This window comes from Excalfactoria chinensis, chromosome 1 (assembly GCF_039878825.1).
Source record: "Excalfactoria chinensis isolate bCotChi1 chromosome 1, bCotChi1.hap2, whole genome shotgun sequence".
NCBI classification, from domain to species: domain Eukaryota; kingdom Metazoa; phylum Chordata; class Aves; order Galliformes; family Phasianidae; genus Excalfactoria; species Excalfactoria chinensis.
This window is the reverse complement of record NC_092825.1, coordinates 39,405,932-39,478,020: the sequence shown is the minus strand read 5'-3', so window position 1 is coordinate 39,478,020 and position 72,089 is coordinate 39,405,932. Positions and strand designations below refer to the sequence as shown.

The window sequence follows — 72,089 nt, the reverse complement described above, 5'->3', positions numbered from 1 at the left end:
GGCTTCAGTTCTGTTTCCAATGAAGCCAGTGGGAATTTAGTTGCTGGAATTCAGTGGGAGTAGGGCAGGACTACATGATAGTCTGTTTTCCTAGCATAATTCACAAAGTGGACTTCCTAAATTATTTTCACACATAACATTTGGCATCCAACATTTTCCTTCCTTTCCCCTCTCTTTCCTTCTCTCCCTTCCCTTTCCCTCCCTTCATTTCCATTCACTACTTTTCTCTTATGGCTAAAGCCATCTTTATTTTCACTATAATATTTGCTCAGCAAATGTTAAAATGGGATGGGATTCTGCTGAGGAAACACACTGGAGAAAAAAAGAGGGTTTGCCTGCAGTCATCTTATTCAATGATTGTCCGGTGCTTCCAAGGGCAGGATATCCACGCCTGCCTCTATTCCTGTCCTTCCACTTTTCCTTATACCTCTCCTCACTATGGCATAAACAATCTCGACATCCTTTTTTGAAGTGATGAAATTCTATTTTGTTCATATTCCTGAGAATACTTGAAACGATATTTTCATAAGTTGCTATTTTATTGTTTAGAGGATCTGCTACTGCTGCTGAAGTTGTAATGTAGTAATCAGTTGAGTTTAAATGATCTTCTATTTAAATGTTCTTTTAAATGCCTTCATTGATTTTTGACTTCATAGTTTACAAAACACTGTTGACAAATAAATACATCTTTAGCTTTCCAAACAGAACAGAAAACCTGACTCTTAATTTGTAGCTGAGAACTGGTAATCAAGTGACAAATATCCTCTGACAGATGCACATGCACACACCAGAGCAGATTAAAAATTAGTCTCCAGAAGGGATTTTTTTTGTGCTTAAGTCTGCGCAGGCTGTACAAGGAGACCTGACAGAAATAGTTTATATTAGCTAAGTATGAGGAATAAATCTTATAATATAATTGGATTTCATTTTCACTGAGAATCACTTGTTAAAAGAGGCAGTTTAAAATATCCTAGATTTGTCCTTGGATTACAAAAACTAAAAGGTCTGTCTGTTTTTGTTTCTCAAAAGTTCTGTTTTGCTACTTATGGTAATTCTTCATGTTGTCTTATATGGCAGCTGGTGAAGTAGAAGTCTATCTTCCATGCACAGTACGGAAGGTCTTTTTTTTCCAGGATACAAACCAAATAGCTTTTCCTAGGCCAAGCAAGTGTGTGCTTCTTGTTGGGTTGTCCTCTTGATCCATATCACTGGATGTCACATTAGGAAGAATATAAAAGTCAATTAATTTTACTTTAGATTACATCTTAAGTTCATTTTCCTTTAAATACAAATAGTCACATCTCCAAAGATCAAACAGTAAGATACTATTTGAAAGATGTTAACTTTGTGTCTTCCAAATGGGTTCTGCAGACCGTGATTTTTATCTTACTCATTCTCAAACGTTTACATTACTAAAATCTCAAGAGATCATGTATGTTCAGTCTTCCTGTATGACTGTAATAGATAAATGCTTCTAAAGGGCATGAAAGAACAAATGAAGAGTTTAAATTGTGGTCTCCCAGAGGAATGTTGAACATCATGTGGATATCCACATTGCAAATGAACAAGTATTAAGATGACCTTAGGAGAACACTTCAAAATATCTGCCAAAAATGACTTTTTTATTTTTATTTTCATTTTTATTTTTATTTTTATTTTTATTTTTATTTTTATTTTTATTTTTATTTTTATTTTTATTTTTATTTTTATTTTTATTTTTATTTTTATTTTTATTTTTATTTTTATTTTTATTTTTGTTTTTATTTTTATTTTTATTTTTGTTTTTGTTTTTATTTTTATTTTTATTTTTATTTTTTTTGTAGATATACTTTCTGAGAATGATTAACACAGTGTGTTGCAGGGGAAATGGAAGAAAAAATATGAGAGACCTGTATGACAGACATATCCAGCAGAAGATACAGAGAAAATACATTTTATGTTCATCTTATGACCCAAAATGATGGAAAGAGGTAGAGTTGCTGTTGTCCTGAAAAAAGGAGAGTTACTAAGTTATAATATGTTTTGTGGCACAATTTACAGCACATCATGTAATATATGTTCAATTTCAGCATGTTATTTAAAGATTCAGAAAATTTTGTGTGTAATTTTTAAAATAAATTACCAATGCTTAAAAATAGGAAGGTTCTAAATGACACTGTGTATTTACTGAATCAAAATTGTAGTCAGAAGAGATTAAACTGCCATGGGAAGATGTCTCTGGAATGAAAACTCAGTAATTTCTACTGCAAATGCGGACTGAAAAATATTTTAAAATTGCACCAAATGGTCTCTGTGAGAATGAGTATTAGCCAATAACTGAATTCTGTCATTGTGAAGATCCAACGTTTGCTTATCTGTTCTACTGAAAAAAAAAAAAAAATCAAAAACAGGTACATGATCTTTTTCTCAGTCCTTAGAATGTGAAGAAACATCAGTGCCAGAATAGCCAAATTTTATACAAGTGGAACATCAAATAAGGTATTTGTCATCTGACCTTCAACAAAATGACAGTGATGACCTCACTAATTGTCTCAAGCTGAAACTAGCTAGCTGAAAAAACCATACTTCTGTCACAGCTAAGCTCAGAGTGTGATAGGTGTTCATTCTGCTACTCAGGAGATTCTCAGTATGTGCTAAAATTGTATTCATTTAGCTCAGCAGTGACTAAACAACTTTTAATCAAATTAGGAGTGTCTTCTCATTTATTTTTATTGTACAGGTGATAACTGAAAATCCGGGAAATAGTCCTATTCAGAATTCCCTACTCAGGAATTCGGAACTGAGGAACATACTCTTATTTTTCACTTTGAGTGCATGACCCATCAATCTTCAGTGCAGTGTGGTGCACCAAGTTTGGAACTGCCCTAGAATGTTTGTACTGAAAATGCCACATGATCACAGTGATTGGAACAATCATCTGCCAGGTGGGAGATGTAATTTTCTGCACTTTTAAGTTGAATAAGGCCTACAAGCTTGGTCTCTCACTCTTTGAGTAAATGTTTTAAATTCTTGACTGTTGGGCTTTACGATGGGTGTAGTTATCATTTGCCTTTCACCATGCTTCACTCCTCAGTACAGGTCTAGACTTATGAAATTCCAAATGGTTAAGAGTTCCTATCACTAACAATGGTCTAACAGTGGTTTCTTCAGGGTAAAAAAGAAGTTTAGCAAGGTTTCTGCATCCAACATACTTCACAAGGTTTATATTTCCTCATCTAGGGCATAGAAATTATAAGTTGTTGAGGCTATGAGTTCAGCATGAGGTTAGGCTTCAAAATAAGTGCTTAACTGAAGAAACCTAGCAGAGAGAGCTCTCGAGGTATATTCTTACATTTATCACTCTGTGCCTGCATAAAGCATGAGAACACAGTGATTTATTAAGGACCCACTTCCTCCCACTTACCAACCATGCCCACTGAAAAAAAGAAAAAAGAAAAAAGAAAAAAAAAAAAAAAAGGAATTATAACATTTTCTTTTCTGTCAAAGGTAGTGTCATAAACACAGCTTGAGATTATACAAACCACTTGTATCAAGTTTCTGAGCAGAGGAAGAAAGAGAGAGAATAATGGAATGAGTATTTGTTGACTGACTGTGGAGAAATCTTCTTTCCTTGGAAGATCTTAGTAAACTGAAAAAAAAATCAAAATTACTTGCACGTTGGCAATGAGAGTTACCTCCTGAATCTACTTGTTTGAACACTTGGATGGATTTAATTTAGCTTATTTAAGAAAAAATATGATGAGAGCGCTTTATCTGAAAGATTTTTTAACGCTACTCCAAAAAATTAAAAATGAAAAAAAGACAAACTTCTTGACTCACTGATCTCAAAGAATCAAAGACTGAAATGAAATGACTACCATAATGCAGAGGAAGTTTTAAAGTTGTATATTTTCTACATTATAACTACAAGCATATCTGCAACTTGTCAAGAGCTGTAGACAAGATACTGAAAATTATACTCAATTACTAATGCATGACTGAAGGAGCGTTTAATTATTCTGGCAGGAAGGTTTTCCTGAACAAGTAGCTTCATGTTCCAATAATGTATTGTAATTAATCCCAATTTTCTCTTCTACACAGTAGTCCACAGATATGCATGAATGAACTGTAGAAGTCACTTACTAGACATTTGCTACATAAAGTGAATTACAAGTGAGTATTACATGGTACTTAGGTCAGTTCAAAAAATGGAAAAAGTTAAAAACTCAGAATAAATGCAGCCGCAGTTATATACATTGCCAATGTATAATACAGTACCAGTACAAAACAAAACAAACAAACAAACAAAAAAAAACAACTGTTCTTTCTGTAAAGGCAGTAATTAAACAGTTAAGTTCAAAATTATGGAGAAGAATTCAGGCAGGTTAAATAAAATTTTAACATTGCTGAACTTCATGTTATAGCTTGCCTCTAGCATGCCATACTGTGTGTTTCTCTTCCCCTCTAATATGCAGACTGAATTTTTCAGAGTATTACTTTGTGCCATTTTTTTTCCACTGAAGTGTAGAATGATTGGTTTCCATACATGAGAGAGCAAGAATAGTAATTTCCTATGACTCGGGTTTATATTTAGATATCAAAATATGAAAGAGTAAGAGCTGAAAGGAAGGGAAGTTAAAAAGGGAAAGGGAAAAGGAAGAAAAGAGGAAAGAAAAGAAGAGGAGAGGAGAGGAGAGGAGAGGAGAGGAGAGGAGAGGAGAGGAGAGGAGAGGAGAGGAGAGGAGAGGAGAGGAGAGGAGAGGAGAGGAGAGGAGAGGAGAGGAGAGGAGAGGAGAGGAGAGGAGAGGAGAGGAGAGGAGAGGAGAGGAGAGGAGAGGAGAGGAGAGGAGAGGAGAGGAGAGGAGAGGAGAGGAGACTTAAACTCGGTAGTTATTTATCTTGAAGCAAAACAGGTACCTCTGCTGTAGAACTTAGCTAGCTCCACCTGAATATATAATTGACTGGTAGATGCCATTTCCTTTCAGATACGTTTCAGGATATAAGGAATAACACTGAAAAAGACTACAGACCAGGAATAGATAATTAAAACAAAAAGCCAAAATGCAAAAACAACATCTATCAGCATGTTTTTTGCAAACTTAAAGTTAATGCAATGTCTTTAGATTTTCTGTGGTGTTCTCTGTAATGTCAAGTTTAGTGACTAGACTAACGTGTGTCAAAAGTTAATTACAAATCTTGTCCACCTGCAAGAAAAGTTTAACAGTGTTTCTAAGATCTCCTGAAAGAAAAATATGGATGAAGTCCCATGAATTTTTGTTCAATTTCATGTAAACCTAATTAGATTTTTCTGGATTCTTCAATGCAAACCAAAGTGCATATGAATTAATTCCAACTTACTTGCAGAGAGAAAAGACATGTGATCCTTAAAAATGAGGAGAAAAATCAGAACCGTCTGTGTTTTAAAATAGTATGTACTTAGTGACATATATACATAAATGAACAAAATTTCCAAAACAGATTAAGATCTATTAGAAGAGCTAAGTAAGAGGCAATTCTTCTGTTTCTTGCCAAGGCATTCAACTACATAGCTTGAAAATGACTTTCATTTTGGTACAAGTTATAAGAAAATCAGAACTGTAGATATTTCAAAATATTTTATTTATCTTCAAATTGCTTTTTGCCTACAAGTTGCCAGAGGGGCTGCAACAGGGCTCACTGAAGGGTTATATACAATTCAGCATGAGTCATGGAGACCTAACAAAAGAATAAACATTTCATGAATGAGTGATGACATTGTTTATTCTGTACTAATTCAAAATACTCATACACACTTTTATGTAAGATGATGTTTCAATTGCATCTACATATGAATACTGACAATAGTTAGCATGTATGTAAGAGCGTAAGGTAATTAAAATCTTATGAATAGAACTGTTTGGAATTAAGATTTCATGAGTCCTAGTCAGACTAAGACACTCTTAAATTAGAAACAAATGCTGTCTTGATACATAAGCACCTTAGCCTCTGAAGAACTGAAGCAAATGTTTGATATACATCCCACAAGCAAACCAATTGCATGAACTTATAGACTAGTAAAAGGAGTAAAAGGAGTAAAAGATAAGCCTTTTTTAATTTTATTTTTTATTTTTTATTTATTTTTTATTTTTAAACAGATGAAGTTAAAAGTTTGATAGTTCAGTGGATCATGCTTGGACTTCAGCTGTGATTGTTAGGAATGTTTATAATGCAAACACAAACTAATGGTATTTTGAAAACCTAAAATCTAATAAAAAAGTATTGAATAATATGCAAAGTTTTTGCTGGTTTACCCAGCAATTTACATACTTGTGCATGCATCATTGCTCTTGGACAAAAATAAAATGTTTAGAACATTTCCTTAGAAAAATGTCACCATGTCACTATAAAAAATTCAAATTATAATATAAAAAATAAATTTGCACATTCCTGACATTTTTCTTCAGATAGAAACAATTTTTGATTCAATAAAAGTATTTCTTTGGTTTTTTATAAAGGATTGCTTTAGGACAACTTAGTTTCAGTAGTTATTATAAGTCAAACTATGTATTCCAAACTGAAATTTTATATCTACTAGTCGCTGTTTCTGTCTAAAAGCTTTTTATGCAGGGAGGAAGTTAAGAAGGGAAAAGCCCGATTTCAACTCAGATTGGCCATTGCAATAAAAGAAAGTAAGAAATCCTTTTACAAATATATCAGTGGTAAGAGAAGAACAAAGGAAAATTTCCATTCTTTACTTGATGCAGCAGGGAATGTGATCACTGAGGATAAGGAGAAGGCTGAGGTCCTCAATGCCTTCTTTACATCTACCTTTAATAGGCAGATCAGTTATCCTCAGGGCAGTTTATGCCCTGATCTGGAAGTCTGGGATGCCACACAGAATACACCCACAGTGATTCAGGTGGAGACAGTTGGAGAGCTCCTCCTCCATCTGGACTGTCACAAGTCCATGGGACTAGATGGGCTCCATCCTACGGTGCTAAGGGAGCTGGTGGGGATGATTGCCAAGCTGCTCTCTGCCATCTATCAGCACTCCTGGCTATCTGGAGAGGTCCCAGAGGATTGGAGATTGGATGTGATTCCCATCTACAAAAAGGGCCCTAAGGAGCATCTGGGGAACTACAGGCCTATCAGCCTGACCTTGGTACAGGGAAAGTTATGGAGCAAATCATGTGTGAGATCACGCAGCATGTATGTGGCATCCAGGGGATCAGGCCCAGCCATCACAGGTTCGTGAAGGGCAGGTCATGCTTGACTCTATCTCCTTCTATGACTGGATGACCAAACTGGTAGATGAGGGAAAGGCAGTTGATTTAGCCTACCTAGACTTCAGCAAAGCCTTTGACACAGTCTCTCACAGTATTCTCCTGAGGAAACTGTCTACCTGTAGCCTGGACAGGTATACCCTTCATTGGGTAAGGAACTGGATAGAGGGCCATGCCCAGCAGGTAGTGGTTAATGGAGTTATGTCCAGCTGGTGACCTGTTGTTACAAGTGGTATCCTCCAGGGGTCAGTACTGGGGCCCATCTTATTTAATATCTTCATTGATGACCTAGATGAGGGGACCCTCAGTAAGTTTGCAGATGACACCAAGTTGGGAGGTGGTGTTGATTGGCCTGAGGTTAGGAAGGCCCTCCAGAGGGATCTAGATAAGCTGGATCACTGAGCTGAGGTGAATGGTATAAGTTTTAAATAGAGTACATTCCAGGTCCTGCACATTAGCCACAGTAACCCCATGCAGCGCTATAGACTTGGGGCTGAGTGGCTGTATGACTGTGAAGAGGAAATGGACCTGGGGGTGTTGGTTGATGCTCAGCTGAACATGAGCCGACAGTATGCCCAGGTGGCCAAGAAGGCCAAAGGCATTAGAAATAGTGTGACCAGCATGAGCAGAGAGGTAATCATCCCCCTGTACTCAACACTGGTGAGGTCGCACCTTGAGTATTGTGTTCAGTTTTGGGCTCCTCACTACAAGAAATACATGGAGGCCACGGAACATATCCAGAGAAGGGTAACAAAACTGATGAGGGGTCTGGAGCACAAGTCTATGAGGAGCAGCAGAGGGAGCTGAGATTGTTTAGTCTGGAGAAGGGAGGCTCAGGGGAGACTTCATTGCACTCTACAACTTCCTGAATGGAGGTTGTGATGAGGAGGGGTTTGGCCTCTTCTCCCAGGCAACAAACAGGCCCTGAGGAAATGGCCTGCTGTACCAGAGGAGGCTTAGATTAGACATAAGGAAAAACTTTTTCTCCCAGAGAGTGGTCAGGCACTGGAATGGCCTTCCCAGGGATGTGGTGGAGTTGCCATCCTTGGCAGTGTTCAAGAGGCATCTGGATGAGGAGCTATGAGATGTGGTTTAGTAGTTTGTGGTAGCAATGGTAATGGGAGGGCAGTTGGACTAGATGATCTTGTAAGTCCTGTCCAACCTTGTGATTCTATGATTCTATGATTCTATGATTCTATGATTCTATGATTCTATACACTGGACAACTGGTATAACCCTATAGACAATTTCCTTTTCAGTTAGTTCAGGTTAAGAGCAAAGGTACATGCACTTGGTATCATATGTAGACTCTCAAAAGACATATTGTCTTCTAAATGCTTAATGACTGATTAAAAAAATAAATACATAGATAAATAAATAAATAAAAGAACTAGGAAAGAAAGATAACTGCCAGAACTAGTGGTCTTACAGATTCTAGAAATAGTGCTCTTATCAGATTGATTTAAGGTACACCTCTACAAAAAAACAAACAAACAAACAAAAAACAAAAAACAACAAAACAAAACAAAACAAAACAAAAAAAAACAAACAAAAAACCCCTTTGGGGCCAAGTTTATTACAAAATAAGAAAGAATATTCTTTAAAAGAATAAATCCAGCTATCTACAACTTAGTGATCTCTATAGTTATTCTGGGAATAAATGTGGAAAAATAAGGCACGTGCAGAGAGGAAGTATATAAATTATGCATTCCTAAGCTTCTCTTTGTCAAAAGGATGGTTATTTCACATAGTGCTTGTCAGGGAATGCTTATTTTTCCCATGACTTCTCAAGATACTAAGCTATTAAAAGAAAATAATACAGATGGATTTAAATGTTCAAGGGGGATTCGATTTTCACAGGATAATTGCTCTGTCCTTATTATTAATCAGAATCCTTTGAATTCAACCAATGTAAACACTAAGACTAAAAAGACTGGTCCCTTTTAGAAAGCAGGGCTGACAAAGGAATCATTAAAAAAAAACAAACCCAAGACCAACAAAACACTACCTGAATCTGGAGGGTATTTCATTATCAAGAATGAGGCTAAGGATTCTCCAAAGATTCAGTTGTATTTCAGTATATTTGCAGAGAGTGCTGCATGCAGTACCTGTGCAGTTCATGGAACAGAAACCTGTCTCTGCCATTCACAGGTTACAGGCTTGAGTAAAGAGAAAGAATACATTAAAATGATGTCTCTAGTCAATAACTAATTCATTTAATGAATGGATGAAAATCCTAATTTAGCATGAAGAAATGATAGCATGTGGTGAAACAGATCTGAGTTAGAAGAGATTGTGTACTTAAAGAAACAGAATGATCAAGGCAACATGAAAACTACGTTTCTTTCAGAATGAGAATATCAATGGGGATGTGCTATAACTAAAACATCAAGGTCTTCAGGTCACAAATATTCACTTCTTACAATTTTAGTTTGTAAAAATGAAGTTCAGTGATAACCCTATGCCTGCAGTACTTAGTGGGAATAATGTATTGTTTCAGTGGCTGCAGTTTAATTCAGTCTTGGAGAAAGAAAATCCCCAAATCTGAAATGCAGACACTCCTACAATAATAATTTAAATAAACTTATAAATTTAAATAAGTAGAGTAACCACACAAAGACTGTAACTATAAAGGAAAATATTCTGCAAGAAAGGTACTTCTATACCACACAAGACAGAGCACAATGCATTCCATGACAGTAGAGACCATCTAAGAACTCGGAATTAGTTTCATTGTAGTAGCCTGATGTTAGGATTAAACCTGGACTTTCAATGAGACATCATCCAGATGCTAGCCACACTATTCTCTTCCTCTGAAAAAGTATTTTGGGTATTCCTGAACTGTGGTTGCCAATGGTGTTAGAGGATATGTAACAGAATCTTTCGAAAAGACAAAATAATCTATTCCAGTATCCTTCCTTCAACAGCACCCAAAAGCTGATATCTAGTGAGGAGTGAAAGGAGCCAGCAAATGTATACTTCCCCAGAGCAGTGCTGTGTTCCCAACCCCACTCCCAGCGTTTGGTCTTTTTTCTTGTAGAAAAGGTTTTTTGTTTAGCCTCTTTGTAGTCCATGTCTCCCTGTCAGTTCCCAGCCAGATGCTGGGATTTCTTGGATGCTTTTGAAACAATGAACCAAAGCAATTCCCAGCCTACCATATCAAACCACTGCCAATTTCAGTTTCCCCTAGGAAGTTAGACTCTCTTCTGTAGCAACTCAAAAGATATTGCCTGAACAGCTTAGTGAAATCTGCCCCATTGATATCTGGACCCCATAGTTTAGGATTAATTGTCAACATACTGTGGGTTACATGTCCCACTGTGGAACCTCTTTGTTTCATAAAGAGAAACAAATATGGTACTATATCAGAGGGCAGTATTGACATGTAGATGCATGATGATTAAAAAAAGAAAAAAAAAAAAACAACAACAACAACAAAATAACAATGATATATAATAGCACTGATTTGCTACATCATTTTTAATGAAATATTTCGGATGTGATAATGTCTTCTGAATGTGGTAGTTCAGCAACTTCAATTCTGTGTGGCAGACATAAGAATTAATATTTTATCAGCTATACACCAGCAAGAGTTTGAGATATTGCTCCTGGTTGCAGCTAAGAACTTTCCTTCACAATAAGGTATCACTGATATTGGCTGTGGAATACACTGTGGTGAAGGGAACATCATTTATTGTATGCAGTGATGTTATATCATTTAAAAGGATTGTGATTGCTAGCAGGAGTAAAGACACCATTAAAGTATTGCAAAATAAAATAAAATAAAATAAAATAAAATAATATATATATATATATCCATTAAAGTATTATAAAAAAATAATATCAGAAAATTCCTATGTTCAAGTTTTAGGTGATAGCTCCTTGTCCTATCGCTGTGCACTATTGAGAAGAGCCTGGCCTCCTCCATTCATCTCCCATCTCCCTTTATATTTTTAGCAACACTAGTCAGATCTTCACTCAGCCTTCTTTTCTCCAGGCTGAACAGACCTTGATTACTCAGCTTTTCCTCACACAGGAATACTCCAGGCCCTTTATCACCTCTGTGGCCCTCCACTGGACCCCTAGGAGACCCTTGCTTTTCTTGAACTGGGAAGCCCTCTGTAATGTCCTCAGAAAACATATTTTAGAACAACACTTCTCTGTACTTTAGAAAATTCTGCTTTAATTTATGGTAATAAAGATTCATTGGTGAATATCTTAAAACTGATATTTGAACTTATGAATGGTGACAATTTTTTTTCTCAAAAGACAAACCACTGTTTCTCCCTTGACTTAATAATTGGTAATAATAAAATACTTTATAAGGACAAGAATCTGCATGAGACTGTCAGTAAAATAACTCATCTTCTCTCTTAACTCGACTGCGCATTTAAAAGAAAGTGCTTTTTCTTCATTTTTGTGCAAAATGTCCTATTACTTTCTATTATTTGATGTCACCTACTGACAATATTAATTTCATATGGCTAAGGGAAAAGTGTTATGTCTGTGCAGTCAAAATAAACATCTGCTGTTATTTTATAAAAAGTCCAACAGTCTGTGCCATTGTGTTATTTTATGCAACAGTATTCTACTTTACCACTATGCTTTCATCACCATGATTCTCAGAATTTTCATTCTGATACACATGACCTTTGCAACTTCTCAAGAGAAAGCTGTGAATGAAAAAGTACTTTAATAAAAGGATAGCTGGATTACTCAGCAAATGTGTGGATGGTGTCATTTACCCTTTAGAGCAATGGCTATGAACTAAGAAGCAGAAGTGAAGACTGACCTTCCTTAGATAATTTTTTAATTATGAATCCAGAAGATGCAGTGCTTTTAACTCAGGAGCTCAACAGGTGAAAACTGAGCTAGGTAGTAGGAGACAGAAAAAACAAACTGAGCTGTTTTAAGGGTGGGTAAATAAATTATACAAGTGGAATTAACGTAACTATTCCTTTTTTTCTTATAAGCATCTTTAGCAAAACAGGTATCACTTTGCACTTTTGCTTTCTCAGATGTGAAAACTGAGAATGTGAGCTATTGTCAGTATTTTAGAATGCAATCAGTAGAGTTATCTGGTTAGGTATAGTTTTCCTGAAGATGAAAATGAGGAAAACTATCTAAGATGAAGTACTTCCCCAGATTGTCTGTGTAAATATTATTTACAAATTACTGACAAAAGCAGCGGGAAAGTATTAAAAAAAATAGGAAATATTGAACTGAAAAGTGAAGCTCAATTCCTTCATACTGGAAAACTGATTTGCAGTAGTAGACAAAAAGATGATTTTTCTGGGGTCTTTTAAAAATTAGGTATTAGAGAGATTACTTATATTTAAAAAGCAGCCATTATCTGCTTTAAACATTAGAGAGATTAAATTCTATTCTTATCAACATGGATTTTCCTTTAATGTTTTCATTTTTAAAGATGCCAAAAAGAAAAGGAATCTATTGTGCATCTTTCATGACAGACTTTATAAATCTGCTTCCCAACAAGGCTTTCCAGATCCCCAGATAAGAAAGTCTTTTGTAGCTGCAGTTGAGATTATTCAGATTCAGGATCTAATGAAGGAATCAACCACCCTCACGAGTGAATATTCCACACTTCAAACCTCTCAAGTGTCAGGCTAAAGAGTCACACAAATATTCTCCCATCTAATGTGCAATCATTCTCCTGCTCTACATACAAATGGTTTTGGCACTCCTGTGATCTGCTAACCTAATGTATCTGAACAATACCATCCTTAATGAAAGCAAGGGTGTTTGGAGTTATGTTGGTGGCTTCCCTGCTATGCAGGGTCTCCACACCAACTGAAACAGTACATAATAGAGTGCATGACTGACTAAAGAGGACATTCACCTATTGGAAGTCTGCATTATAAAGAACTGATTGCTTAAATCCTGATATTTGCTTGGGATTTTCTTGTCAAAATAATATGATTAGTGATATTGCAAACTCTTGTAATTTGAAATGGAAATTACCTTATAAAAAGGGCAGTGCTAAGCAGGATTTATTTTTTTATTTTTTAAAATGTTGATAGATATAGGCAGTGGATTATTTTTCTCTCAATCTAATGTATCTGTAAAAATTAATTAGAAGGAAAATATCATCAAACAGAGTCTAAAAACATTGGGGAAAAAAAAACAAAAACAAAAAAATACCCAAACAGGAAAAGCACAACACCTCAAGTACTGAAATACAAACTGAGGAGAATAAATAAATGTCTCATTGTGTGGCGCTGAAGAAAAATATCCTTTATTCTAAGCTTATTTTAATGTTCAGATCAGAGCAGATTTTGACAGTCACAGAAAAAAGGTGAATGAGATGGAATGAGTAAATGATGATGACTTTAACTGTTAAACAGAGTTAGCAGTGGAATAATTACTGAACACCATGGGGGAAAAATATTAAATAGTGATAACTGAATGTTCATTCAAATTCAACTATAAAATAGTTTTAGCAATTCAAAAAATAATCTTTATTTTAAAAAGTCCTCTTTAAGCTGTCAGCACGATTATGAATTCTCTGTCTAGTTGATCAGATAAAACATCACATTATTGACAATATTTTTTTCTGCAGTTATTTGAGCATACAGAATAAATCTTAGTTACAGAGAGGAAAAATAGATTTGGAATGTGTCAGACAGTTCTCTGAAAATAATACTGACTTACACATTTCTGCACCCCTTCATGAAAAGAAGAAATAGAAAGCTTAGCTTTCTATTTTTTGTCATGATCAGTATCTACTCATGTTTCTTTGTTTTAGCAACATGATGCTTCTGGAACATTAATGTTCCTGAAATTATATGGAGAAGCCATCTGCAGTACAGAATTTAGATACAAAAACTATAAAATGAGTTTGTACTTCCTATCTCATACAGAAAAATATTCCCTTATATACATTTTCAGCAGAGATATATAGTATCAATTATGCTTTGGACAATGAATTTTTTGGCTACCATTCTCATACACAGATTGAAATGATCTATGTTTGTTGGTAACCTATGCTTTCATTCTAGGAGAGATGAAATCAGTATTTCTCAATGTGGTCCTGACTCAAAAACATAAAACAATGTAGAAGTGCTTAACAATATATTTCATGATTATGTGCACTTAAAAGATTTTTACAGGCATTTATATAGCAGAAAAGAGGTTTTTTTTGTTGTTTAATATATCAGAAAGTGCCCTGGATTACTTTGCCTCCTCTTTGGTTGTCAGAGCCATAACTGCTTCTACATTTCACTCTCTGATTACTCCAGTTGTTCCTGTTAGGTCTCCCACACAGACGTGTATAATGAGCAATAGACTAGACTTTATAATACTACATTAAAAATCAGACATACAACCAAACCAACCAAACAAACCAACCAAACAAAAACCTAGGAATTACAGTACTCACATCAGAGATGCATAAATGAATTGCATACAATTTTATTTGTTTGTTTGTTTGTTTGTTTTGTGGAATTATTCTTCTTAAATTTAATCAGATATACATTAACCCCTACCAAAACCTATTGCTTGTATTAATTTTAACTATTGAAGCTGGTCGGGTTTTCTGGGCCTCAGTCACTTTGCACACCTTGTTAGCTTGAAGAACTCTTAAACTGAGCATGAGTCAAATGAGTACAGTTAAGACTCCTTTAACATTATTCATAGATGGAATAAGTCTTTGTTAACTTGATATTTCACATGTATGTGAAACTCATAAAAGGATACTAAATTCAAAGATTTTAGCCACCATAATCCTTTTATTCTGTGATCTGCTGATTACTTGTATTATGAGAAAAAAAAAAAAAAAAAGAAAAATCCAGTGTTCTGGGCTCAGAAGATCAAGGCAAAACTTAATTAAAGTTGAATGGAGACGTGTAAAGAAAATATGTGAAGGAAATCGAGGAAAAAAAAAAAAAAGATATGTTGTTTCTTAATTATTCTTTGAGCAGTGTTTCCTTTAAAGCTAAGCAAATCTGCTCTGTCTGTGTGAGTACTGGTGTGTTATAAATGGGTTAGAGGTAGCACACGCTAGGCAGTATATCACTGTTTGATTTCAGATTATCATTGTCTGTACCGTAGTATAGAAATCACTCAGAATAAGAAAAGGAGTGTACAAGTGTATGTATGTAAATCTGTGTTTAAACAGAGGAAGGGGCCACAACCGGAGACTCACTGCTTGAGGCAGGTGAATCATAGCAATTGCTCCATTCATTCATGGTATGATTACCTGCAGATATCATGCAGTGGACAACTGTGGGCATGCTGATGTTCATGCAGACAAGTGTGCTGCCATGAGTCATGCTGCAATATGCAAAATCATACAAGGTCACAAGGAAGAAAAGTATGCTTCTTGTCTGATCCAAGGATGTACGCTTTGTATAAGTAAAAGGTAAGTATTCAGGTTAAAAATTCTCTAGTTAAGATTTACTTTATCTGCACTTCTACATGTTGTAACCTTCTCCCTCTGACAAAGAAATAACAACTCTTAAAATTCTACTAGTCACCAGAAATACCAACAGCAAAAAGTATATTCATCATTTGCTTCCTACTGGTCTGCAGTGCTTGAAGTATTTTGAAGAATCTCTGAAGAATCTCTAAAGAATTCAATTATTGATCCCAAATTTCTGTTACTAATGGAAAGCTTTTTCATACACTATCTTTCCGTGCTTGTAGTAACTGTACAGTTACTTAGCATCATTAATGTCCTGATATGACTCTCATATGAGAAAATTAAAAAGCAGAATTTATATACACTGTTAAACCACAGTGTCAAAACTTCCAGATGCCCTGGCATTTTTTTTCTAGTTCTCAGAACTCTCCTTCTCTTTAAGCCCCTTGAAAACTCTAAATTCAGTTCTAGAGACATTTTTGGCATTTTTTTCTTAGCACGTATTTAAGTTAGCAGAAAACATGTTATTAACCGTTTTGAAATGAACTTTTCTTAGGTTTCACAGATTGGGTTAGAGAAGAGGTTGTATATTATGTCTATCAAAAACCATGTTGTGTAATAAGCAGAGAAAAAGAATGAGAAAGAGTGAAATAGAAGGAGCAAGCATCCATGTGGCTTTCTGTCAGTACTAATGGAGCTGTGTCAGAAACCAGTTCACTCTTGCTAGTAAAATGCACAGCATCAGCCAAGAGTAAACAAACTTTCTGTTATGGCAAGAGGAAGCAAATGGCTGAACTGAATCAGATGGGAGGGGAAAAAATTAAAGACAAAAACCTCTTTCAGCCAGGCTAAGACATGCAGTGTAGCATGTGATGTTACCCTGAACTTTGAACATAATGAAGTACTCCTAAGGAGTTGTTACAGCAGAAAAAAAAAACAACAAAAAAAAACAAACAAAAAAAAACAAACACAACTCAACAAACACAAAAACCCAAACTCAGTAAGATATTTTGAAGCATTTTGAGATACTTCACAAAAGGTTAAAACTGTTGAACTTGATGTGAAGTATTTTAATAAACTGTACTTTCAATGAAATATATGTTTCAGCTGAAAGTTCAGATAAAAAGTAACTGCTTCACGTGGTAAGCAGACTTAGATGAGGATGTGTCCACCCTGGAAGCATTCAGAAGCAAGGTGGATGTAGCTCTGAGCAGCCTGGTCTAGTGGTTGGCTAACCTGCACATAGCAGGGGGGTTGAAAGTAGATGACCATTATGGTTCTTTTCAACCCAGGCCATTCTGTGATTCTATGATTCTATGACTTACTACCTAGGCCCTAGGAAGGGGACATTATACTCTTTGGCACTACTGAATGAATGTACACTTCCAGAGCACAGGCTCAGGATTTTGAATGTGATATCTGAAAATAAATTTCTGGGCCTTCTTTCTGATTTTCTAATTTCTGAAGGATGATATATCCAACCTGATGGCACACATCCACTCCTCCAAAAAGAAGACAGCTGGGCTCTGGTTCACTGGAGAATAAATGTGAAATAGAAAGGGACAAAACCTTCTTTGCCGTGTCCATTCTTCTGGGATTGCCTTGCTCTGTATTGCAGAGTTGTAGCCCCTTGTGGTCCATTTTTCAGCATAGATGATAGTAGTTTTTCTGTTTCATAATTCAACCCTCATCTTGCAGATGAAAAGAAAAAGAAATCGTGTATTATTAAAAAAAAAAAAAAAAAAAAAGCCAGTAACAACAAAAACAAAAAGCAAACAAAAAATAAAAAACAGGTATAGCAGATTCTGTGGTCAAAAATTTGTGCCCTTTTAAAATAATGAATACTCAGTCATTTAAATTTGTGGTTGAGTAATACTTTCATTTTATTGCCATCACGTCTTATTTCAAATGTCACAAAAAGTATGCCTTCCTTTATGGGATAGTCTCTATAATTCCCTAAATTGATATGCCATCTACGAATTCTTTGTTTTTCAAATAACAAAGCAAGGTTATCTGCAGTATTAAAAACGCATATATTTTCTCACATAGAAATGGTTAAAAGATAAGTAGTTTGTGTTCATATAATGAAGAATTTGAGAGTACTTCTACCGAAGTGAAAGGAAAGCAATTTTAAAGTATCTCCATAATTTAGAGGCACTGCTCCATTTGAAATTGATAAAAATCATACTTTGAAGTAACTTCTTTACTTTTGGAAATCATAACCAGAAGCAAAAAGCTATTGTCAGGAGAATAGCATTATATCCTAAGGGAAAAGATCCTAATCTATATACCAAAGCATGCCAGCGTAATGTATAACTTTGCAGCTTGTTTCAGACAATTTTATTTCAGATTTCATTTTGCATAGATCTTCATCTCCTACAACTTTCTTCTAATACACAAGAAAAGAAATAAATGAATATTAAAATAATAAATAGTGATGATCATACTTAGCCTAACAAAATGCACAAAGTGAATAATTTCTGCAATCTTGGATGTTATTACAATATTTTAAATTTGAGTTTTGCATAGCCAGAGAGCATTTATGGCTCACAACTGTGAAGCTGGCAAGATATCATTCTTTCTGGTTACATACAACAGACATAACGTGTTCTAATATATGCCCTAGAAACTAGCATTGGCTGCTTAATTAAGCCAGATAAATAAAAGCAAGCAAATCTATGAGTTAAGTAGAATTTTCTTATATTGTTTTACCATCATACTACTGTGACCTATTTTTAAGTCATGCAAATCTTACACAGAGACTGGTAGCACACAGTATTTCAACCACTCGATATGAACAAAATTAACACTTTATTCTGATACCTTCTTTAGAAGACATTGTAGTTATGAACACTTTCCAGAGGAAAATGCTGAGATCCAAATTGGACACCATCCTCTCAAATGACCATTAGTTCTGACCATTCTCCTGGTCATGAAATATCACCAAGTGACTCCTGATGTGGATCCTTATTGTACTTAGCTGCATGTTGTTAAAAAAGCCAGCCTTATTCCTCACAGCTATGGCATTAAAGATTTGTGAGAATTGGTGGATCTGACAAAGGGATACGCATCTGTCTACCCAACTCTTTCTCTCTCAGTGGTGTACAACTTATTTATAGGTGGGTATATGCATGTATGTATACATATATGTATATATATATATTCACACATACATAAATGTATGCAGAGGTGTACATGTATATGTATTAATTTTTACCTACATAGAATGCATTCTAGCTTCCACTAAAAATAAATAATTTTCTAAGTGTTAGCAGAAAGAAATAAATACTAGCACCTTAATTTAATTGTATTTAATTATAATTTTCAAATAATTATAATTTTCAAATATATTATATTATTATCTAGAATGATAAAGCTTTATCTTGCATAGACTCTCAGAATTTTTCCAGACCTCATATTATGAATTTCTTTCTGTTATGTTTCTTTTTATTTCTTTCCCTTTACTTTCTAATCTGTGTTAAAAAACTAGAGCTAATTCTTTTCATGTTAGGCACTCCACACATAAATGAGTCTGCTTCTCTGTACCTATCATTTGTGCCATTCCAGTCAGTATTCTAGTTGTTGTGCATGTACATGTCTGCCAAAATGGCACAAAACTCAAGCTGTTACCATAACTCAGCAGAAAACCTACCTGCTGGCATTTTAATTAGCTTACCTTTATAGCAAGAAATTGTATTCTCTCTTCACCTTATTCCAGCTTTTGACAAAATTTGTAAAAATCCTGCAGAAATACATAATCCTCTGTAAAACAGTTAGGAAAATATTCAGACTAATTTAGTAGAACTTCAGTTCTATTTGATAAACAGGGCTGTAATCATCTGACCTCAATCTGAATAAATATTTCCCTTAATTAAAGACTAATATTTGATTATGTGTATTTTGTTTGCATTTACAGGTAAAAGAATGGTAATATTATTTGCATATTTTGTCATTGGGATCCCTTAAGAAATCACTGATAAATTTTCATTTCTTTATAACAAAATCCATCTTTTTCAACAATGCTATCAGCACTACAAAGTAGACAAGTCTTGCTTTGCAAGGGCTTATGGTCCCTATTTGTCATGTCCAGGTAAGATTAGTGCATTTTAAAGATAAGAGACCAGGACAATCAGCTTTGTAACTGGTGCTTTCATGTGAATCCTGCATTAATTATCCCTTTGTAAGTATACACAATAAATTAATTACTTTGTACATGTTATTTTTGTGAACAAAACATATACTTGTAAATAAGCATTCTTTCTGTTAATTTGTATACCTCATCTGAATAAATATATCATGCTTTCCAAACTCTCCCAGTCTGTAACAGATGCTCAGTCCTGCAGCTAGAAATGTGGTTGTGTTTGCGTTTGAGTCTGGAGGTACTTGTTGCTCAAAGCAAGTCTGATGCATAAAGCTATAGGACTTCTAAGTACCACAACCGTCTGCCCTGAGGCACACATTCCTGCAATGCACATTCCTACCTACTTCTACTCTGGGGAGCTAGATCCTGCCAGTTTATACCTGCAGTAATTTAGAGCTTTTGTTCACATGTGCTTACAGACTCATTGCCAAGGGTGGGGAGATTCTAATTGTTATTTACCATGGAAACATTGTCATTGACTTCATTAAGCACATGATCAATCTCTACTTTCATAGTCTAAAACCCTGTAAGATGGGTGAGGTCTTAAGGAAAGGATATTTACAGAGAACTAAAATCACAATCTACTCATTACTTATTAATTTCATTTCTACAGTCCACACTGCTCTGTTTTATAGCATTCAGGATAGATCAACAGCCCTAGGAAAACAAACAATACTTCAGACTCAAAACTTGCATATCACCACTTATAAATTGCATTGACTTTGGAGTCAAAAGCCCTGTGTAGATGAATATCTCTTACTTTGAAACTTTGTTCTTAAAGTGTGCTGTTAGAATGACTCTTCAAAGTCCATTTCACAGAAAAGCTTCACTAAAGTTCTATGAATGCTTTGATACATCATTTGTATAGCAGTAAAAGGAAACCAAGTTAGAGTGCTCAATAAATAAAATGCTCTGCAATAATATTAATGAGGGTGTTGCACATCTTGTGTTACATAAAGTACATAAAGTCAGTATTAACTGTGTTTTCAAGAAAATACTAATTGCTGATTTCTCAAATTTATAAATAAATATAAATAAATTTATAAACATACTCAACAATAATAATATGAGCAAGTTTTATGACTGCATTGAATCACTGAAATCATTATATGATATCTATAAATACAATAAATATAAAGCAAAATAATATGTGGAATCCAGAATAGTTAACACAGGCAATCTTTCTATAGTCCGTTATTTTTAAATCTTCAATTTTACATAGTCTAGCACCAACAGATGCCATTCTTATCATTTTTAAATATATGATTTTCATAAATTCTTTTAATATGGATTTAGTAAATGCATACAGTTCATTTTTGAGTAAATGTACTGATGCTGACATTGTCTCAAAACTGTTAATTCCTATAACATAAATCTGTATTTTATTTATGGGAGTTTCAGCACAGTGTGATTAAATTTGAATTACAGACAAACTGAAAGACAAGTTCAAAACATTTGTTCAAAAGGCAGGTAGAAAACTGATTAAAAACAATTATAATATAGCCTGTAAATACATATATTTATCTCTTATATGTATATACTTAAATATAGGAGGGAAGCTCATAGCTGTAGTAAAATCTAAGGAAGAGGACAGACAGACAGGAAGCAGATGAAAAGACAGAATGATATGTAAGAAACATTAGAATGTCTACAAGACAAAATGATCAGTAGACAGGAATAGACCAGATGGGAGACAACCACATCAAGAATCAGGTCTTAGTGGTTAGAAATTTGAAATGAAGACTTATAAGTAGGCTTGACCATCAAGTAGATTCAGACACAATAAAGATTTAAGATATCAAATGTAGACTGAAAAGGATTCAAACGGGAAAATATCACTATTTCTTCCTAATGTCTGGCCAAACATCTTCCTGAAAAACATGGATAAATAGCAGATCTGGGAAATAATTCTCGAAGTGGAAACTCGATGAATTCGAGTTCTTCCAGCCCAGCAGTTCTTAGAGCAGAAATGTGACTAAAGTTCTAGCAGATTCCAGTTATCCTTGCTTTTAGTATTTAAATTGCTATTTGGAGTTACAAACTCTGTAGGTGCAGATTTTTGGAAATCCAAATTTAAAGGAGATGCCAACTGATGGGAGGTATTTACAGGAAAAATACTCTTATCAACACATGGAGTCAACTCTAAGGCTGCAAGTAAGCCCAGGTATCCAAAAACAAAGCTGATTCCACAGAGAATTTGTGTGGAATAGTCTCAGCTAATTATTCTGCTTGCAGTTAGTAAAGAAGAGAAAATTTAATAAATGGAGTGCCAAGGGATATAGAAAATAAATAATAGTATTCTGGGAGAAAGAATATATGAACAGTGATGACAGTTGAAGAGTTGCCAGAGCAGAAGTCAAAAACTTCAGTCAGTTAGAGGAAGATTACCTAATCCAGCTAGGAAACTGGCCAAATATCAGATAAGATAATATCTTTAAATTAATTCAAAGATCTTTGAAAGTAAAATGAGAGATTTAGAACTGCTGGTGTAAAATATGGAGCAGAGACAAAGTTAAAGATGATATAGAATATTCTGGAAGATGCCACTGAAATCCTTAATTGAATGAAAAGAGAGCATAAGTAAAATATATTTTTGGTTAAAGCCACATCTAGAGAAGAATTCAGAAATTTTTAAGGGGCAGTGGAGAGTTTTTTTTTGTTTTATAATGATGTCTATTGACTCTAAAAATGGTATACTGACAAGAACAAATTAATGTTACTGACAAAATAATTATTACAGAAGCCTATTTCATAGAGACTGAAACTGCAGCTACTTTGGGGAGGAAATATTACTAGCAATAACAATATTTGCTAAGCAGGGCATTTCTTTAATTACAATAATTAAAGTAGCAAAAATAATTGATGGCATACTACCTTTTTCTGGGGAATAGTGAAGTCATAAAGGAAAAAAAATCAGGTTGAGTGATCATTACCTGGATCATGATAGTAGATAGAATGGTTAAGTAATTCTGTGACTAATATTCCTGATTTTAGGGGAGCCAATAGTAAATTAGGGAAAATTCTAGGGAAACTTGTGGACTTTCAAAAAGTACTGAATCTGTTTAAATAAAATGTAGAAATTCCATACGCTCAAGCTTGCATGAGCCTTTAAAAAATGGATGGTGAAATCCTTGATTCAAAAGGGAGGAAGGGATAGCATTGCTCTCCATATATACATTATTTTACATTAAATGCAGAGACAGAAAACTGTTCAAGAAATTTTGGCACAAGACCAAATGACAATGAATAGGCCATTCAAAGAAGGCCTCCAGTCATCACAAGAGAGAAGTTCTGGATCAATTTTCAGCAAGATGTGATGGTGAAATCTGAGTAGATTTAAGACTGAACATGATAAATTTAGGGATGAGTAATTTTCATCCTTGGACACAAATAAATACATATGAAATGGCATGAATAAGGCATGAAGAAAATCTAACATGGATTTCCTATTCACTCCTCTGTTGTTACCCTGAAAGTAGAGAATGACAGATTCTGTGGGTAGTAATGACTGGTAGGATTGCAGAGACGAGTGAAGCCTTGTGTTTGGCCTTGCCAATCCTAAGATTAAGAAATACATTGGCATTTCTCAATCCAGAAGCTTGTAACCTGAGGTCATACTGTTAAAATTCATTTTCAAACTGATATATCTTGAAGTCTCAGTCAGACAACCAACACACAGCCCCAGACACTTTGTAGATTGTTTTAAATCATACTTTTCTTCAAGCAGCGTTCAAATTAATATGGGTTTAGCCCATGCTGTCCTAGATTTTCGAATAGATTGAGTATCAGGTACTTTCATTGTGTTGAACAAAAAATAACATTCAGAACACAGTCTACAGTATAAAATTCAAAATATGGAATATAGCATGGTTCTACAAGCAAAACAAACAAATACCTTTATTTATAGGGTTACTGTGTAATAAAGCAAAACAAACAAACAAACAAACAGAAAACATTCTGCTATTTTATCACTTCATTCAAGACTTATAATCATGAACAGAACATCATTACACTCTCCTATGTATTTTATGTGATGCTTATGTATCTGTGGCCTAAAAATAATAATAATGCTTTCTATTAACTTCATTTTAAGTGTCTGAGGATATGTTAAGGTGAAAACATTAGACTATTATGTAGACATGTAATTTCCTGAATGCAGTGTTGCAACACAAACCTACACAGACTGCTGGTGCAGAGAAAACAACTCAACAAAATGCGGACATCTTTTTCAATCTATTTACTGTCTTCAGCCAGGCTTCACAGTGCCACCCATGACTGTTACATATTTTTCAGCCGTCTGGAGCAGAGGACTTATTCTTTTCTCCACACCCTTGGTGGTCGATCTGGAACACTGCACAAGTGTTCAAAATTTCAGAATTTCTTGGAAATGACTTGTAATGGAGTATATTAAGGTATTTATTCCTTATTGACATAAAAATCATTTTTTCATAAGTTCAATTTGTAAAGAATCTTTTAGGAATTTCTGAAAATAAACTCTTCTCTTTTGTCAGAATATTATGTTCAGCTATTTGCATGTTATTCTGAATTACAGTAATTGAAATAATAGTTCTTACCTGCTTATCTTCAAAGTATTGGTTTTACAAATACACACTCAACAGTCTTCTGGAAAATGTGTCACCTTGAATACCACATCTCATGTGAGAAAATCTCTTTGAACTCACAAAATTTTGATCAGTTTCATACTTTTTCTTCTGGTCTCAGTGAGTTTTGAGAATCAGAAGGTGTTTTCCATAGTATAATTTTATTGGTATAATTTTATGATTTTATAGGAAACATACACATGTGGATAAAGAGAGAGTATAGTTTCCGAGATTCAGAGTATGTCACAGAAATGAAACTAACACATGGAGTCATTCCTTAGTAAGCAGAATTAATGAATTCAATATTATTTTCAAAACCAAAATGCATGTCTATGGGAATGCATACAATTTACTTGATGCTTTGTGCTTAGCTGAATGATACTTTGAATGCTATTTCTGTCTTCTGTTAATGAAATGGAGTACTTATTTTATTCTGCATAAGAAATGGTAGTCATCCTTTAGTTCCATTAATTATACCTATATATTCAAGTTAAGCAAACAATAATAATAATAATAATAATAATAATAATGGATACACATTTGCAAAACTAGTCAAACCCTTAGCTCATTGTGTTCCTGGAAATGAACACTTCAATCTCCATATATACACACAAGCCTCGCAATGCATTTATCCTCTCCCCAGACTAAGGAGTGAAGTTCCTTCTTAAATGTTACCCAAACATGAATGCAGGTGGGCAGTAAGCAGATCCATACTCACTCTGTCCAAAGAGATATATCATGTCTCAAGGTACAAGGAAAAGTTTTCCTTCAGAATTCAACAGTATTCCTTCTCATAGATGACCAAGAGCAGTTAGCATGATTCTGCAGTAAGAAGTCATGAGGACTTGTCAGTTGTTCTGCATTGTTCAGTAAGCGTTCTTCGACATGTTCATTATGACAAAATGAGTGAAAATCAGCAACTTGTGCAAAACGCTTGCACTGTGACATTTCTTGTAATCCTTCTGATACTGTTGGAAACAAAGTATTACTTCCACAAATGGATCACCAGCGTTAGTAGCTGAACAGGATTACATTAAAACAAACAGACAAAAAGTTGAAAATGGCCATAAGGGATCTCAAATCACTGGACCATGAGGCTTTTTGAAAGACCTTTTCTGTGGAAAAAAAAGAAAAAAAAAAAAAAGAAAAAGAAAACAAAAGAAAACAAAAGAGAGAGAGAAAAAAAGAAAAAAAAAAGAAAAAAAATTAAAAAGAAAAAAGAAAAAAAAAAGAGAGAGAGAAAAAAAAGGAATAGCTTCTTGAGCATTGTAGCTAAGTCTTGTACATAGAAGGGCAGCTCCAAAAGTAATGCCTCCAATATTATTCTGCTGGCCCACAGTGTCAGAGGTAGATAATGGTGGAACTGCAATTGAGTTTGAACATTCCCTGCAACATTACACTGAATGTTGTTACTGTGTGACAGTTGGCAGCAGAAGAGCAGTCTGACAAAATGGTGTCTGACATGAATGTGTGACTGAAACAAAGGTGTGTTACTGAATTCTGTGTGGAAAAAATGGCACCCACAGACATTAGTGGAAGCTTACTGAATGTTTATGGAGATGAAACAATGGAATGAAACAATGTGAACACAGTGAGCCAAGGAGTGATGCATTTCAGCAGTGATGATAGTAACTGTCAGTCATCTCTGCTAGTGCAGATTTCTATAAGCACAGCATGCAAGCTCTTCAACTCTGGTAAAAATGCAGAGCTAATGGTGGTGACACTGTTGGACAACAGTGTTCTGTGGCTGAGAATTTTATCTAGCAAACAGTGTTATTGTGCTCTTCATATTTGTTACAGTTTCCATGTAAATAAATAGGAGGTATTACTCTTAGAAAGACCCACATATAAGTTAAAAAGAAGTTCATATTTTATTTTTGTTTGGGATCTGTTTCATTGTTTTGCTACCATGCCTAATGTTTAGCACATCCTATTTTATTTTTTAACTTACTGTGCATTTGCCAGGTGATTTATTAACTACTTAACCTACCTTTCAGCCCACTCAACCCCATTTTTAAGTTTGCTGTCTTGAAATTTCATTTGTGTACTATGACATAAATTCTTATAGCTATAATATCTATTGTTATATCTTCAAGAAAAGATGTGGCTAAGTGGTTGCTAGCTTTTTACATTGCTACCAACAACTTAGATATGATGATATATTTTACATTATCAGAGGTATAGAGAATGGCCCAATTATCGGAATTACATCTTCATTTTCCACATTTTCACAAGTACCATAATCAACTTTATTAGATAAAACTGTTAAAATACGATTTGATATGAGTCTTCTCAGTTTGCGTGGTGTATTTTTTTACCTGGAATGAATCTTGTGTGTATTTGTGATTTGCACATCTTTCCAGTGTTCCATTTAATTATTTAACATGATGGTATTGTTTGATGTTGGGAAGTATCTGTGACATTTTATTTCTCCAGTAAGGGACAGAAGGGCATATTTAATCTGAACAGATTTGTATGAGAGCTCACAACTTCCAGGACTTCATTTCTATTGCTGTTCCCCACTAAAATGAGGTAGGCAGCTGGACTAGGTCGCTTGGACACTGAAGTCACCATCATGTCCAGCTGCTCATGTTGTGTAAGATTATGAGTGACACAGACTTCAGATCAAATTTAAATTTTAGGGTGTTCCTCTGTCATGTTCTCTAATTTTAAGAAAGATAAGCTAGGCAATAAATCCAATAATTTTCTCTTTGCATCAGTTCCCATTAATGTATTCAGAAATGCAGTCACCATCTGTTGGAGCTGTTTTAATAGGCTGATTGGTTGCAGTACACCAGCCAGTTGTGAGTTACTGACAAGGTATTAATAAACAATGTTGTCTAGAACTGACCTTGGCTTTGACAAAAGGGATTTAAAAACAGTACCAACAAAGCTAAGCATATTTTCTTGTTTGATTCCTATCAGAGTTTGAAAGTAGCATAGAATCAATATTCAGGTGGAACACAGTCCTCAGAACAACCAAGTAGATAACTACAAAACATTAGGATTGCTATTGACAGCATACCTGACTTTCTGTGCGTAATATCTGCATTCTTATTGTACATCAGATCATAGTTTAAAATCTGTAAATATAAAGCACTGGTGTCAAGCAGTGTCCCAGAGACTTAGGTCATCATGGTACAGCTGGAGCAGATTGGCATAGTGGATAATTACTTATGTAGATCAGGTCACAATGTGCAGTATCCTGAGTGGAATAGCTGAAGTGAAATTTCAATAGTAACACAGAGCTAGAAAGAACATCAAGAATATTGACAGCTTCAAAAGGTGTGAGATGCTGTGTTGTCTGATTTCATACTTAGTCCCCGAGTGAAAAAAAGTGTCATTTACATGCACTGATATTATTAACTATATCTATATACAAAAGACTCTTTTAACAAGGAGTGTGTCACGGGTGACATCTTTAACTGAAGCATCATGAAACAGATTTTACAGAGAAGTCTGAACAGTTTCAAACCACTAAATCATTCTGTCCTGGAAGTTCATGCCTTGGACCATGAGTGAAATTTAGGGATGATTTAACCAGTTAACTCATCTTTATTCTTATTTTGGTACGTGCAAGTCTACATCATCTTACCTAGAAGAATGTTATTTTTTTTACTTTCACCTCTTACAGAAGGACATTCCATCACAGTAATGAATACAAATACATCAGAGCAGAAGAGATTTTTAAAGACCTTGGTATGTTATTAATTAAGATTGCAGTTATTCAATAGTTAGAAGATGCATAAAAATATGATTTTTAAACATTTTTTTTTGTTTTTGTTTTTATTTTCTTTATAGACTTGCTTACATCTAACAAAATGCAGCTTTACTGTAGGACATTTCTCATTTATTTCTTGGTTCCCATTCAGACTGTTCCTGTCTTCAGATCTCCTGAGTCACCAGCACAGATAGAGCAGATGCATCAAGTCTGAACAGCAAATGAGGCATTCTCTCTATATGTGTAGTCACTTGGCTTACAGAATGATAGATTAGGCTACAATGTATCTCAACATTGTAAGGGTTAATCTCAATATTTTCATCCATCAATGGCTTCTAGTGCTTAAAAACATGGCAAAAAAAAAAAAAAAAAAAAAAAAAGGAAGCTACTTTTGTATAATATTTTTCTCACTTATACACACTCACTTCTACAGTTTTGAAGATGGAAATATTTCCTCTTTCAAGATTAAATCAGAGCAAGATTTGAAGATTGTTTTAAGTCTCAGCAAACTTAATAATAAGATGACAAATGTGATGGTAAGATCTGCAGCAAGAATATCGTACTTAGAAGAGGTGCAGTAAAAGTGCCCCAGCCCACCTATTCAGAATGTAAATTGTTGGACTGCAGAAAGTCTGAAGAGGAAAATACTGCTGAATATTTACCCTTGTGATACTTTGTATTTGCTTATTAAAATGTTATTAGCAGAATTGCAGTTGCTGAAAGAAAAGTAACTGATGACTGATGATCTGTTTGATGGACATTAGAAACTGAACGATGCCTTTCTCACAGTAAAATTAGTCATCAGATAATTGACAATATGATTACAGATCTGAGCTCATCATTATCTGTACACATAATTCAAAAGGATCCAGGAATGACCTTTTTCTGCAGCAATAAGCTGATCATATGATAACATTATCGGTTAATCTAAAAAAAAAAAAAAAAAAAAAAAAAAAAAAGCCTAATTCTTATCATGTGGTAGTAGAACATGTAAATTCTTCTGCTTATTGATGCTTAGTATAAAGAAGTTTGGTTTACATTTAGAACATCTTTAAGGAAAGTTCATTATTACTGAGTTCCAAATAGTATCTGATCATAGAATGGTTTGAGTTGGAAGGGACCCTTAAAGGTCATCTGGTCCAACTCCTCTGCAGTGAACATGGAAACATGGATGGATACCTACAGCTAGATCAGGTTGCTCAGAGCTCCATCCAGCATGACCTTGAACTCTACATCATCCACCAACTCTAAGGGCAACCTATTCCAGTGCCTTGTCACTCTCAAAGGAAGAAGACAAAAACAAAAATAGCTTCTTATATTTAATCAAACATATTGTAAATATATGTAGAATACAGAATATGTTGTTTACAGAACTGTTTCTGTACACAACTCAAACACTGCTTCTGGAAATTCTTATTAAAATGCACTAACAATGAGGAATATGCCACACAATGACAAACTACTTCTGATAATGAGGTAGAAATATGAACAGAAGTTTGCATCACACCTTTCTCAACTAAACATTCAGGTCAGCTAGAGAGACTGCAACACTGAAGAAATATCTCTCCTTGATTCGGGCAGGGTAAGGAAGTTCCATTCAGTTCCAGCACGTGTTAAATAGTTGCAATTAGTGTTGCACTAATTCACAGTGAATGCTAAGAAAGTTCATTCTCCATTCAATTGCACCCTTCTTCAGCAGAGCAAACCTGCCTTCCTAAGCCAGCTGTGTGCCTCTAAGCAGCTTCCTTTCCAGCCCTCATCATCTGCCTTCCTCCGAACTAGAAACGATGAACATTTGCAAACAAGCAAAACAGAACAAGGCCAGTGGACAGACTTAGTGGTAGGAAGCTTACAGAGTGATTAAAGATAAATATCCCAAGTCCACACCCCCATAAGGTTTATGGCAGCAATGAAAGCTAGCGCTACAAGACTTCTGCACCACCACCAGCAGCGCTTGTTGGTGCTATCTGCAGTGTGCGTCCCGGCCTCCAGCCCGAAGATGGACCCACCGCAGCCGTTCTGCCGCCGTCCTTTCCCTGACCGCCTGCCCTTTTCTCAGGTCTGCATCCCTCTCTACTGCGCAACCACCTGGGGGTCTCCTCCCGGCCCGTTCCCCTGTACCCTTACCCGAAAGCCCCTCGCAGCCCACGCATGAAGCACATGGGTCCGGGTCTGCGAGTAGGCCCCGGCGGCGCCGGCAAGCGGGCGGGTAGGTGGGGGCGCCTCCTTTCTCCTCCGCCCCTTCCCGCCGCCGCTTCTGCCTTCCTCCCCGCCCGCCTACCAGCTCAGGAGATGCTGCTGCAGGCGCTGGAGGGGGGGGGGGGGGGCTTCTCCCTGCGTCAGGAGGTGCGGCTCCCCCAACCCACCACCGCCCTCCCCCTTTCCACTCCCCCCGCCGCTTTTATGTCTGTCTTTAAACGCCGCCGCCGCAGCAGCCAGGGTTGAGCACATGTGCGCGCCGTCACCGTCTGCCTGCTGCTGAGCCCCGTGCCCGCTTAGCCCCGCTCACCGCTTCGTGCGGGCACCCGGCTCCTTCCCGCTGTCGGCGGGTGGAGGAGGTAAGGCGGAGGCCCCCCTGGCGCGGCGGAGAGCGGCGGGCGTGTCGGTCGTGCTCGTCCCGGGTCTGTGCCGCCGGGCGCGGAGTGGGGAGCGGAGCGGGGTGCCCTGCGCTCGACGCCCGCTTTCCTGCGGCCCCGCGAGCAGGGAGCCGGCCCCTCGGGAGACAATAGCGAGCGCCCACTGGAAGCCGCTTGAACTCATTGTGTCTGAACTCAGCGGTGGGCTGCACGGATGTTCATTCGGTGCGCTTTTCCTTTCTCTCTTTCTTTCTTTCTTTTTTTTTTTTTTTTTTTTTTTTTTTATTATTATTTTTTATTTTTTATTTTTTCTTTCTTTTTATTATTATTTTCTTTACTCTGACCGAGGATATACGTTCTTTTCCCACCACGAATGACAAAAAATTCATTCATTCATTCCTCTCCTGCATGTGACGTACACCACCTCCAGCACGAGTTTCAGTAGCAGAAGTGGGGCGGGGGACGGCTGCATGGCAAGGTCCGCTGCGTTCTGTGAACGGCTGCCTCCGGGTTTCTGCGGGTGCGGGGCAGAGACGTGCCAGTCGCACCCATCATCTTCTTGTCCCCTCCGCAGCCTCTTACGCTGCAGGAGCCGGGCGGAGGAGGGCTCGGGCCTGGCTGCGCAGCGCTGTTGTCGCTGAGTATCGGGCGTCGCCCGCGGAGAGCGGCGCGGAACCTCCCAGCGCTCCCCGCATCCCGCATCCCTCGGCTGCGGTGGTCGGAGCAGCACGGCAGGCTCAGGACCGGTGAGCCCCGGTGTCAGCCATGTTTGGGTGGGTATGGTAATGAGGACCTTTTCTCAACCTCCATACGTTTGGAGGGTATTTTCTGTTGGGGCATGTAATGACTGCAGCCCTCTGCAATATCCACAGGGTGACAGATTGATGCCCGCACTTCTCTTCCAAGTTTTGAAATCTCATCTCTTTTCTTATTAAACCTTAAATTTCCCATGCTCACATTTGCATTAGGGTAAACTGGGATTTCATTGCAATGCTTTGCTTTTGTTGTGGAAGTAAATGTGATGCCTGCGCTGTCACAATGATTTGCAAGTTGAGATGTTGCAATGGAATTTACTCCATTTCAGTAGTTTGTGCTTTGTTTTATTTTTAAAAGATACTGTAGCCAAGACCTCGTCCTTATCAGCCATTTTATTTTTGTCTGTGTGATATTGCTGTGTATCAAGCTCACTGCCGTAGTATTGATTTCTAGAAGAACCTTAATTATTTTTAAACAGTAATATGCACCACGAATATGGCACTGTTACATGCTATAGGATGGAGATCCAAATCTGCTCTCCACTCCAAAGAAGAGTATAAATGAAGAAAACAAACATTTCATTGAGTTATCTAATGCAATACTCGTATGCAATGGATGTATTATCCATCAATTATTCTGCTTTCCCCATTTAATAGAAAACAATGACTATATTCCTTTTATTTATTTATTTAATCTATTGAGCATTGTGTTTTTCAGATACACATTATCAATATCTTATTAAAAAGGAAACTTTACCAAATATGTAGGTAGGTTATTTTTTTTTTTTTTCTTGGATAATAAGAAATAAAATAAATAAATTTACACCAAGACCTTTTAAGACAACATTAGAATTACAGCATGAGTCTGCATTTGCTGCATATCAAAAAATTCATTTGGGCTCAGTTAGGCACTTCAGATTCAAGAAGAAAGAATTCCATTGGTTTTGATCCATGGATGAAAAACCAAGGCATTTAATTGCTATTTGGGTGTTCCACCAATTCAGAAACTGAAGAAGTAAAACTGCTAAAGCATGTTGAAACTGCTTTTGCGGGCTAAGCTGATTCCTGTTGTTCTCCAGTGTCTTGTCCTTCTTACAGCTTTTATTTTTTTTTATTTATTTTATTTTTTTTTTTTTTCTTACAGGTGAGCGAGCAAAAAAAGTAGTAGTGCAGATGAGGACCATATACTCTGAACGATCTGTCAACTCTTTGGTCTGCTGTATATTGCAAAAGCCTGTATACACAAAAATTTTAGAATGTTGAATTTATCAGAAAAGAAAAAAAAAAAATCACAGGTTATTCAGAAATATATTTTGGGGGATAATAGCAAGAAACATGAAAGCTACTAATAAAAAGTAATCCTTTTGTTATAAATTGCTTTGCTACTGTGCATTGGGGTAGTTACTGTGAGAGTGGTATGGAATTAAATCTCTAGGGAAGGGTTTGTGGTAGAAATCTTCTCAGGAAGAGACAGAATTTCTTCTGTAAACCTCTAGTGCATAACTAAGAGCATCCACAGATTTATGTGTGCTTACCCATATCCCCAGCTTGCTTTTCCCCACTGCACTTTTCCACTCACATCAAGGAATAATAATCTTGCTCCAAAATATAGGATATCTATTGAGTTTTTTAGAAGAACAGCTTACTCATGAACTATATATATCAGCAAACAAAAAGTTGTAAAGGAGAATAATATTAGAAGTAGCTTTTCTATGTGATCTCTAAATTTTCAATTGGTTGCAGAAGAACTTTGACATATCAGCAGGTGGCATCCCAAAACTTCATCCCAAAACTCTTATTCTTCAAGTAGCCTTGCTGTTATTACTCGGGAAATGTTCTAGGAAAACATGTCAGTGAATACTGATAACTGAACATTATTCTTTCAAACAGCTAGATATTGAAAACCTGACAAGTCCATACAAAATAGGATGAAATAACAGTGGTAACTGGTAGAAGAGTTTTTAGGGAATGAGAATAATTGGGCTGGGTTTCCCAGAATCCCACATTTAATCAGAACTCCTTGTTCTTATTCTTCACTCTGAGACTAGCAGTTCCTTATTTGCTGTATGGAAAAGAGAAAAGAACAAGGCTGTATAATGCTGTGTACAGGAAGGCCTTGAATCTAGTTCATGGTGCCAGTGGTCTTTTTCCCACTTTGGGAAAACTGACTTTTGCTGCTTGCAAAAAATATTACTATTTCAGGTACCATAAATGTGTACTGCAGCGCTAATGATTCAGCATACTCTTATGTTAAAATGGAGAAGGGATGAGAAACTGGAATAGGGACTTTATAGTTTTGGATTTTCTATAATGGAGTTTAGATTGAATATTTTCTTTTTATATTCAGGGATTTACTCTAACTTAATTTGAAAGCATGATTTATATCATTAATAAAACACTCTGTTTTGAGGAGAAGCAGAGTTTCTGCTAACATACAGTTTACATATCTATCTATCTATCTATCTTATGTATAGAAAGCAGGGAAAGAAGTGAATACAATTTTATTTATTTATTTTCCCCAAGGACAACTTGATTTACTTATTGGTCAGTTCAGACACACAGAAGGAAAAGTGTCTAATTTTCAATACTTGATTATTTTTTTTTAAACTTAAATAACATCAATTCTTGAATTAATTATTTGAGATATTTTCATATCCTCTCCCATCTCAGAAGTGTGTGATAAGGTTTTATAAGAAAATCATGGTCGTGTTGTGGCTTATATGGTTAGTTCAGAAAACAGAGATTTTGTTTCACATTGTCAACAGTTACAACTATCACACTTTTCCAGTTAAAAGTTGTTACCTTAAGAATTGCAAGCATTACTTCATGCAACTTCAACTGGAACAATGGTAGCTACTACATTTGATTTTTCAATAAACCAATCAGGATAAGTAATAGTTTTCTCCAGCTGAATAGGAAATTACAGAGAGAATGCCCAGCAATTCTGTTAAGCATTTCAGAGAGGTTGATTTGTGAGAAGAAAATACTGAGAAACACATGAAAGCTGGTGATAAACTACTGTAGAGCCAATAAAGTTTAGAGACTGCGTGAAATGGAAAGAAATAAAATGTTGTTTAAGACTCCTAGGTTGTAACCTTCTATCTCAGATATTTTTCTTCACCCAGTGATGCTGAAGAAAGTGAGCAATTCTGAGAAGCAAATCTTACTTTTTCTGTTAAGATATTGTTTTTCTTCTGACTGTAGAGAACATTTTCCAGTAACTGGAGGAGACTAGTCTGGAAAGGAAATTGTTGGTGAATTCTTGATGCACAACAAGAAGACCATTTTGTAGGAACTGAGAACAAATTTCCCAGTGATTCTAAGCAGACCCTGTGTCACTGAAGTATGTAACTACCCATACTTACATCAGGTCTGAATTTAATCTTGTGTATTTAAATACTTCTGCTGTGGTCTAAATGATTCAACACGAGAAACAAAAAAACAAAAGAAGTGTAATGTACATTAGCATGTCTCAGAATCACTATGGAATGCAGATAAATGTTTCATTTTACAGAATATTCATTGTAATCGATAGTGTTTGAATTTGTATCTGTTGCATTAAACCAGCTAGGACAGTGTTAGGTCATGTAATTTATACTGAAGAGCAGAATAATGACTCCTGGAGTGCATAGATGAAATGGACTTGACTGGGCAAAAAGACTGTGGTGCATATTCTTGTTTCCACCAGAAGTCACAATGCTGCATTGCAACACCGATTCAGTTTGCTAAGTGCTTACTGTGACTCTTGCTGAAATAATTATCTGTTCACAGATTCTCCAGCAATAACCATTCTTTGCGAGTTCAGTACTCCCACAAAACCTGCTTTGTACCTATAGTATTCTTTTTCTCTCAGTTAAGTATTATCATCAGCTATTCTCCCCATCCTGTTGGCACCAGTTATCCAGTTCCTTATTGCAGACTCACAGCAGTCTTTGGCTCCTAAAATTTAGTCTTTCATTTTCTGAATTAGTTATAGACTTCATATTTAAAGTGCATTTTATATGTTTCATCTTTATCACTTTTGCATGTAGTTCTCATCCATTAATTTTGATGTGTGTTTCAATCAAGATCTTTTCTGAATTTCTGCTGTGGTGAGAATCCTAACTTTTTGTTCTGTGTCCTCTGCTGAATCATTCTGGTCAGGGTGGAGATTTTCTCAACAGGCATTTTTGCTAAGCTTTTTGTACTGAGCTGGTACACTTTGCTCTCACAATCTGTACTCAAATCAGAGATTAAGGTAACATGAACTTGTTGTAGCTCTGTATTGCATTTTGCTACCCCCAGGGTAGCGAGTTAGTATGTTGACTGCTTCATCAGAGAAGATCAATGGGCTCTAAAGGAATGAGCAGTAATATTTTTCTCCCTGCCTTTAAAGACAAGCACTGAACTTAGAAGGTTGTCCATTCTTTCTTTTACCAATTTTTATGATGTTACAGAAGCATATTATAACTTCTAAAGTTAGTTTGTATGAGCTTTCTTGATATCTTTTTATGAAGTACAGACACTTTTTTTTCCTTCCTCATATTTGAAGTGCATTTTATGTGTTTCATCTTCATCACTTTTTCATGTAGTTCTCATCCATGTAATCTGATGTGTGTTTTAATTCAGATCTTTTCTGAATTTCTGCTGAGGTGAGAATCCTGACTTTTTGTTCTGTGTCCTCTGCAAGAACTTCTTTATGGTGAGGGTGATGGAGGACTGAAACAGGCTTCCCGGGGGGTTGTGGAGTCTCCTCTGGAGATATTCAAGACCCGACCCGCCTGGACATCTACCTGTGTGACATGGTATAGGGAACCTGCTTTGGCAGGGGGGTTGGACTCGATCTCTGGAGGTCTCTTCCAGCCCCTACAATTCTGTGATTCTTCTAGCTTAGACAAAGATCAAAACTTTTTTTTTTTTTTAAACAAAGATTTGAGGATTATTTGTCATTTGTTAAAATCTGAGTGTAGATAATTCTACTGAGTTGCTATATTTTTATTACAGCTAAATCTACTACAGTTCCTTTACTAGAGCATACATTTAAGAAAGATTAGGAGAAAATGTTATCAAGCAAAATGTTTCTGAATGGGTCTTTTTGTGCTTTAGCTGACAAACATGTCTCAGCTCCTACTGCAAATGCCTGAAGTTTGGTCAGCTGAGACTACCTTTCTTATCTTCCTGAGCCAGCATTACAAAATTTGGATTTGAACCTGAATTAAACGTTGTATAGAGAGCTCAGATCTGATGAGGAGCTAATTTAAGTCTGAATTTTGTGTTGCAAGGGATCGCTGCTGCTTAATCTGCTAATAATATGGCATTCTAATCAGGTTGCTTTCCCTCTGTGTGCTGGTGTGTTAAGGCTTTTGTAAGTATTTTGTAGGTAGGAATTGTATGGTACAAAATAAAGCTTCTTCAGTGATTCCTGATTATCCAGCTCTGCCAGTGAGTGATTTTTACAGGGTATCTTCTCATTCAGCCTGGGAGAAATCATATCTGTGCTCTGCGTGGGCTGAGTAGTTTGGAGTTTACTTTCTGTGCAGACTGATCGGAGAAAGAGGGTTTTGTGCAAGTCCCCTGGAGTGTGTTCTGAGAGGGCCCAGCACAACATCAGAGCACTTGAACAAATGAACTGAGACCGCATTTTGACAAAGTGCACCTGATGGAAGTGTCTGCTGAGGTAGGACTGCGTTTGCTTTAGTGTAAACTTTTAGATAGAAAACAAGTTGTAAAGTCTGAATCCACCTGTGGATTTGTGATGTATCTTGAAGGACTTTAGCTGTGTACTCTCTGATGCAGTCTAGCCAATGATACATATTCAGTTAGCAAACCAGTACTTTTGAAAATGAATGTTGCCCCAGCAGCCTGCCTCTAGCATTTTCTCAGGTATCACAAACCTGTGCTATGATATTACTACTGATAACAGCTGGCTTAATGGAAGGTTAATGAAAGGGAGCTTAATATGATATTGTGCTAGGAATGACAATATCAGGCCCAGTGTATTTTGAAGTGTAGCAATGCAGTGTTTAATGCATGAGAGGACAGGCAGAATGATGCAATTTCTGTTGGCATTGACTCATCTGGGAGAGCAGTGGATAAATCATACTGCTACCATGCAAGTTATTATATGTGAAGTGCCTTTATAGAAGTGACCTTTTAAAATATTTTAATAAGTACTGAAAAATGGCTTTCTGTTTCTTACAATTAAAAACGGATTTCAGATGTACATACAAATTTCAATGGAGACACACTTCTGCAACTTTTATATCAAGAACAAAGATAAAATTGTTTCACTTTAACTTTTTAGTCCCCAGTGTTGTTACTAATTAATGTAACTGAGAAGCTGCATTAATTTACATCAGTGAAATGAAAGGAAAAGTTTTGAAAGTGAATAGAAGTAGCAGATGAAGTAGCAGGTGCTGTGGTTTGTAATCTTGAAGCTCAATTAGGATTGCATAAATGCTTCAACTGTTGTATTATTGGTTTGAATCCTGTATCTACCTAAATGTCAGTCACAGCTACAGCTGGTGAAGACTGACTAGAATAGGATATATTTGATAAATCTGAAGAGTTTGCAACCTAAAAGGTGAAATAGATGAAGTTGTTTTCCCTGTTACTCTGTTCTGTACTCTCCTACTCTTACACTTGCTTTTTTTGAAGAGCTAGTTTCAGACAAAACAAACTCTGCTACTAGTACCACCACATGTTAAAAGGAAGATTTATAGAACCTTGAACCCTTCCACCATCAGTGGGGAGCTGTGAAGCAGATCACAAACCAGCTCGGGTGTGCTTAAAAATTGTGGGATGCGTGCCCATTGGTGAAGTTGGTGAGAAGAAGTAGTGACAGAGGGAGAGGGAAGGTGAGAAGGCAGTGACAAGAATCTAGGGAATGAATGGAAGGAGATTACAACGGAGTTCAGTAGGCAACTGGAGTGAAGTTCAGCTTCAAAATCCTAGGAAACTATCAAAAAGTTAATTATCCTGTCAGACCCCAGGCTGATAAAAGCACTTGTGCTCACAGAGGTTTTACTGCTGTTTTTGTGAGCGTCTCCTGGATAAGCTATGGGCTGCATTCCAGTGGCTTAACTTCTTTCTTTGTGACCTGTCACTAGGCACTGAAGCACTCTTGAGGACTCAATTATTGCGCTGTCAGTCCAGTAATTCTACGAACAGTTCTCAGCTCTATTTGAGTTCCACACAGTACAGTACAATCTTCATCTTATGGACCAGATATTGAAGCAAGTTCATAAGCAAAATCAGAAAGTTTGCATGTATCCTCTAGGAATTTCTGATTCTCATCAGTCAGGAGTTTTGATTCGGTTCCATGTGGAAATTTAGTCCTGCTTTCGGGTTTTCAAGAAGATTAACACATAATCTAAATCCCTTTTAAGACTCTTAATTGTGCAGATGGTTTTGTACATATCAATTTTGTCCCATGTGAATAGAAGAGAATTTTTGAGTTTTCTGAAAAATTTTTTTTATCCAAATTCCTAATTTCAGCATGACAGCTGCTAGGAAGTCCATCAGTCCTTATAAAAGATTCAGTGTGTTAAAGAAAAGCATATACTTAAATGCAGATTTTTTTGTTTTTTGTTTTTTTTCTTTGTACATGAACATTTGAAACAGCAGGCTTTTTCAATGGGTTAGGTAACAGCTTCTCAAAAGTTTAATATATGTTTAGTTACTTCCTTTTTTCCAAGAAAGTATCTAAAGCAATAAAGCTCAGAAGAGATGAAGCTCTCTCCTTTGAAAATATGTTTGTGGTTATGTATTCCTAGAAGAGGAATAAATAAATGTCCCTTGCTTTTGAAGTGCTGAGTTTGTCCTACACATCAACATCTTAATTGCTATATGACTTTCAGAAATGGTCCCCAAACAGTAATCTACTTTGTGTAAATTCTATTTTAAATAAACTCAGCAGTTCCAGTAGAGCTTCTAAGTCAGGAAAGAATGGAGCTGGTCTCCTAAATTCTATGCAAAATGCATGACTTGCTATGTCTAGTAAGAAGAATCTGATTATGCTTCCAGATTAAAATATGAGCAATTAGCCTATAAATCTTTAGGAAACAGATGAAAAAACAATTAAAAAAATGACAACAACAGCAACAAATCCCTCAGGAACTGAATGAAATGCATTTTTAGGACCAAAACATGAATTGCAAATAAGGAAAATTGGGTAAGCCAGAGCCTACAATTACTACATTAAGTTCTGAATTGTGCAATAATATGTATATATATTTTCCTCCACAGACACTTTCGGTAGGACAAACATTCAGAAACAGAGACGTTCCTACCTTTGATTCCCTGCTATCAAGGACTCAGGCAGCACCTTTATTCTATTTCTTCAAAATTTTCTGCCCAGCAGAGGGAGATCTTTCTTCAGCACTTCTCCATCTGTCCCAGCTGAACTTTACTCCTGTATTTTTCTCACATTACAAATGCCTAAAAACAGCAAGGTAGTGAAAAGAGACCTAGATGATGAGGTCATTGAGTCGGTTAAGGACCTTCTCTCTAATGAAGACTCTTCAGATGAAGCCTTTAAGAAGAGTGAGCTGATGGTTGGTGATCAGGAGGAAAAAGATGTGGATGTTGAAGAAGGCTCAGATGTGGAAGATGAAAGACCTGCTTGGAATAGCAAACTCCAATATATTCTGGCACAAGTTGGATTTTCTGTAGGATTAGGGAATGTGTGGCGATTCCCATATCTGTGTCAGAAAAATGGTGGAGGTAAGTTTTGGGATGGTGGTAGCTAAATGATTAGTCTAACCTTTAAGATTAAGGTTAGCACAGATACAGTAACACCTGCTTCAGCATGTTAGATTTTTCTTTTGATTTCTACCAGACCTTTTGATGAAAAATCCTCATTCTCTTTGTTTAGTGAGATAAATATGCTAAAGCAAGTAGCAGATAATGATAAGATTCCATTTTCTTATTTCAAGGCAGAAAGTGTCTTAAAGCTCTTGGGACTTTACTAGTGGTTAACCAGAACCCTGTTAGATCTTTCTGGTGGTGTTGCATTATTTAGGACCTGGGTATAATTGTACTGAAGTGTTGTTTATAGTACTTGGGGAATAAATCAAAACATTAATCTACTTCCACTTTAAAGACCAAAGCAGTATTCAGTCTTTACTATTTAGCTTCAGACCTTTGCTTTTTGATCACATTTAGCTCCTAGTTCTTTATTTACTTCCTGTAAATTAGTGAGTGATTTTTATTTATTTTTTTATTATTTTTTAACTGGTAAGATTAACTTGCATTATAAAATTTACATTAAGGGAGTATATCTGTTTTATGCTGCTACATATTCTATTTTCCTAAATATTTTACCTATCACTTTAAACATTATTTATTAGCTGTTCATTCATGGTCTTAAATATAGAAGAAAGTAGGTGGCTAGAGATCTTCCTCTGGGATTAGTGTTTTAACGTATTCTGTACAGTACTCTGCTATACTACATTAATGTTCATTCTGTCACAGCCAGTTAGCTGAATTTGAAACATAACTTAGTTTTTATGATACAGAAACTGAATCCATGATATAAAACAGAAAATGAAGAAAACATTTGATTTATACTGGATTCCAAAGGTTGAATGGCAAAACTGATGCAAATGAGAAGTTGAGAAGTAGAGAATTTAGCCTAGAGTATAATCAGCATATCATTCTCCATTTTCTTTTATTCTTTTTAGAAGGTAAAAGGGGAGATTTTTACTTTCACATCCTCCATCTTTAGGATAATGTGTAAATTGTTTTATATTTGCTTAGTGCAATATTTTTTTATTCACACTTTTTTCTCCAACTTCCTTTTCTCTTCTTTATTCTGGAGGGAAAGTTGTATGGTCTGTATAGAAGATAAATTTTCTTCATCTGTAACTGTGAAACTGTGATATTAACTGAGAAAACAGAAGTTGTATGTAGCTTCTCCAAAAACAAAAACAAAAAACAAAGCAAGCAAACAAACAAAACAAAACAAAAACACCAAACAGATTTTCAATGATAGGCAATGTTATCTAGCTTACTAGATAATTTGCAATTGACCATGAATCGCTATTATTTGAAAAATTATTACTTCTGTTAAATAATTCTTGAGCAAACTGATACTAGTTGAAGTTGTAGCTATTAAAATGTTTATATTCTTGATAATTTCACTGTAATGATCAATCAAGTTGTAGGTCAAGACTAACACATTGCAACTGTTTGAAATTATGAATTTAACTTGGTTGCTACTTCTGCAAGACAGAGGAAAGCAAGTGATCATTAGAGCCAAGGCTTCCTTGGATTTCACTCTTTGGATTTTCCCAGAGAATGTTTATTGTAAGAGTGGATCAAAGAAGCTAGTATGCAGTTGTAGTGGACTTCAGTGCAACAAGGAATGTAGCTGCAACACTGCAAGTGTTAAGAGAAATTGAGGCCTCAGTGGTGTGCATTTACTTGGCTTAGAATGAGGGAGCACCCAAAGGAGTTTTAGTATCAGTGAGTAAGGGTCTGAAATTGTTCAGAAGGACCTGGCTATACAACTTTGACTCCTTTACCCCTATCCTGACCTGAGATCCACCTTCTCTCTGGTAGGTAAAACCCAGGCTCCACAATTGTGGCCTACAGATTAATAAGCTCAAAGATTCACAGAGGAAATTTGCATCAGAAATGAGTATACTCAAACTAAATTTAAAAGTTTTATATATTAGCCATTTTTTACACTATCAAACTTATTTATTGCTATATGAAGACAAATATGTGTTTTTTCAGATACACACTGTTTCTGTGTGAAAACTTCATAACTGAATTTCAGGAATGTCAAATTAGAAAGTAAAACAAAATGATATAGCAATTTAGCTGTAATTTTGTCTTTTAATTCATGTTGCACTTGGAGCAAAAGATGGTAAGTTACAAAACACATTTTGTAATAATTCTGATAGAAAATTAACTACTCAGGGTAGACCGTATCATGTGCTGGTAAAAACTAGTGAAGTTTCAAGGAATTCATAATGTTTTAAATCATCTGGGGATATAGCCAATGTGAATAGAAGAAAAACAATTAATAACATGGTAACAACTCATAGTTTTTTAGACAATGGCATGGGTCTTGGTCTTTCAATATGTAATTATAGTCAGAGTGAAGTTACGTAAGATAGGAGAGCTGATGTTAACAGCTGCTGCCACCGTGCAGGAAGGTTCTCGCTCATACTCCTCTCAGTTTGCCCTTGCACCTGGCCTCAGTCCTACTTTCCTTGGTTTTAGTATCTATCAGATTCTGTGGATTCAGTTGAAACCTAAAGCTGTCCAATGAGTTTCTCTTAGAATACATCCTAATCAAAACATCTGGACTGTTTGAGTGAGAGAGGAGTTTCTGGAGTTCAGGATGTCCAAAAAGCAAATTGTTTAAGATAAGCTGGAAGAGGGGATCTAGAAGACCTTAACCCAGTCATTAGCATGCTCACTTTTTTTTTTTTTTTTTTTTTTTTTTTTTTGTATCCATATTCTGCTCTCTAATAGTGCACTTTATTCCTTAGTTGATTATGTTTTAACACTTTGACTTATCTCAAAGCTGGCATGAATCTTTCCTGCCTGTCTGTGAAGTCACGCTATCTTCTGTGCCCTGTTGTGGACAAGTGACCCTGGTCTTCATATTTATTCAAAGATAATGCCTTCTATTTATTTACACAGAAGCCACAACAGAGACAAAGAACACAATAACACTACTTGATAGAGCAAATTCTCAGCTACTAAACTCTGTTTTTCAACATAGGCACTACCCTTAGATATTCATTTTCACCAGTGATGAACAAGAGCTTGTCTGCCATGCTCTTAAAAATCTGTATGGTCATCCAGAACATAGTTTGTGTTTCTGTCACCACAGCTGAGGCACACCACCCACCTACCACTGTGCTCACATCCATTGTGTGGTCTTTCTAAACTCTCAGCAAGCATCGAAGAGTGTTAATGGGTGTCATTTTTTTCCATATGGCAGAATTCAGTGACACACCTTTGCTTCATATGCAACAAAAACTAGTAAACAAAATAAACAGTTAAAAGATGTGACTAGCATGAGAAAATCTATAGCAGATTAATTACCATTACATTTTGAAAAGACTGATATGAATGAAATCACATCAGAGAGTTTCATAATTAAGGAGTCTGGATTTTGTACTGAAATATCAACATATTGAACAGTTTTATTCTGTGAGCTTATGAAAAACAAAGCAGCTATTCCTGAGAACTACAGAGGAAATAACATGTAAACTTCTAAAGACTCAGCACCGAGTGGATAATTTAGTCTCACTGTCAAATTTTAGAGGAATGGGAACAAAGCAAATACTCTTGTATTTCCAACACTGATACTATATTCAGCAGCTATGCTACTTAGCTTTTTATCAATAATGCTTAAGCAATGGTTTGTGGACTCTGAATTTACACTATAGCATCATGAGCATTCAGCTCATGAAATTTAGTCTTATCTTACTCAGTGCACTGAAAATGTCTGATTTTTATTTTGCAACCTAAATTCTTTATTAGTGCTGATTGGCTGAGGGGATTTAAACACAGTTTTGTAAATCAGCACACATACTAAATCTGTGCAAGACTACTGAGAAGAACATCATCCAATCTGTAAGACAGGCTGTAAGCATACTTATAAAATGTAAAACCATTATTATTAGAGTTTTCTTGATAAAAACAGTTTGTATTTTGTAATTGTGAATAAATTCACTTAAAGTAGAAAGAAAATGACTTTAGAGTTGAAAGGTTTTTAAACTATAGAAAGGAGACCCGGGGATACTGAACCACAAAACTGTAACCACCAAAAAATTATTCAATTGACAAATGTGGCAAACAATATGAATGTAACTAATTTTAAGATGCTGTTCAAGGCCTGCATGTACAGTTCATTGTTCTAATTCAAATAAAAATGAACCTTATTCAATATTGCTACTCCAAGGACACATGCTTTCATGGACTGGCAAATAAAAGACATGCTGAACTGTTTCCATAGTGATTCTGTTTTATGATGAAGTAAAGATGTCTTACAGTTTATTGAAGTATGTCTTGTTTCAAGGGCAGGATCCAACAAAATACATGTGCTGAGATACTGTGGAGTATGTGAGCTATAGGACACAGAAGCATTTTGCAACTTTGATACAACCAGATCATATGACTGTGTATTTAAACCACACTGTATTTAAACCCAGATGTGCACCATTGTCCATTATGTCCTTAAACAGACAATCAGAAGGGAGCTCAGCAGGTTTGACTGATAAGAGTACTGGTGTTTCAGATCCCATGCACAAGCCCTTAAGTAAAGAGGTGATATCCACTGGCCATCCATATCAAATTACAGTGTTTTGTAACATATGATGTAGTGTGGATTTAACACCACATTCAGTTAATTCATTTAGTTGAATCTGACTGATAAATCTCTGCTACTTACATTGATACTGCACCATAAAGCACCCACATCAGCCCAGTCTTTAAATATGTGCTTAACTTTGCAGCCTTGTGATTAAGGTTGTGGACTGGGAACAGAAGAGCTGGGTTCAGTTCCTGCTCTAGTGCAGTCATCCAGAGGGATACAGGGTAAGTCACTTAGGCCCCAATTTTATTTTTTTTTTTTTGAGATGTTTAGACTTTTCTCTGCCCAGCCATGCAAAGCCTGTCTAATTAAGGCATTAGGTATAATTTGCAGCAGTGTTACAGTATTTTAAAAAAAAAACAACAAAACAACAACAACAACAAAAACAACACGATGTACAGTTGGTTTTCAATGAATTGTACAACCACATTTTTAAAGCTAGTGAAGCCTAAGCTTCCGTGTCTCATTTACAATGTGAATTATCAGTGTAGTTCTGTTTCACAGAAATTTTGGAAGAATGAAGGTGATAAGAGTACTTAATAGTGTTATATGTCTTGTATATTCTTTGATAGACCCCCTCATTTTGGAATGTTGTTGTTATTCTATTTCTCAGTTTTCGTCAGATTTATTTCCTTCTATCTCTTCTGTTTTTTGTTTGTTTGTGTTTGCTTTTTTTAATTATTATTATTATTATTTTGCAGTAGGAAGTAAGTCCTTTGTGTTTGCAACATTATGTGCATATACAAGGTGAACCACAAGAGATGACAAATTGGGAATGTAGCTGTTTCTGCAGGACAAAGAATATTTCTATCACATGCTTAAGTAGATGGTATATGAAATAGGTAGATATACCATGATATTTGTCTCTGTGAGGTAGCATTGTATTCTCTAAACCAGTACTTTATTTGGAGCCTTGTGTAGTTTTTGAATAAATGCTGCTCTAGTGCTTTCATAGCATTACCATATTGCCTGAAAATAAAACTCAGGAAGCTGTTTCATTGCTAACAGTGGCCTACATACTTGTAGGGTAATTAAGATCAGTATTATTATTATTTTTTTGCCTCAGTATATTTTTCTTATTTTTCTTAGACTCAAGACTTCAGTTACGCTATTCTTAGAATCTTCTTAAATTCTTTACAACCAAAGGTGATGATGTTCTAATGTCCTCTTTGTGCATGTTTCACGAATAGTAAAATAGGAAATAAACCTAAATAGGAGCAGATGGTACCATAAAATCTGATGCTTCCTGCACAGCTTATGGAAGTTTAACTTTTCTAAAATAAAGCCTATTCCCTGAGATAAGCCACCTACTAAGGATATGTAAATTACAGTGTATTTTGATAGGCTCATGAAAAAGCCCTAAAAAGTTGTCAGTGGGTGTGGAAACCTAAAGTAGTACTTACTAGATTTGAGGATAAATCAAAAATTGGCTTTTGAACTGTGCTCAGCTTCTCTCTCATCACTTAAGTGATTAGACTGATTAGATACTTTACTAGCCCCATCTCTGACCTGTTGCTTTGTAGCCTGCTTTGACATACCACATCTCTCAGTTCATTTGCCTTAGCCATACAGTGGTTGTGATTAAAAGACTTGGTCTGGTGTCCAGCACAGTACTCTATATTGCAGTGTAAGAGTCACACATTTGAAAATTAGGTACTGTGTTTCTATTTGCTTGTACATATATATTGTTTTAGCTGTAGTTCTATATATTCCTCATGACAAAGGAGAAATTTGGCTCTAAACTGTCAACACACGTAGCGCATGAATAAATTTTGCTTGCCAGTTGTTTTGCTGAAATAGATGGAGATCCACCCTGAAGTTAGAGTTGTATGTGACCACTCCCTGAGAATGCAGCCTTGAAAAGAGAAAATGTTTCGCTTAAATATAAAAGATGAAGTAACAGTTGCATTCTCAGAAGTCTTTAGCAGGATCTTGTGAGTAGTCCACATGGGCTATCTGGTTCTCTGGTAAGTCCATCTTACTTCTACCTCATGTCTCTGGTATCTGCCTAGAGCCTGGTAGAAATGGGGCAAGACTGTTGTTTGCTCAGCTGTTCACTGTTCTGCCCTTCCCAAGCATCTGAAGTGTATGTAGAGGGAAAAAAAAAAAAAAAAAAAAAAAAAAAAAAAAAAAAAAAAAAAAAAAGCATCAAAAAACAAAAAACAAACAAACACCCAAAACAAACAAAAAACAAACAAACAAACAAAAAAAACCACAGAAAAACAGTCTTTTGAAACTGCACTGAAGATTGGATGAAATTCAATGTTGTAACAGTGCAGCATGATCTGTATTTCCTTTATAAATTCAGACTTGCTGCTCTATTACAAATCCAAATTCAGAGTTAAGAAATACGTCAGCTCCTGTAACAACAACAACAACAAAAAATTGTTTATATGCCCAGATTTTCATGCATGCAAAAGTAACGAATCAAACAACCAACTAGATTAGGTAAAGATTCACTTCTAGTAAAGTTTGCCTTGAAACATTACAGTGCTTTAGTAATAAGCTATCTCAGGGCTTTCCTGATCTTACAAGATTTATGACCAACATACAAGGAAAATCACTCTTTATATACAATAGAAAAAGCTTTGCAATGAATGATGCCAACTTGAAGGTATTAGGTGGACTCGCGTAAGTTATGTCAGACTGTTACTCTTCACTCACTCTGACTTCTGCTTTATTTCTTCTGTAGGTGCCTATCTTGTGCCATACTTAATCTTGCTACTGATCATAGGGATTCCACTCTTTTTCTTGGAGCTTTCTGTGGGGCAGAGGATCCGCCGAGGGAGTATTGGTGTATGGAATTATATCAGCCCTAAACTTGGAGGAATTGGGTTTGCAAGCTGTGTAGTAAGTTTTTTTTTTTTTTTTTTTTTTTTTTTTTTTACCTTAATTCACTTCTTGTTTGTGTGATTTAAATTTTCTGTTTTCCTTCCTACAAGGAAAAAGCACTGACCTGCAGCTGGGCTATACAGTCAGTTTACACTGTTTAGGATTTACACTGTTTACTTAAATTAGTACAGTAAAAATTATTATATGGATGTATTTGTTAACTTGTTAAACCAGTTAACTTGTATTTTGTGATTCTCTGGAGATTAGGATCTTGGGAACAGATCCTAAGGGATCCTTCTGAGAGGAAAAAAAAGCCATTGAAAATACAGGTGTCATATGATAAATACAGAGATAAGCAAAAGTGTAAAAAGAGTGTCATGAGTGTCATAAAAAGTCATGATTAAACAAAGTTTAGTAGAACAACCCATTCAGTTCTTAGTCTGACTTAATTTAGTGAAAATTAAGTTACATGTCTGACCCACAAAAATCTACAAAGGTCATGTCAGCAAGTGTTTTTTTGTTTGAATTAAAAAATGTAATTCATAAATCTAACTTTTTTTTATATGTCTATTTTTTATTTTTATTTTTTTCCCTAATAGGTATGTTTTTTTGTGGCCCTATACTACAATGTCATTATTGGATGGAGTCTGTTTTACTTTTCCCAGTCTTTTCAGCATCCATTACCATGGGACCAGTGTCCTCTAGTTAAAAATGCATCTCACACGTGTAAGTTTGTTAATGTTCTTTTTTATCATACAAACACAAATCCACTCAGTAAGTAAAACCAAGTCTTTCTGCTGAATTTCACTGGATTTCCATCAAGGCTTATTGGGGGGAAAAAAAAAAATCTGCTTTTAAAACTCTCTTTCTTATTGCTGGTTATTGTTGGCATAACTGAGGAGAACTGAAAAGAGATTTTTCTCTTTATTGTCTCAGTTTTTTTTTTGTTTTTTTTTTTTTGTTTTGTTTTCTTTTTTAACTGAGTTTATAGTGAGTTACTTTCTTAACCCTCTATTCTCACTTTGTCAGTCACATCAAGCTTGAGATTTTCTAACTAAAAAGAGGGAAAGAAAGTGCTTTAAACAGATATTTGTGGGAAAAAATGTTATACACAAGTCCACTATTGCATTTTAATAAGAAAAAAATACAACAAACTAATTAAAGACATTTGCAAAGGTTTTGGAAAAGAACATCACAGTTAACAGCATTTATAATGAGTAATAAAATCAGCTTACTTAGTATGTTTCAGAAAAAAACTAATCAAACAATTTCTCATAACTTCTTTTTGATTTTGATACCTCTTTTCAGGGTGAAAAACAAAGGTAGAAGAGTTGTTTATCTATTATGTTAGTATGGCATACATTCTAACAACAAATAAGAGGGGTTGCACTACTAACAAAGCAGAAAATGGAAAACTGTAAACAATAAAATGCATACGGCTAAAGCACTTTTTGCTTTGTAGTTCAATAACAATAAGATTATTGATTTTGTTTGTTTGTTTTGTTGTTGTAACATCTTATATGGAAGTATGCAATAGCATGAAAAGTTTTCTATACTTTGATTTTAGTTATGATAATTGCACACATGGCATTTGTCTTGGATTGAAATATGAAATAATTATTTTAATTTATTTTTAAATCAGATCTTAAATTTTCATTTATTATCTTTTTTATTCCTCTCCCCCTCCTTTAATGAATACTGTAGCTACAGATATTTGAAAAGCTGTATGATGTTTTTAAATGCTCTTTGCAAGAGTTGCTTGCTTCAGTTGTTTGAAATAAATAAACAATATTTGTGAATGTGGGCACTCATTCAAATCAGCTGTATTCCACAAGCATTGGACCACAAGACCACATCTGAGCCACAGTTTTTTGTCTGTTTACATGTTCTTATCCTGCCCAAATGGTAAGACAGATTTTTTCAGCCTAACTTCAGGAGAGGTCATTTAAACTAAGCTAAAGCACAGAAAAGTATTATATTTGATATCATCCTGTCACTTAACAGTTTATTTTGGTGAGGATCTGATGTCTGCATAAGGTGGAATGATACAAAGAACATAACAGATATTCAAAAGGTTATTTATAAGGAAAAACTCACTCATATGGATGCCTCCACTGGGAAATGCTGAGGCAATCCCCACCAGGGGGCAATCTGCAAAAGAGATGCTGCCTTAGTGGCGGTTAGCCCTTAAATAAGGTCTAGAGGAGGTGGAGTCAAGCTCCACCCCTTCCGGGAGCACAGCTAAATTACTCTCACCTGTGCTCCTACAGCTGATGTGACACTTGCTTCAGCTGATTAATCAGAGGTTCAGGCTGTGATTACCAGTTTCTCATACAGCCTGCTATATTTTTATCTTGTTTTCTTTAATCACCTTCAATCAGGACCTAGCTTAAAAATAATAATAATAAAAAAATTGTAAAATAAAAATAACATTTATGAAAATGTCAAGCAGTTTTTTTTTTCGCCTGTTTTTTAGGTTTTTTTTCTTTGCTTGTTTTTGAAGAATTATTTCTATTACTTTGTATTATATACTGAGATGCACACAATTTCTTAAACTGTTTGATAAAATGAATAAGGCAGAATTGTAGTATAGTAAAAAAAGTAACTGCTGGAATGTACAGCACCTTTCCTAAGAACACAGGTGTGTAGGAGCCTTTTTTTCTTTTTTCATCACTTTAATATTGCTGTGTTATTTGTAATTAAGTGTCTGTTGATTTGGGTTCCATATCAAAGCAGACACTATTGATTATGTTATTCATATATATACTTTTTCAACTCAGTTTTCAAATTCAGGCAAAGAATTTTTTCAGAGAGTAACTCACAGTTTTATATATAGGAAATCTAATCTTATGGTTTAAAAATGAAATTCAAGTCTTTGTCTACGAAATTGGAAGATTAATTCTGCCTATGACTTGTTCTGACGATATGCTGAGGAATATGCAATACCAAAAGAGTTTTTTAAAAAGTTATGTCCAGAACTTTCAATTGATAGCAGTTCCATTTTCTTTTACTCTTTATGAATTCAGTTTCTCTGAAAGCATTGAAGGCACAATTGCAAGTACTGGAAATTGAAATAACTTTGCAATGAACTGTTGGGAAAATACTTCTGTCCTGAACCAATTTTTACTTGCTAACATGTCTTGACAGTTGTGGAGCCAGAGTGTGAAAAAAGTTCTGCAACAACCTATTACTGGTACAGAGAAGCACTGAATATTTCCAGCTCTCTGTCAGAGAGTGGGGGTTTAAACTGGAAGATGACTATCTGCCTGCTGGCGGCCTGGGTCATGGTATGCCTAGCCATGATCAAAGGCATTCAGTCTTCCGGCAAAGTGAGTATGCTGTTCGCCTAAATGACAGTGTTTTGCTTTGAAACATTTAAGAGTTATTTCACTACATTTTTGTTCACCTCGCCCTCTGTTCTTTCATGAAATATATAGGAGTAGGCTGGAAGCTGTGATTCACTCCACTATTTGTATAATCTCTACTCTCTTAGTAGTTAAGCATTAAAACCGTAGTAAATTTCATGGGAACTGTAATTTAGCAGAGATTGAGATCTGAAGAAAAATCATTTTGGTTCTCATCAACATAACTGTTGCAAGTAACTGCACCTTAGCCTTGTTGAACTGTTAATGCAATGTGAATTTGTGTGCTTCTGAATGTTTAGGGAATTAAGTTTCTGAGTATATCTGTAATGCTCAGCATGATTGCAGTTTACCTAGGCCCTCAAAATTCCTTGTATTTGCTTTTTATTCCTACTGTCATCAGTATCCATGCTTCTGTCATTATCGCAGCCAGGATTCTTGGTTGTTTCTTTGATTAATGACTGATATCCCTTTGGATCTGGATGTTTAATTTTGACTTCTTTCCCATCCATCCAGCCAGACTGGCCAGTGAATGATTTGCTGAGATCTGTTCCTCCCAGAGGGATTTTCAGATGAGATTTACTGTTAATTCCTGTCACCTATTAATTATTTGCTATTAGGTATTTTGTGTTGAGCTGGAGTTGTCTTTGATCTCTTTGGTGTACTTTAATATATTTCAATTACAGAAATGACTTTCAACTTCAGCAATAGAATTGTTTTATTAAACTTTAAAGCAGAGAATAAATTTGATTTTCAGTGATGTAGAGTGAAAAATCATATTTGGTTACAAATTTTTTATTTCCTCTGAGTATTAGATAAATGAGTCAATCACCGTGCCATAAATATGTTCTATTTGATGATACAGAAGCCCGGAAATGTTGACCTTCACACTAAACAGTAAAAAAAACCAAAAAACTTAATGTGTTGGAAATCATGCAGTGTTACACTTCCGGATTTTTGAGGCTCTGAGACATTTTATTATCCAATAGTCAAAACAATATTGGTTTCTTGCTTTTATGAGATCTTGAATGTGTTCAGTAGATCAGAGAATGTCCCTGGTGTTCCTTTTCTTTCTCTCTCTTTCTATATACATTTGTATGTGTGCGAGTAAGCATTCCTTATTGGTTTGACTCCACCTGTTGAATACTTTCCACTGACTGCTTCTTCTCTCTTTTTGTACTCAGAATGACTTTCTTTTCATTCTCCATCTTTATCATATCATGTACTTGAATTTAAGTGCATTTGTAATGGGAAACATTTCTGAAACAGTCTGTTTCTGTCTTTCTCCTCATCTTATTCTTGACTTCTCAGAGTTTCCCTAGAAGGCTTACAATTTGTTATCAGTTAGTTAATGTATTGGCACTGTACTGTTTTCATACACTATGGAATTTCTTTGAGTACAGTCTTGTGATTTTGCATTGTTCTTCAGGGAGTATGTTTTGTATATTTCTGTGTGAATGAATAGTTCTAAATTCAGCCATATGTACAAAAGATACTGAGTGTGAAACCACTGAAAATAATGTCGACTGATGCCATGTTAAATTTTTTTCTAATGTTTTTCAGATCATGTACTTTAGTTCCCTTTTTCCTTACGTGGTACTCTTGTGCTTTCTGGTCAGAGGACTGCTGCTTAATGGATCATTGGATGGAATTCGGCACATGTTCACACCAAAGGTATGTTTATTTATTTATTTGTTTACTAAAGTGAATTTAAAGTCTCAGGGGCAATTTGACCATTTATGAGTACTCTCAGATAAGCATATTGCCTTCATAGAAGATGAAACATTTTTCTGTTTGCTTCAGTAGCAAAATTAATGTTGACCTCGGTGCCAAAGTATCAACTCCTGAGGTCCATAAGGCTCCAAGTGTTCTAAATATATGTGTGGAGTTACCTCCCTTATATGATAGGTTCCCAGACTTAGCTGCTTTTTCAAAGCTTTCAAACTGAAAGTGTTATGTAGGAATTAGGTTGTTTAGAAAACTTGATGAGTTGACCAAGTAATGAAAAGAGTTGTGCATTTTTAATCTTGTGATTCTCTAGGACTTAAATGCTTCATTCTGGGCTGTCACAGTGTTGACTACGGTCATAAATTTAAATAATCGATTTGTCATTTTTGAAAGGATCTATTTACTTTAGAGATAAACTTCACTTGCTTTACAGAGTTGTGGTTCTGTAGGAGCTTTCAGGTTGCTTAAGCAAATTTGGGGAAATCTGAGGAACAGAGAAAAGTAATGTTTATTGATTAAGAAGAAATCTATAGCAGAGATGGAATACAGACCTCTTGAATTTATAATCCGGTTCCTCAGTGACAGTATTCTTTCTTTAACTAGAAATGTACCACTGCATACTGAAATGGAATCAATATTGAGACTCCTCTTTAATATCCACCCTCCACCCTTTATTTTTTCATCTTTCATGCAATAAAAAGCTGCAGTTGATTCTCACTTTATAGTTAACTTCATTGTTTAATCTTGTTTAATCATATGATTGTTTCAGATGTTCAGATAAACAATCTTTAAAGACTTCATCTGCCAATTTACAATTATTATTATCAAAATATAAACTGTGGTTTAAATCTGAGGTTAGGAATCACCTAAGTGAGGTGGACAATATGTGGATATAAGCCTTCAGAAGTATTTTTATAAAAATCTCTGAATGTTTCTGTTCTTAAACACTAATTTGTGTTGTAGGTTCCCAGGGAACTACCTGGGTATTCAGACTCCCCTACATTTTGTTTTTTTCCATGTGAAACACTGTGAAAACGGAGAAGCATTTTATTAAGTAAACCAGTCAGATTTGGTAAAATGAAGACTATTCCTATAGCACCCTCTAGTGAAATGTCTCTAGCATGCCTCTGTGACACAAGTAGGTTGAAGTACATACAATAGCTACTTGAGCATTGAAATTATTAAAGAAGTATATACATTTATCAGGAACAAGTTTAGTGTAATCAAACTCTTTTTTCAAATGTATATTATTCTTGGGTGTGTACTAGAAGACTGAAGAAGGTGTTTGTTATCTATATATAACAATTGCAGATTTTTTCTCAGAAGAAGATAGTCTTCTGTTGCTGGCATCTATTGATGCTTTTCAGTCTTACTGTTTTTAATAAGGTTTGAGTTTTAGAAAAGAAACAATATTTGAAGAAGTAAGGTTTGTCACTGTTAAATGGACAGAGACACTGGGTCAACTCAAGAAGATGAAATATTGAAGCATGCACTTCTTTTTTATGATTCAGAATTGAGAAGGATCTTATATAGATATACTCTGACTAATAACTTTAAACAAAGATGTTTCTTGAAGTGTGATCATCTGAAGAGCACTGTTTATGGAGTTAACATTTAAATTGAGGTACAAAGACTAGTTTTTCCTAGAACGCATCACTCATTTAACTTCAGCTGGATGCTCTGAACTTCTCATAGGGAGGTTCTACTTGTTCACCATACACATTCTGGTGGCCAAGTGCTTGTTTTATGTTACATTTTTGCTTTACATATTTGCATATAATAGAGCTCCATATAAGCATGTGTATTTCATATTCAATTTTTTGCTTTTTAAATTTAAAAATCAAACAACAACAAAAATTCAGTGTACTTACTGCATTTATAAATGGGTTTGTGTTCTGAAAAGAAATCTTAATTATAATGCCAGTCAGTACAGCTACTGTAAAAACAAGGTAAGCAAGTACTATGAATTAAAAATGACAGGTGTTTTCTCTGATTTCACAGTGTAACTAGCTGCTACTTCAGTAATCACATAACTTCAGTAGTATCTCATAATTGGGAACCTGTTATATAGAATGTTTCACTTTAAGATTTATACTGTATAAATTAAATGGAAATTCTGGTCTGTAAGTGCACCCAACTTAAAGTGTTACATTCAGCTTTATCATAATGAAAATATATTGGGGTACAGTGGGCTATTAGTATTTTACAATGTAGGTTGTCTTTGTGTATTGTTTTGTTTTTTTCAGTGGTTTGCATTTTTATTTTATTTTATTTTTGTGTGTGTGTGTGTGTGTGTGTGTGTAACAGAAATGCATGTTATAGCTGACATATATTGTATCTAATTTCAAACAGCTTGAAATAATGCTGGAGCCCAAGGTCTGGAGAGAAGCTGCTACTCAGGTGTTCTTTGCCTTAGGGCTTGGATTTGGTGGAGTCATTGCCTTTTCAAGCTACAACAAGAGAGACAACAACTGCCATTTTGATGCTGTACTGGTGTCCTTCATCAATTTTTTCACTTCTGTGCTGGCAACCTTGGTGGTGTTTGCAGTTCTGGGCTTCAAAGCCAATATCATAAATGAGAAATGTGTTATCCAGTATGAATATCAATTTTTTAATTATTATTTTTATGGTAAATTTCATCTATGAATGCACGTAGATCATCAAGTTTGATTTCTCTGCTTTATTGTGTTTTACAGAAATTCAGAGAAGATTTTAACACTTTTGAAAACTGGAAATCTGAGCCAAGATATAATTCCACATCATATCAATTTCTCAAGCATCACAGCAGAAGATTACAATTTAGTTTATGACATTATTCAGAAAGTTAAAGAAGAAGAGTTTCATTCTCTTGGCTTGAAATCTTGTCAAATTGAAGATGAGCTTGACAAGGTGAGAGAAATAAATACATCTTAAATAAAAATATTATGAAGAGGGAACGTTTGTAAGCCTGAAATAGACTGAAGTATACCTATCAGTATCAGTACTCTTACCTATAGCATTCTGTATGAAAATATGATTCTGTTGAGGATCTCATCTCTGCTCAGGTGAACACTTCTGGGTTTGACATCTCCACTGATTTCTAGCATATTGTAGTCCTGAAGAGATGATAAATTTTCAAAGTTCTGTTTGACTGCAGGCATTTTTCCAAGTTCTAAGTAGAGATGTATCTATTCAGTGTCAAAATTATGTCTTTTAATGTCAAGATTATTTAATATTATTTTACGTAGATATCACTTCAGTGGAAACAAATATAGCTATTTACTTATTAGACATTTGTTTAATTAACATCATCCTGTTTTGAAACCTTTGTAATAAACTATATATTTAGAGAACATTTTTTCTGACTTTATTACAAAGAGACTGAGTTTGAAGCACTGACCTGTGTGCAGTTGCACCAACATTTGAAGCTAAGATGTAAATTAGTGACTTAGGAATGAGAAAGTTTTGTACTATTCCAGCCTTTTTAATCTGAAACAAAGATACAGAAATGGAGTCTTTTACAAACTAATAGGAGATACTACTGTGTATTCTGTAGCCAGTTGATATAATAGCTCTGTGCAAAATTATCTGTAAAAGAGCAAAAATTTATGTTATTAATAGAGCATGAAGTAAAAATGTCACTCTACTGTTACTACTAAGACTACTTCCACTATCCGTGAATTATAATGTAGATTTTTTTTTTTATTTTTTTATTTTTTTATTTTTTTAATTTTTTTTTCCTGACAGGCCGTTCAAGGAACTGGTTTAGCTTTTATTGCCTTTACAGAAGCAATGACCCACTTTCCTGCTTCTCCCTTCTGGTCGGTCATGTTCTTCCTTATGTTGGTAAATTTGGGACTTGGAAGTATGTTTGGAACCATTGAAGGCATCATCACACCCATTGTTGATACTTTCAAAATTAGGAAAGAAATTCTTACTGGTGAGTTTCACAACCATTCTTTTCTCACCAGAACAGTATGCCAAAAGTAGTAAGTCTTGGTTTTCTGATGTTAAACTTTTCAGTACTTACATTTAACAGACGAGAAAATCACTGTTCCAGGCTGTATGTCCACACACATGCATGTTAATATTTATGAGTAAAAACTTCTGGATGCTATAAGAGCTGTAAAAGGGAAGTTCAATTTAATAGAGAACTTCTGTTCAAACTTTCTTTACATTAAGTTCTTCTGAGCTCTTCTACAGTATTTTCCATCCAAGCCTGTCTCACAAATCAAGCAAAAAGAAAGGATGAAAATAAATTCCAAATTACAATAAGTCATAACAATAAAAGCAAATGAAATCTTAATGTATTATGAAAGGTTTATTATATTAAAAATCCTCTCTAGAAGAGGATTTTATTTAAAATTAAAAATATTCACCAATTTTAATCAGCTTTTTTTTTTAGGGACAGCTAGTAACTAATGTGACATTTAGAAATCAGCTGTTTACCCTGGTGTAATGGCGCATTTTGCAGTAACTCCTTGTTATGCCATATAAAAAAGAAATATTAAAGAACCGCTTTTCTCTGGTAACATTTAATAGTGTTACACATGTATTATCTTCAGTATTTAAGTCAGTTGTGCTCAAAGGATTACGATGTAGTGTAGTGTTTTTATAATTATAAAACTGGAATGCCTGGGTTAAGCTTCATACAGTATCACTGAGATTTGATAAAGATTATGCTTGCACTAGAGCTCATGTTTAGAAACCACAAATCATCAGATTTTACGGAAGTATGAATACACTTGAAACTTTTTCCCTATAGTTCTACTATTCAGAGAAAGCAACTAATGTGCTTAAAGTTACTGTGTGGAGTCAGTGTGTGTATATGCTGAGTTACCCATAGTGTACCTACCAGAGTGTAATTTTCAACTAAGGGTGCATCTTTATTGTGCATGTGATGGTAAGACATAATAGAAGAACACAATGTAACAAGGTTTTCTAAAATCACATACATGCAGTTTTAGTCAAGATTTTTTGCAGAGTTCGTAATAAAAGTCAGTGTGATTAATGACAGTGACAATGGAGATATTCTGCCTGTGTTGAAGAATGGTCTTCTTACACCACAGTATTTAAGAAAAGCATCCTGATTTCCTTTCACTACTTTATTCAATAGCAAACAGTTGGAATTTGTACAATATATCATTAGCTTAAGTTCTCAGTGTGAGGAATAAGATACTTGAAGAAGGAGAATTAGTCTTGCTAATGCTCAGCATACAGCTGATTTCATAGTTTATTGAATTTTACTTATTTTGTAGCTGCTTAAGCATTCAATCCCATTTGTGATGAAATTAGTTGGAAAAAATATATATTTATTATATAGGGGACTTAATGACTAAATAATATTATGCTCAGCTCACCAGTTTTCTTTGTTTTATTCTCATGGTCACATTAAGTGAAATGTTTAATGAGAAAAATCGATTGATTAATCTGTGCTGCTTAAGAAGGGCTGCTCTAGTATGGCAGTTCCAATACTTACAATTTCATGACTTTTCTGTTGCATAGGGAGTAGTTAGAATCCCTAATATTCTCAAAATTGAGACCAAAATAAGGAAAATTATTCCAACTTTGATTAAATGAAATAATGTGTTAAATTACATCTTCGCTATTTCAAACTCTCACCTCATTTTCTCTTTTTATGTGGAAAATTGTTATTACAACTCACATTTCTGTCCTTCATTCCAGTCATCTGCTGCTTGGTAGCATTTTTTATTGGCCTGATCTTTGTACAGCGCTCTGGAAATTATTTTGTCACGATGTTTGATGACTACTCAGCTACTCTGCCCCTGCTTATTGTGGTCATTTTGGAGAACATTGCAGTTACCCGAATTTATGGAATAGAAAAGTAAGTTAAAGGAAATATATTTCCCTGTTCATATCACCATATCAAGAGTATTCATTACAATACTTATTACTATTGTAATTCTATAGCACAAACTATTTGCTATGAACACATAAATTCAAAGATATCCTTCTTTCTAAGCTAACTGTAAGATGAAATAGAAAAGCAAAACAAAATGAGCACAGCAGGAGTTAAGGATGAAAACAGGAATTTATTTTTGCAATTGTTTCTTCCTGGTTTGTGTGATTATAAAGCTGTTATTCTTGGTGTGGTAAAGGAGTCAAAGTGGGTCATTCTGGACTTGAATCAAGTCTTTAATGAACAGGTTTGGAACAAAGCATAGTGAAACCCATAGAACAAATAGAGAAGAGAATGCAGTAAAAGAGTCAAAATTAGAGGTAGAAAGAAGGCTGGATGGGCAATTGTCAGGAATTTATATATGTAAAGGACAGTAAGGAAAGGATTTCAAGAGTCATAACAGTTATATAAGAAGAACATCATATCTCTAATGTTTCTACATCTTTTGACAGAAACTGTAAGAATGTGAGATTGGTGGCTTATAGGAAAAGATTAGTAGAGTGAAGAAGGTGATGAAAGACTTTGAAAATGAAGAGAACAGATTTATGTTCAATTAGGTGAAGAGCTGGGTAACATGGAAAGAAAAAACAATTTTAGAGGGCATAAACCATTTGTAAATTCAGCTTCTTTTTAAGGGCACATTTCACTGTGGTGTAAACAAAGAGTAGAATACCCCAAACTATGTGGTTGAAAATTTCTTTGAGTGCTTATGTGACAGTAACTTCACATATGTAACTGCTCTCAAAATTTATTTATTGCTATAAGGACTTTTTTCATGCACGCATTTCAATAGGGATTAGGACCACAAGGGAATTAAAAGACACTCCAAAAGAATTAGCTCTAAAAATATTCTCTTTTTCTACTGGCTCTGGAACATTGTACTCCATCAAGAATACAAAAATAGTTTTGTTCAGATCATAACTTGCAATTTTGAGGCACAAGGAGGCAGATGTAAAACTTCACAAACTTTTATTTCAGCTGTTAATACGATGCAAACCATAACTTATATAAACTAAAATAACATAATAAACATAAACTTATATAAACTTATAAATATGTTCTTTTACACTGCAGTATACACATGGATTCAAAATTATTTTTGCAGAATCTGTAAGATATATTCTTTTCACATGTGCTTAGAAGTGATGACACATGCCTCAGCAAGCATTAGGCAAGCATTAAAAAGGGTTTTTGTAAATTTCTGTAAACTAAAGGTGAGTTTAAGCATCTTTCCAGTATGGTTTAACAAGCTGCCCACACGCTAAATTTAGCCTACAACATACTCCTATAAAGTCTTCTTCTGAGGAGGGGAGAGGAGGGCTAGTATCTTCTCTGGCCTGGCAGCTGCTCAAAAACGTAGTCCCGCTGCTTTCTAATGTGCAGGTTGACAACAGGGCCAAGAAGGTGCAGGTGAATAGTAGCAGTGGCTGGTGTTGGCCTGCTTTGGAAGCATCTGCTTTTTCTTCTACCTTCAAAAAACTGGAAAGGGTCATAGGCTATGTCCATGATACCTGGCTTCATCTACAGCAGTAGGCAGTCTGGTCTGCCCCTGAAATCTCACCCTTTCTATTTCCTTGAGTACCTAAACTGCTCATGTAGTTTACTATTCACTGCAGGATAAGGCCATCTGTATGAGGCAGAAACAGAATTTTATGTTTGTCAGCCTCCATAAAAAAGACAGAAACAGAAAGAGAAGAAGGATTCTTGTGTGAGCTGTGAGGTGAGGATGAGGGGCAGACTGATTTCTCAGCTCTTCTTTGCAGCCAGCTGTTGACATGGGATGGATGGCTAGATGTTCTTGGGAGAAGGAAGATGTCTCCCTCTGCATATGAATAGGGATTGTCCTCATTCTCTTGAAACCTTTTCAACATGGATAAGGAGGTGCAGCTACCAACACCATCCTCTCCTAAGCCATCTTTATGTATGTGATGAGTTTTCCAGCACTAATTTATCATGAAATGAGTTCAAATAATGTTGATATCAATGCTGTGTTAAAAAAAAAAAAAAATTGGGTACCTCCATTGTCTGAACAGCTATTACACTTATCAGAGTCCTTAGGCAGCTACTTCACTTCAGAATTAACATTCACTATTCAGAATTGAGGAGAAGACTCAAGTGCTAAGAATCTTTTCAGTAAAATATAATCTTTTGTAAAATGCAAGTAATATTTATGTATTTCCCATACCACTCAGCCTTATTAATAGAAGCAAATGGAAAGAAGCTTGGCCTTCCAATTCTGCTTTGATGTTTACTTCTATGTGAAAGATTAGTCTTCAGAAAATACATGGTAACACATAGTATCATTTCAACTCACAAACTATGTGAGCCTGTGTTTAAAGGGGATAGTTATAAATGTGATCTAGTTGATTAGTAAAATTAAAAATATTTCACTGTTTTTCTCTGCTCACCAAACATTATTTGTTCAGTGCACTTTAAGATGCCTCTAGTCTCAATTTTCTCTTCAGCAATCCAACATTATAACTTAGATGAGGCATTAAACTTGGAACCTAAACTTTTATTGACTAGAAGGGCATCAGGCTATTTTACTGTATTAGTTACAGTGTATTATGTCTCACTTTTCAGAGTTCAAAAGCTAGTTTGCTGAGTCATTACACTGTGGAGTAATTTTTTGCTCAACTTTCCAGAACTGGTAATAAAGTTCTATTTTTCAGGCCATCCAGTCAGCTACAGTACAGGCATTTTTATACATACGTTTTATCAACTTGTCTATTCTTTCTAATTAGATGCTACCAATTATAGCATTTGAATTCTCTGTGGACAGGGTAACGATGACCTTTTATTTCCTTCACAGGTTTATGGAGGATCTGAAAGATATGCTTGGATTTTCTCCAAGCCAGTATTATTACTACATGTGGAAATACGTTTCACCTTTAGTATTGTTATGTTTGCTGGTAGCTAGTATTGTCCAAATGGGATTAAGTCCTCCTGGCTACAATGCATGGATTGAAGATACGGTATGTATACACTAGATGTCCTCACAAACATAGTAATCACATAAGAAGTATTTCAGAAGTATGTGGAGGAAAAAAAAAAGCCACAAAAGTTTTCAATTACAAATTCAGTATCAGTATAAATAATGATATATTGATTAACAACCTTTTAAATGTTGAAGTCATTCTTTTGCATTAAAATGTAACCACTTGACATAAATATGTGTGTTTTTTTTTATAAGTTTTAGTTTGTTGGTGCATGTTGGAGATGTTTTTATGGGCAAGAGAAGTTGTTCACTTTCGCTAAATTTTATATTATTGCAGAAAATTGTTGGTGACAGCACTGAAAAAAATCATTTCAGGTAGCACATCGATTTTTTACATGGAACTAAATATTTAGATTAGCAGTGCATCTTTTCCTTTTTGGACACCGGTAGTACCTGCTGTGCCTTATGTGGAACTTGGATTTTAAACTATACCATGATAGTCTTAAGCAAGTTCAATAAACAGACTTTTGAATTCAGCATGCATCCATATTGCGGGCTTGGGTTGCTCCTTTCCCTTCATAAAATTAAATACTAATTATGTTGTTAGACAAACTGAGAGTGTTGTCCAGTGATTCATGCTTGGAGTAGAGAGGCCTGCTTGTGGGGTAGAGTCACTGGCCCAGTAAATGAGTTACAGTTTACGTGAAGTTTATACAAAACAGAACAATTCCATGAGATGATCTGAAACAGTCCCTGTCTACTCCAGCTGTTAGCATACCAAACCAAGGTTTATTTTGCAGGCATGGTTACAGATACCACTGCATACTACTCTGCTGTTTTAAAGGATCAGGGAACTACAGGCAAATGTAGCAGAAGGCTGAATATGATTTGGGCTCCACTTCAGTACTGAGCATTTCAGAAACTTTGGGATGGCAGTTTGGTCCAGCTTCCCAACAGGAAAATACCAATCATCCATTCCATGATTGTTAACTTCAAAACCTGCAGTGATGCCTACAATGTGGATGCAAGATGACAAGTAGATGAGCATATATTTGAAAACATCAGGCCTTAATGAGAACTACAAATTTATTCTTTTTAAAGTAAAGATGTATTTGATTATTTTCTCTTTGCATTCTTAGGCTACAGAAGAGTTCCACAGCTATCCAACATGGGGAATGATTGTCTGTATATCTCTGATGGTATTAGCCATACTGCCAGTCCCGATAGTCTTAATAGTGCGCCGCTGCAACCTTATTGATGACAGCTCTGGTAGCTTGGCATCTGTATCCTACAAAAGAGGCCGGATAATAAAGGAGCCTGTTAATCTGGAGGGAGATAATACAAGTCTAATTCATGGGAAGAGTCCAAGTGAAGTGCCATCTCCAAATTTTGGGAAAAACATATATCGAAAACAGACTGGATCACCAACTCTGGACACTGCTCCAAATGGACGCTATGGTATCGGATACTTAATGGCAGATATGCCTGATATGCCAGAATCTGACTTGTAATTGCAGAAAAAAAAAAAAAAGTTCTCTGTTTGTTTCTACTCTTGCTGATCATGGCTCCGCTAAGAGAGGCAGTCATATCCACAAACTAAGGTGCAATCTCAGGTGCTCCATAGTGACAGTCTTCAAGTCAATGTTATGACTGTCTGTACAGGTTGAGAAAACTCCCTTTGGATTAATTCTCTGAGTTTCATTTGCACTGAAAATAAAAAATGGAAAATCAATGGCAGCCTACATCTGCCAGTGTAGCTGAGAATTTTTTTTTTGTTTGTTGTTTGTTTGTTTTTTCAATTAATTTCCAATTTTAAAGCTTTCTATCACTGAAGCGCAGGTCCCACTCAAATAATGTAATGTTTCTGAGGGAATATCACTGAAAATATATTTTTTTTCTGCTTCCAGATTAACACCCCAGTATTAAAAATAAGCTCTGAAGAAGTTCACCAAACCCATGTTTGTGTACACATTTGTATATACCTTATGTAGATATGCTGTACTTATTTTGTTAGCAATGATAATTACCTAGGCTATTAGCTGAGTAAAAAAACCTGCAAACTATTTTCTTATGTAATATCTGTATAGAGCAATAGTATTAGAAAAATCAAGGAGTAGACTTATGGGAAGGCAAGAAAAGATTCCCTGTTCACTGGGGACTGCATAAACTGTATTTGCATACGAGGACTGTTAAGAAAGCAATGCCTCCTATTCTATTATATTGACTGATGACGTCAGAAGTGGATGTTGGTGGTGTGGCTGTAGTGGTTGAACCTTCCCACAAGTAATCCATTACAATTTGTTACCATAAGACAGATAGCTGCTGAGGGGCAGTCTAACAAATAGCATCTGACTTGGAAGCGCATATGAAGCAAAGCTGTGTCACTGAAGTCCTCCATGGGAAAAAAAAAAGTCATGCACTGACCTTCCTCAGAGCTTGCTGAACATTTATGGAGACCAAACAATGGATATGAAGATATGAGAACATTGAGGCTGAGGCTGTGGTGACAGTGACGTGAAAGGCAAGCCAGGTTCTGGATGGCCATGTACAAATGTCATATCACAAAAAGAAGAGCGTAGATTACAACTAGGGAACTGTGTATGGAACTGAATGTTAGCTCTAATGTGCTGGAAACGATGGCAGTAATATTGAAATATCACAGAGTTTTCACCAGATAAGTCTCACAAATGGTCACAGCAGAAAAACAAAAAGCAACAACAAAAAAACAACCCCCAAAAAACCACTGTATTCAAATTTTTCAAGACCAAGGCTGAAGGTGACATCATCTTGGATCACATCTCCACTGGCGATGAAATGTGGAATCACTAGTATGAGCTGGAGTCAAAGCAGCAGTCTATCAAACAGTGACATATAGCTTCGCCAAAGAAAAAGTTTAAGACACAGCCTTCAACAGGTTAAGTGATGCGCACTGTCTTTTTTGGATGGGAAAGCAGTGATCCTTCTGGAATTCCTGGAATCCAGACAAACTGTAAACCCTGACCACTACATAGTGACTCTGACTAAACTGAAGGCTCAGAGTTCCAAGGTCAGGACAGGAGAAGTTAACCTTTCTCTTGCAACACAATAATACCAGGCCCCACAGCAGTTTGAATATTATGGAGCGCATTGCCAGTGTTGAACGGACCTACCATACCCAGTGTATAGTCCAGATTTGGTGCCTTCTGACTTCCATCTTTTTAGGCTGATGAAATAGGGACTGTATGGACAACAGTTTCCTAGAATTGATGCCATTATAGCAGCTGTGAAACAGTGGGCCATCTTCAATGGTACAGATTTTAATAAGCATGGCATGCAGGCTCTCGTTCATCACTGGTGAAAATGCATAGCTAACATTGGTGACTATATTCAAAAACAATGCTCTGTAGCTCAGAATTTGCGCTGTCAATCAGATAGTGTTCTCTTTGCATCTGTTGTTGTTTCTGTGGACATAAATAGGAGGCATTACTTTCAGAGCAACCTACGTATTTTGTGTAAAATATTTGTTTTTTCAGTGTGAAAACAATGTAAGAGTGAGTCACTCCAAGAATCTTAAGGATTGTGCAGATTCTGCATTTTTTCTATGCTGTGTGCCTAAGAAAGACCTTGATATTTATTGTGGTTATGAGATTACATATATATTATATTTATATAATATACTTGTAAATATGTATATTACTCTGTATGAAATCAAAAGTTGAAGCAAGATGGCTTTTTTTTAGTCTCCTTCTGTTTTTGCTTGTTTTATGCCATTTTTTTTTTATTTTTTTTTCAGTCAGTAATTGCTAAGAACTGTATGCCACTACATTTTAACCTATGAATAAAGAGATTGACAAGGTATTTGTCTGTACTTTGCTTTGCCACTTATTAGAACATAGCACTGATGAGACAATACCAGGCTAGGCTAGCTGAAAGAATAATACCAATGGGAGGTGACTGAAGAACCTGAAAACAGAAATAGTAAGTGAGATTGCTCTCTTGTTATTAAACTACTGGACATGGACAAGGAATACAGTAGTCTGATGTATCACTGTGAACTGACATGATAGTAGATTGATAGTTTATTCCTTACTTCTGAAATCTTTGAAATTAGATGTAAATTCTGACTTCACTACCTATAATGAGCAGAGGACAGAACTTAGTTGCATGTAATCTTGTCATGCTGGGGAAGAGTCATTTAAAATTGTGATAGCAATGGATGACTAGAAAAAAGGACCTCATGCAGAAAGCTATGTATTTGTCAAATCCACCTCTACTGGATACAAAGATAGACTAACACACACTGTGCAGCTGAAATTCAGTGTGCTCAAAGAACAAAACTAAAGAAAACCTTTCTACTGCTACTGCATATTTGGCAATTTCATATAAACATAGACACGACAGTTTTGAGAAATGCAGGAAACTTGATGAACACTTTTAAATGTTTAGTTATATTTCGTGGTTTCGAGGAAGAAGGTAGAGGGGAGGGGCGCAAGGGGTAACATTTCAGCTGTTATTTACTTCTATTGCCACTGGATGGCGCCCGCATTTCATATCTGTTGGAAAAATGGCATGCTCATGAGTTTTTAAAAGTGGAGAATGCCATCCTGTTACTCTCTACCTTTGAGAATTACCGTGGTGCCTTTGTCTCTTTCTAAAAGTCAATACTTCACAAATCTTCTGTACCTTCAAATGGCTTCATAGGGTTTTTCAGTTTTGTTTGTTTGTTTTTTAATATCCAGGAATGAAAGATAAAACAAATTTTTAATGCTAGATAAAACAGCACCATATCCCAGCGCCTAGTCTGAGTCTTGGAAGCAGGCAGCTCAGTGTTCCATTCTAAGTGCTGAAAGGTGCAATGTGGTAGCTGAAAACAAGGGGGAAGCAAGGGACACTGAGAAGGGACAGCAGCTGATGGAGTGACTTGAACCGGTAGCTTTCTCAAGAAAACTAGTACTGTGTTATCTAGTTATGTTATGTTTTAGCAGCAACACTACTTTTATGTCTTGGGTGGCTGTTTAAACTTTTTGGAAGTGAGGATATAAAGGATACCTCACTCACTGTGACAGAAACCCTGTGCCTTTCATCTCTGCTGTATCTTCATAATTAATGCTGTGCAAACAAAAGTAGTATCTAAAACACTTATGTCTACAAATCAGCATCAGTAGATATCTTTGCTACCTACTTTTTCCCAGTTATTTACCTAGAATGGCAATGTGTGCTCCTATGCCATGATATTTATGTTGTAAACACAAATAAGGCATTCAGTGAAAAAATAGATGTATTTTGATTTACTTCCTTATAAAAATACATATATACATCCGTATGCGCATGTGTGTGTGTTCACATATGTACATATATACATCCTTGTATGTGTGTATATATACATATATATATAAATATACATATATGAGATCTCTCATACCAAATCCAAGTTCAACAGGTTGAAAATATAACTATTTTCCAGTTACTAGTATCAACAAGCAAACAATTGCATAGGAAGAAAATAGAAAAATTGCTTTAAAGAGAGTCTAGTTGGTTTTCAGATTTTTTATTCAAGCAAAAAGGAAATACACACAAAGGAAAAGTCAGATTTTCAGTTCAAAGAACAAGAATTAAAAAGTGAAAAAGAAGTAATGGAATGAGGAGGAACAGTAATTGAATTTATTAAAAGAAAAAATGGATACAAGAAAAATGGAAAAGATACTGCTGAAATAAGGATAATTCAATGACCACACAAGTGTAAATTAAACAGGCAGTAAGAAACCAGAAATATAAAGGAAAAGAAAGAAAACAAAACATTCAGAAAGAAAAAAGGATTTGATGGCTATATGAATTAGGATGCAATCTGGTCTTTGGTAGTTACAGCCTACAGTTAGATGCAGTTGTTGAAGAGATATATGAATCAAAGTTATTTGAAAGCATGTTAGTGTATGAGAGGAGAGAGATGAGAAGCAAATCAGGACAGGAGAAGAAAGACTTGAGATATGTAAGAATCCATTTCCCTTTAAGTACAGAAGTGTCTTTGACATACTTATCCACTTTTCATAAAGCATTTTGAGATGGCCTAGGGAAAGATGCCAAAGAAATGCAGCTGTAAGGATAGGAAACAGCAGACTTAGCTGCCTTAAATTGGTTTCAAATCACTCAAGAAAGATATTGATCTGGTAATAAATAAGGAATTGCTTACCCCTTTCCGAGGATCAGGGCTTGCTGAACTCTCCAAAGGAGACAGTCTCCAATTAGAGATACTTCCCTTACAGCTGCTAGCCCTCAAATGAGGTTAGGGAGGGGCAGATCCTGGGTCCTCACCTTCCAGTCACACAGAAGAACTGCTTCCACTTGTGCTCCCAGGGCTGGTTATGCCCTTTGACCAGGTGCTCAATCACTGGTTCATGCCATGACCTAACAGCTCCCATATAGCACCCTTCCAGAACTATTTTAGAGACATGGCTATCAGGGTAAAATAGCAGGTAAACTCTATGACAAGGTTTGAAGTGAAAAACAATTACTTAAAAGCACAAAAACTCATTGTATGAGAATATGAGTATGCAAGGTGAAGAAATATGAGAGTTTGTGACTAAAATCTCTGATTTGGAGGATGCAGTGTTACTGTGACTTAACATTAATATAAATCTCCTGAGCATTTTCCTACTGTCAAGGATATGAATAGTACTAGTCATTACACATAGACTTGAAATTAGCCAGAACATAGAACACCTAAATGATACGTATTTTACTGCATAGCCCCTGGAATGGAAACCAAATACCTAGTCTCCAGATGCAATGCGTCTGGTCAGTAAAGTGTTCCAGAATTATAGATCTATAAATGAGCAACATTTCCTGTGGGGACTTAACTGTGACAGAAACCCTTGTTCTCAAAAAATGAGAAACTAAGTCAAGCTAGAAAAACTGCCAGATCTAACAGGTGAGAAACATTTATGTCTGTGGTTCTTAGTAGAAACTTAGCATTCAGCTAAAAAGTATATTTTAAATTGTAAATAGGGCTTGATAACATCTTAATCATGTTGACATGAATGGTATTCTTCTCTTTAGACAGAAAAAAAACATAATCATGCTTACATGACTAGTATATACTTGCTGGTATACACATACGGATGAACATGTCCATATGCATAAAAATTTATCTAAATTCAGCTACTTCCTGGGAGGAAAGCAAAAGAGGAATAAAGCAATAAGTTCTTAAGAATCTTTACTCATCAAGAAGATTTATTTTCAAACAACTTTATGATTATTCCATAAAGAGTCTTACAAATGGCAAACAGCTAAGTGATAGTGGCTCTAGATAAAGAGTGGGCTTCTGAATTCCAGAAATGAGAGGATTCTTGAGAGACATTTAGAAGCTTCATGAAAAAAATGTAAAATATTCTCTAGACATCAGATTCTCTGGGGTCAATTTAATAAGGCCTCCATATACATTGTAGAAATATATATATGCATGAGGTTAGTCTCACACAACTTAATCCTCACACTGTTAGAGTCTTCTTTCTGATTTTCTTGATTCCTCTCTGCTGACCCAGGATTTATTAGGTTGTTCCCATATTCACCACAAATGCTGCACAAAATGCTGTGTTGGTGCAATGGATTTGGTAGTATGGAGACAGAGAAGGGATGAGAGCAGAAACTGCTAAACCTGCACTGTCACTAAAGAAACATATGAAATTTCAGTTTTAACCTTTAAAATATGCCATTCTATTTATGAAAACTTTGATGTGAACAAGAAAAAAATAGCAAAAATATCCACAGCTCTGTATGAGTTTTATATAATTGATTATTGTCAGGTAGCTGGAAATTACAAAACATGACATACAGATATGTATGGTTGTATATCTATATAAAAGAGCTGGTTACACTGATGTTTTCACAGTCATAGAAAAGCAACAGGGTGGACTGCCTTTTGTTTCTACTATTGGGTAATTTTTTTTCTGCTGTTCTGTCTTTTCCCTATTGCACAATCACCAAACATCAGAAGACACTAGCAGTTTGGTGAAGTACCTGGAATTTGCAAAGCCACATTAAAGAATATATCACGCACATGTAAATTACACTGTGATTATATGCACTGAATTTCTTAATTGTCTTTGCAGTCTGAATGCAGATTTGAACCTATGTTGCTATGCTTGACTGGAAATGTTTATGCTAATACTGCACAGATTAAAATTAATCTAGTCTGGATCACTCATGGCCTGTGTACACTTACTGCATCTCTCTGGGATCTAATTCTCATTGTCTGAAATGCATCAGTTTCAAGCATTTTGTCTGAGGGTTCTTTGATAACAAAAAAAAATGACATGATACTGAATAAATCTATCTCTTTAATGATGAGAAGGAGGAGGTGGTTTTATCTTCCTACTCTCATTCTTCCCCACTTTGCCATTGATCAGACCTTCACAGAACAGAACCAAATCATTATCTCAACAGAACTTTTCAAGTTTTATTTCACTTCATTTTCTTTGGGAAGTGAATTGAATTTATTCAGCATGGGATGAAATAAGTGAAAGCAAAAGGAAGGAGTGGACAGCTGGAGTGGAATATGAGATGGAGCTCTTTCTTCTGTTAATACCTAAATTAATGTAGCAGCACACTGTGTGACATTTACCCAAAACAAGCCTATGAGCTGATAATCTAGATTTTTCCCTAGAAAAAAAAAAAAAAAACAACAAAACCCAGATTCACTGTATTGTTAATAAACCCATTTTCTGTGTACATAAACTTTCAATGCATGTATTACTAAATGAGTTTAAAAGTACATTTTTTTTGAGGAAGGTTAGTAATTTTCTAGAATAAATTGTGAGGAAAATGTTAGTGCCTTATTGTACTTTGCATTTAATGAGAAAAGTATCATGTCAGTCATTTACATTTTAACCTTGCCTGCTTGCTGCTGCTGAAATGACTCAGTACATTTTATTGTATTAATGTGTGCTTGATTGTGCTGCTGACCTCTCATCATCACTGTTGTAACACTGAATGGTGAATTTTATTTTGCATAATATCACTAACTATTGGAACTCATTCCTTAGATTCAATGCAAATATTTCTAAATCCTAAATCAGACCTTAGATTTTATTCCTCATACAATTGCAAATTTTTATAAAGTTTTGACTATTGTCCAGGGAAAATACTTCAGAAACTCAGCATGTGGTGTAACAGATTTTCAGAGTGCATGTCTGAAAATGAAGATAGATGTATTATGAAAATATAACACTTCAGTGTCCGTACTGGATCTTTGCATAGTTATTCATATACTACAAAACATGGAGAAGATATTACTTGAAGACATAATGTCAGGAATAAAGATAGAAGGGTTTGTGGCTATGGTTGACTCATCGGTTTCTTCAGATGTAAGATTTTAAGAAAAATGGCAATTATCATATTGTTCTTATAGACATGAGTATACTCCATCTTAGCAACTGCAGGAGGAATTAGTGTGGAAGATTTTTCTGTTATCATTACAGATTGAATCAGCTTCTCCGGGATATGTTTTCTGTGGAAAGTACACAAATAGAAACTCATTGAGACTGAGATATAGTGATCATATTAGGCAATGAGACATCCTACACTAGTGATGTTAAAAATATTCAGAACAAACATGCTGATCCCATTAGATTTATACTATGTAAAATATTGCAACATCTTGACTTGTACTCAAAATATATTTCAACTCCCTGATAGAAAACATCAACAAATATAAGGTGAACTGTGGGATAAAAATATGAAAATTAAAATGCAGAGGAGAAATCGGGGTTCAAGTATGAATATCTCAGTAACATAGACATTAAAATAATCTGTTTTATTTTGGTTGCTAAAGAGGAAAAAATCCAAAGTTTTTAACCTGTCTGCATACCAGAAATGCAGGTCATTTTGTAAGGACAACTTCCTTGGAACAAGAAAACAGACGACAAGATAGAGGGCAAAATTTTACTGTTTGCTCTGCTTTTGTACAGGCTTTCACATACTACATGCATGAAGCACAGAACTTTGGATCTTCTTTCATCAAATACAGTCTTGCAGGAGATGAACAGACCTCTACAGTTATTTAATCATAATGCTGGCATGTCCTAGGACGTGGCTAGGGTGCAAAATCCATTGTGGAATGCAGTACAATGCCAGAAATGCTCCCCAGCACACACATACATTAAGACCCTGTAGTGCAACAGCCTGATCTAATAAAGTATTGTAATTTACCATTCACAGTGTTCTTTACCAGATATTGCTCTAGGTAAGGAGATAGCGGGAGTTACATGTACTTCTTTCAAGACAGCAAGGAGAAATGCTCAGTTTGAGATTTCAATGCTACTCTTACATGTGAATGGAACAAAAGCCAAAGTTACTTCGTCATATCTCAGATATTTTGAATACTGCTACAGCTTTTATGAGAGAAGTAACTATCATGGAGCTACATCACTCTCACTCCCCAACTTGCACCTCCCTAACCTCAGATGATTTACAATGACTGTAGAAAAAGGAAGAGAAATGTAAAAACAACATCATGAAATTTCAGTCCTATTCCACTAGGCTTTATTTTAAAAATAAAATAAAATAAAATAAAATAAAATAAAATAAAATAAAATAAAATAAAATAAAATAAAATAAAATAAAA

At 35.4% G+C, this 72,089-nt stretch overlaps 1 protein-coding gene across 6 annotated transcripts; it reads left to right on the top strand.

The window, feature by feature from the left end:
• Window positions 1-29,539: 29,539 nt before the first annotated feature.
• SLC6A15 (solute carrier family 6 member 15) lies at window positions 29,540-65,323 on the top strand. 6 transcript variants are annotated; one of them, XM_072331429.1, is made up of 14 exons: window positions 30,175-30,642; window positions 31,235-31,433; window positions 32,560-34,785; window positions 39,642-40,118; window positions 47,426-47,583; window positions 48,165-48,291; window positions 50,713-50,894; window positions 52,491-52,601; window positions 55,008-55,249; window positions 55,352-55,544; window positions 56,382-56,574; window positions 58,320-58,479; window positions 61,367-61,529; window positions 62,632-65,323. In XM_072331429.1, the coding sequence occupies exons 4-14, from the start codon at window positions 39,830-39,832 to the stop codon at window positions 63,001-63,003; spliced, it is 2,190 nt and encodes a 729-aa protein (XP_072187530.1). In that variant the 5' UTR covers window positions 30,175-30,642; window positions 31,235-31,433; window positions 32,560-34,785; window positions 39,642-39,829; the 3' UTR covers window positions 63,004-65,323. The 6 variants fall into 6 exon arrangements, with proteins under 6 accessions (XP_072187548.1, XP_072187567.1, XP_072187530.1 ...); XM_072331447.1 differs by lacking the exons at window positions 30,175-30,642; window positions 31,235-31,433 and adding an exon at window positions 29,540-30,143 and having other exon boundaries at window positions 34,620-34,785; XM_072331418.1 differs by lacking the exon at window positions 32,560-34,785.
• Window positions 65,324-72,089: the final 6,766 nt, after the last annotated feature.

Bases quoted from the DNA above. Each gene is read 5' to 3' on its own strand.
- SLC6A15 (XM_072331466.1), top strand. From the start codon at position 39,830: ATGCCTAAAAACAGCAAGGTAGTGAAAAGAGACCTAGATGATGAGGTC. The intron at 55,545-56,381 runs GTGAGAGAAATA...TTTTCCTGACAG, and splicing joins TTGAAGATGAGCTTGACAAG to GCCGTTCAAGGAACTGGTTT. The intron at 61,530-62,631 runs GTATGTATACAC...TTGCATTCTTAG, and splicing joins ATGCATGGATTGAAGATACG to GCTACAGAAGAGTTCCACAG.